The sequence below is a fragment of the Glycine soja genome, chromosome 1 (genome assembly GCF_004193775.1).
Source record: "Glycine soja cultivar W05 chromosome 1, ASM419377v2, whole genome shotgun sequence".
NCBI lineage: Eukaryota > Viridiplantae > Streptophyta > Magnoliopsida > Fabales > Fabaceae > Glycine > Glycine soja.
The window spans coordinates 22,927,175-22,999,263 of NC_041002.1; the positions used below are offsets into that span (position 1 = coordinate 22,927,175).

A 72,089-nucleotide genomic window follows, 5' to 3' on the forward strand; every position below is an offset into this window, starting at 1 on the left:
AAAAGTTAGTCGTATAAGACGACTAACAGTGGTATGATGAATATGTTGAGTGGTGCAACCCTCTTTTGTAAAATCATCCATGCATCCAACATCTTCAAGATTCACATACATAGGGACTCATTAGGGAGGTTTGTTCTTATTTTTAGTTTCAATACAAACTTAGGTGCTCATATGGGACACCTTAGGTTTTTCGTACTTTTTTGTAGGAATAATCAACATGAAAATACATAAAATGGTATGTTTTATTGCATTACTTTCCTTAATTTTTTAAATAAAGATCAAGGGGTTCTTACAAACCCTAAGAGAATAAAAGGTCATTCCTGAGTGGCCCACTCCACCAAGTATAAGGAAAATTTGGGGCTTCCATGACTTACCAAACTTTTACAAAAGGTTTGTCCCATATTTTTCAATACTTGTAGCACCACTCATTGAGTTGGTGAGGAACCATGTTCCCTCATGGGAAGATGCCCAAGAAAGGGGTTTTCAGACCTTACCCTACTCCAACATACCAAACACCACTAATATATATGTTTTTATTCTTTTTACAAATGTTGAGGGAAGAAGCCCAGAGCTTCAAGAACCTCTGGATTTGAGGTCAAATCCTTTTCAAGGGGGAAGGAATGATGCAATCCTACCCCTCAAGGGCATTGGATAGAAGACTCCAAGAAGAATAGGTGAAAGATGCAAGAGAAGGCCCTAGGGTTTTCATAAGCCTTAGGGTAGATTAAGGTTTCATTATTTTTGGGTTTTGTATTTAGGGCTTCATAGTGTAGGGAGGGTACCCTAGTAATGTAAGATTTTTCAGCCCTTGTATTTTAGGGCACCTAGACTAGTTTTTGTATTAGGAGTAGTTTTGTAATTTTACATGCATTAAGTGCACTATTTGATGTGTGTGTTGGGAGATAAATTTAATTGAATTGGGAGAAGCCCAATCCAATTAAATTTTGGACCATCTTAAGGGGGAGGTGGGCATTTGCTTCCTACACCCCATTGTCACATCATATAGTCACACTTTGTGCATGTCCTTCATGCTTTACATGCCTCATGACACCTAAGCACACTTAGTGGAGAATCTTGGACTTGATCTTGGATTAGTGGGTTAAACCATAGCTAAAATTCACTAACCATAATTAGTGAAATTTTGACTCCAAATTTGGCTCCACCAATTCAAATTCAAGTGAAATTTGAATAGAAATTCAAATTTCCCTCCAATTTTGTGTGACACTTAGGCTATAATAGAGGCCTTGTGCATGTATTTTATTCAACTTTGATCATTTGAGATTTACACTTCAAAGTTCAGACCTCATTTGAGGCATAAAATTTCATGCTCCTTCTCCCTTCACTCATCTTCTCCTACCTTCAAGCTCTTATCCATGGCTTCCTATGGTGGTAAGCTTGCTCTTGACTCATCTTTTCCTTGAAGTGGCATCTCCAATCATCTTTCTTCCTTCTCCATTCCGCTACCATTGATCTTCAAGAAACAAAGGACTCAATTGATGAAGAAGATCCAAGGCCTACAAGCTTCACATGGAGCTACATCAAGTCCCAACTAAAACTCTATAATTAGCTCTCACAGAATTACAATCCCATAAAATTCTTCAAAGGTTAATCTATTTGAATCTGTGGAGATCAATAAATTAACATACTTCCCTCAATTCTTAAAATTTCATTCAGTTTATCTAATTATTAAAGACACTAAAATTGTGTCCTCTTCGTAACAAAAATAAATATTTTTACATTGGTTGTCAATACAATAAGAAATGTTTACATGATTGCTAATGCAATTGCTGTAAAAAAAGGACATCCTTATTGAAATTTGTGACTGATGTAAATAGACATTTTTACATCAATTGTCAATACAATCGATTAACATTCTCTAATTCGCGAATGACACAATCTTTATGGGTGAAGCATCCTTGAAAAATTTGATTACCATAAAATGTATGCTTAGATGCTTTGAACTTGTGTTTGGACTCAAGGTGAATTTCTTCCAAATTAGATTTGACACCATTGGTGTGGCTATGGAGGATATGATGAGGTATGCAAACTTGTTAAATTGTAAGATTCTTGATTTCCCTTTTCTCTACTTAGGTATGTCCCTTTTATTTACTTAGGCATTCTGATTGGTGTCAACCCTAGGCTAGTTCAAACTTGGGACCCCGTGTTGGAAAAAATCTCTAAGAAATTGCGGGTTGGAAAAATAAAATTCTTTCTTTGGCGGGAAGAGATTGCCTTATAAATTATGTGTTAACATCCATGCCTCTCTTCTTTTTATCCTTTTTCAAAATACCTAGGAAAGTGGGTTGGGCTATCATAGAAATCCAAAGGAATTTTTTGTGGAGATGTGATGAAGGAAAGAAAAAAAATTGTTTGAAAAGTTAGGATAGTATTTGTCTTCCAAGAGAAAATTGGAGCTTAGGGATAAAAAAAATTGTCTTTTTTAATAAATCTCTTTTGGCAAAGTGGAGGTGAGAATTACTTCGTGAAAAAGGTGGGGTATGGGAGGAAGTGATGGAGTCAAAATATGGAGGTTGGAGGGGTCTTGAGAAGGAGTAGGTAAAACCAAATGCTTCTTTTTGGTGGAGGAATTTATCTAAAAGTTGTGGAGGTTGTTGTGATACAAAGTGGTTTCATGATATGGTGGCATGGAAGGTGAGGATGGGAGACAAAATCACACTACTAAAAAAAAAGCTTTCTACATCGCCCAATTAACATCGATTATAGTTAAAACAGATGTTAAAGAAAGTGCAGTGGCATTTTTGTAATTAAATGGAGTTACTTAACATCGGTTTTAGAAAAACTGATGCTAACTAATTCATGTTAACATCGGTTATTTAAAAAACCGATGTTAACATGATGTTAAGATGAATATGGTAACATCGGTTTGGGCAAAACCGATGTTAACTATATTCAGTTAACATCAGTTATCCATTATAAACTGATGTTGTTATGTTTATAAGTTAAAAAAAATTGAGATTTCACAAGCCGCGCGCGCTCGAAAACCTTGCCCTCCCTCTTCTCTTTGTCATCCTCCTGCCTGAAATCGCTCCTCTTTCTCCTCCCGCCTGAAATCTGCCGGAAACTGCTCCCTCAACACCCACATTGTCGTCAGTCGAAGCCACAGAACCCCCTACATTGCCGGAAAACCCACATTGTCCTCGCTGGAACCCACAAAACCCCCTACAGTGCCGGAAAACCCATATTGTCGTCGCTGGAACCCCACAGAACCCACATTGTCCTACGTCGAAGAAAACCTTACATACATTGTTGCTACTAGGGTGCTGAAACACTCGTCACTGCTCAAAGGTCAAAGCTTTCTCTGCGAGGTACGTAGGTCAAATTCGTTTATGCTAAGTTTCCTTGTGAGTGGTTTAACCCGAATTGAGAGTGGCATCGGATAATAAACAAAAGGTTTTTGTTTGTGATTCTACAGGCTCCGCTGACGTGCGTCTGTTGCTGGGTTCTCTTGATCAAGGTAACACTAACTTGTATACTTCATTTGACCTATTTTATTTTTTCTGGGTAGTAATAAGTAATGTTGCATGATTTTTAGTAACGTGTTATTCTATTTGCACTATAACAGAGAATGAACCATGATTTCTGTAGATGGATCCACAGGGGTCTTGAAATTGCCTGCAATTGCTTTAACATTTTATTGTCCAACAAAGGGGGCTTGACTGTTGTTGTTTGAACATATTTTTTGTTTCTTGAGCAAGTAATGCTTAAGTATAGATAAAGCTCCCTCCAGTTCTTAGAAGACACCCCTACCTTGCAAGTATTTTGTTAAATAATGTTATTGAAGTAACTTTTTTATTAGATTTAATTAAATAAATGTTTAGTATTTTGTTCTTTCCTATTAGTCTGTTGATAGGTAACTGGAATAAAAGAAAAGCTAGGTGTCTGTTGATGGTGTTGTTATCTTTGTAGGTACATTCCTTTTGTGAAGCCTTTGTTCTATTAGTTTATGTTTTTGAACATTTGAATTTAATATAAAACTGGATTTATCCTAGGCATTTATTAGGGCATATTTATTTGGCTGCTTAGGGTCACGTTCACCAAGAGTTAGGCATTTTCAGCCATGATAAACTGTTAATCTTAGCAGTTTTTTATTGTCTACAAATCATGATCTTTTTTTTTTGGAAGGCAACAAATATAGTATATTTTATTAATCATAGAAACAGCAGCACCAGAGGTACTGCTGGTGACTTATACATAAGTGCAAGGCACCTGATAACAACTACCAGCATAAATAAAAACCAAGCTATGACCCCACCACATATCTAGATCTGAGTAACCCAAATTAACCAAAATAGTCCCCAAGATTGGAAGACCAGTGGTTGAACGAAGTACAAAACTTTTTATCTCTGGTCTTTGCCCATGACCATGTTAGGAGTAAAGCGTCTTCCATCACTTTGGCTGGATCAAACCGGTGGCCTTGGAATACCAAGAGATTCCTATGCTGCCATATTGAGCTTGATAATGCAATCCACCATCAACACCATCTTTTATGATTCTTCCCACCTCCAAAACCATCACAGAATTGGGCAAAATGAGCGGCTGGCTTAGCTACAAGTGGACCAACTATCCTACTCCACCTCAGAGATTCCCACCATAGTCCGCTGGTCAATTTACAGTTAAAGAACAAGTGGCCAGCTTCCTCTTGGTAATAACCACATAGTGGACACACTTGATCCGGAATGATTACATTTCTTCTAAATAGGTTGTATCTAGTGGGTAATCTGTCTTTGATAAGTATCCAAGAGAAAACCACAGCCCTTGGGGGCATGTTCAGATTCCATATTGTCTTGTAGATGTTGGCCTCTGGAAGCTGACTGTTAGCAATTAGTAGCAGTCTATAGGTTGATTTAGTGGAGTATACACTCGAAGAATCAGCTTTCCACAGCATAGTGTCCTGCAGATGAGGCTGAAATTGAATATTATTAATTGTTTCCATGAAAGCCACTGCTATATCCTGTTCATAATCAAATAAATTCCATCTCCATTTTAGATCCCAACTCCATTGACCCTGAGAGAATCTTCCCATGTTGGAAATAGTATTGTTTTGTTGTCCACTGATCAAGAACAGTTGATTAAATTGCTGTTGCAGGTTAGAATCAGCCCCCGGCCATTTATCTACCCAGAATTTGACTTTGTCTCCACCCCCTACCTTCCAAACCATATGTTGATGGATAGAGCTGAATTGAGGCTGCTGAGATAGTTTTCGAAGGTCCCTCCACCATTGGGAATGCCAAACTTTATCTCTGCCAGTTGTGAGATCTAACCAACCACCATATTTGGAATTTAAAATTTTGACCCATAACTGATTCTGGTTAGAGGATAAGGCCCACACCCATCTTCCCAACAAGGCTGCATTAAATTTGACAATATCCTTGATCCCCAAGCCCCCAACCTCCTTGGGAAGGCAAATGATATCCCACTTCACCCAAGCTATTTTGTTGAGCTCTTGACACCCTCCCCACAGAAAATTTCTTTGCAAGGATACCAATTTCAGAGCTACTCTTCGTGGGATTTTAAAAAAGACAGAAGATATATGGGTAATGCTGTTAAAACTGAATTAATCAAAGTAGCCTTCCCTGCCATTGATAGAGTTTTCTGGTTCCATTTAGATAATTTGGCTTTATATTTTTTGATCAGTGGTTCCCACACCATACATCTAGATGGTTTAGCCCCAATAGGGATCCCCAAATAGTAGAAGGGGGTCACCATATGCCTACAATTCAAAAACTGAGCTGCACCATGAACCCAACTGGTATCATCTCCAAATATCCCCACATAGCTCTTTGAGAAATTAATCTTCAATCCAGATGCCATTTCAAAACCCCTAAGCATTTCTTTCAACACAATTATGTTGTCCCATGAAACTTCACCCTCAAACACTGTATCGTCTGCATATTGCAGAATATTTACAGGCTCTTTCTGCTTCCCAACCAAGTAGCTTCTGAACAAATCTTTGTTTGTTGCCACCCTCATCATACCAGTCAAGCCTTCTGCTACAATATTGAAAAGCATAGGGGCTAAAGGATCCCCTTGTCTCAATCCTCTAGTGGGGCAAATTCCTTTGTAGGGATGTCATTTATTAAGATTGATACAGTGGCTGATTGAAAACCAGTGCTGGCTTCTTACACCTTTTAGCTTCCTCTACTACCTCATTGAGAATCAAAGCTCCATGAAGGATGTGTCTATCCTTTATGAAAGCCGATTGCCTTTCATCAATAAGGTCAGCCATCACTTTGCTAAGTCTGTTTGCCAATAATTTGGCTATTACTTTGTGCATACAGCCAATGAGGGAGATGGGTCTATAGTCATTAAACAACTGGGGGTGGTGTGATTTAGGTATTAAGGCCAGAAAGGATGCATTACTGCCCTTAGGGAAGCTTCCATTAACATGAAATTCATCCACGAATCTCCTGAATTATGGTTTTAAGACCCCCCAAAACTCCTTTATGAAATTAAAGTTGAATCCATCCGGCCCAGGACATTTCTCTCCTCCACAACTCCACACAACTTCCATAAGTTCATGATCTGTAAAAGGGGCAATCATCTCCTCCCTTTGTGTGTGAGTAATCCTCTTGAATTGAACCCCATCCAAGGTAGGTCTGTTTAAGCTTTCCTCAGTGAATCTACTAGCAAAAAATTTAACAGCTTCTTCCTTAACCACTTTAGGTTGCTAAACCCAAACATCATCAATGAAGATGCCTTGAATCGCATTATAGTGTCTTCTGAAGTTTATGGATTTATGAAAGAATGTTGTATTACTGTCACCTTCTTTAAGCCATTTAATCCTTCATTTCAGCCTCAAGAGTGATTCATATGCAAATGAAGCCTCCCACAGATCCTACTGAATGGACCTCATGGACTTAACTTCATCCTCCGACAGGGTTCTATCCTAGGCAATTAAATCAACTTCATGCAGCTTCTGTTTCAATTGAAGAATTTTGTTATTATTGACATCCCCATTTTGTATACTCCACTGTTTAATTTTGGATTTCAGGTTCCGCAATTTGTTTTTGAGCACAATACCACCCCATCCAAGTTGCTAGTCTCCACACCACACTTCTTTAACCATGTTTGGTACTGTTTATTATTAAGCCAACAGTCCATCACCCTAAATGGCTTAGGGCCCCAATCCACCAAATCTATTTGCAAAATAATTGGACAGTGGTCAGAATAATCTCTGTGGAGAACTTGCTGAGAAGAGTCAGGCCATTTCACTAGCCATTGCTCTGAAACCAAGCATCTATCGAGCCTACTCCTCACAAATCCATTTGGCCTACACCAAGTAAATATGCTACCAAAGCTTTTAATCTCCTGAATTTCCATGTTTGATATCCAATCATTGAAACCAGAACTGTCAAATGTGCCCACACTCCTTTGAGATGAACCTATTCTTTCATCCTGGCTTCTAATGCTATTGAAATCCCCAAGGAAACACCATAAGCCCTCAGGATTAGATTCTTTTAGCCCTGAGGTACTTTTTTTTTTTTTTTGCAGGAAACAAAGAGAGGAACGAGCAACAATTTGAAGGTTGTACATTTAGGAACTAAAGAATTCAAAATAGCTAGTAATAAGAGGGATTTGTTTTTTGGGATTTTCTGAGCACCAAGAGCGGCTACGCAAGAAGCTTGCACTTGAGGAGGGAAAGATATTTGCAGCTAATGAACAACTTTCTTAACTATTTGTCCTTCAGATTTTACTGTTTCTTTTTGCTAATATGTAAATATAAATAGTATAAGGCTATGGCGTAAAAACATGGTCTATATTTACTTCTAAGATTGTTAGGGGTAAAAAAGACCATGTCCATAAGCCATAGCCTTATACTATTTATATTTACATATTAGCAAAAAGAAACAGTAAAATCTGAAGGACAAATAGTTAAGAAAGTTGTTTATTAGCTGCAAATATCCTTCCCTTCTCAAGTGCAAGTTTCTTGCGTAGCCGCTCTTGGTGCTCAGAAAATCCCAAAAACAAATCCCTCTTATTACTAGCTATTTTGAATTCTTTAGTTCCTGAATGTACAACCTTCAAATTGTTGCTCGTTCCCCTCTTTGTTTTCTGCAAAAAAGAAAATCAATATCAAAGAAAACATGGAGAGAATTGTCATGGTTATTATTACTCGAACCAAAAGGAATAACATCTAAACAAGTCATTTTATTCTTAGAATGTGAAAACTCTGCATATTTATGGAGAACATGGGGTATGGAGGCACGTAAGCATGTGAATACCACAAGTCATTTTCTCCAATTCAAGGGCTTGATTAATTGCTCTAGGAAAAAAGCATACATTTGGTATATTGTTTGGTTTGCAGCTGTTTGGAGCATTTGGCAGAACAGAAATTTTGGTTTACGTTGGGTTGACCATGTTCACTGGTTAACCTATTGTCACTTATGTTAGACAAGTGGCCTCAGATATCTTAAGAAGGGGGGGTTGAATTAAGATATTCCAAACTGTTTCCCCTAATTAAAAATCTATTTCACTTTTTACTCAAGTTATGAATTCCCTTAATGACAATCTTCTTAAATATTAATTCAAATGAAACAATTTGAATATGAATATAAAGCAATAATAAATAAAGGAGATTAAGGGAAGAGAAAATGTAAACTCAATTTTATACTGGTTCGGCCACACCCTTGTGCCTACGTCCAGTCCCCAAGCAACCCGCTTGAGAGTTCCACTATCTTGTAAATTCCTTTTACAAGTTCTAAACACACAAGGACAATCCTTCCTTTGTGTTTAGAGATCCTTTACAACAAGAGACTCACAGTCTCTTAATCCCTTAGAGAATGAGAAGAAGAAGAAGAACAAATCTCTCTAGAAAGAGATGGATTTTACAGATTGAGCACTCAAATAATTCCTTAATGAATTGCAATTGAATTGGCCAAGGAATTCTTAAGAGGATAAAATGAATTTGCTCTTTGAGAGGATAAACGCTTTGTTGTTCTGAAAATCTCTAAGCAATTTCGTGTTTAAGTCACATATATATAGACCATTGGTGGTCATGAATAAAGCCTTTGAAAAGTTGTGACTCTTGAAATTATTTTTCTGAAAATCCTGTCTGGTAATCGATTACAGTAATTGTGTAATCGATTACAGCTTTTAAAATTTGAATTACAACGTTTACTAACTGCTGGTAATCGATTACCAAAATTGTGTAATCGATTACACAGTCTAAAATTTCGAATTCAAATTTTTGTAGCTGTTATAAAACGTATTTGGCCACTGGTAATCGATTACATCCTCTGGTAATCGATTACCAGAGAGTAAAACCTTTGAGAAACACTTTTTAATTTAAATCACTTGGCCAAACCTTTGCTAATTCAATTAGGAATTCCCTTCCTAATATTCTAGTGATCATCTTGATGTTGTGACTTGTAATCTTAAAGTATTGTCTTGAATTTTAATCTTGAAAAGCCCATTTGCATCAATTGCAACACATCATCATGATCATCATCAAAACATCAAAGCCAATTGCATCTACAACTTATACTCTTATTTATGCTTGAAGATAACACCTATCAGTAGATCCTCATATTAGTCCTTGAGATAGTAAGTATTAATAATTGTTTTAGTTTCTGACTTTTTTAAATACTCTTTTAGTTTGATACCTAATATTCATTAAGTACTCGAACTCGAAGGCTTAGGTCATTTGAATTCTCAAATTTTCCCCAAGTGATTTGTTTTGAGTTTTGACTTTGAGTTGTTGCATTGCGTGTTGGAGAGTCCCAGTCCCAGTCTCAGGATTATTTTGGAGAGTGCGACTATTATGTGATGCACTGGATGTCTACCATCATTTTAGGAACTTTTAGGAATAATTGGGAAGCAGTAAGTTTATTTCAAACAAAATCGATTTATTTATAATTTGTATTACATTATTAACTTATTATGATTTATTTTATCATGCAGTATTTTAACGATCCTATACCATTGGAGCCAGAGAGATTAAAAGCATTGTGGATCCAGTGGGCACAATTTTATCTCCGAGTTAGAGATCAGGCCTAGGATTTAGGGACATTATCTTTAGCTTTAGTTTACTTTGGTTTAACATTTTTTACATTTTCTATGTAACATGAACATTGAATTCATTTGATGATTGTTCTTTATGATAAATCAATTATTTGATGTTTATTATCATTAAAACTGCTTGAAAGCAGAATAAAATGTTTATTTGCTGTTAATTGGGCCTGAAATTGCATTTGACAGGTACAATTTTGTGTTTACTGTAAAAACAAAAAATATATATAAAAAAATACTTGAAAACAACATCGGTTATTAACAAAAACCGATGTTAATATCATAAACAACATCGGTTATTTACAAAAATCGATGTCGATATGAACCTTAACATCGGTTGTAATAGAAAACCGATGTTAACGTTTGTATATTAACATCGGTTATTTGTGTAAAACCGATGTCAACTCTTATACATTAACATCGGGTATTTAGAGAACCGATATTGTCATATATATGTTAACATCGGTTCTCCAAAACTGATGTTAACATTGATACATTTAACATCGGCACTTTCAACATCGATTTTAGAACCGATATAGAATGTTCTAAATAACCGATGTTGAAAGTGTATTTTCTAATAGTATCAATTTTGAAAGTGATGTGTGGGTGAGTGAACAAGCTTTGGTCAACAAATTTCCTAGAATTTTTCTAAATTCATTACAAAAAAATTAAAGTGTTCTTAACATGGGTGAATGGGTTGAGGGGAGTGGAGGTGGAATTTTGTATGGGGTAGAGCATGGTTTCGGTGGGAAGAGGAAGTAGTAGATAGATTTTTGTTGAAGTTGAGGGGTGTGTCATTACAAAAAGATGTGTTGGATTCATGGAGGTGGGTGTTGTTAGGTGTGAATTATCTATTGAGCACCAAATCATTGTAAGATTTATCATATTTTAAATTTTGATTATTACAAAAGTATAAATTATTTAATATTTTCAAAATATTAAATTATAATACATTTATTTTTTATTGAATATTTTTTATAAAGTATTAAAAAGATTTATAAAATCATATAACGTTACTCTATTATTTGTTTAATCAGCCAAACAAATAAATATTTATTAACTGGGTACGTACAGGGGTACCCAAATTCCCTTCCCCAATTATTAGTTTATAAACTAAGACAGCGCATCCTCTTTACTAATAAGCACAACTAATGGTTAAATATTCATTTTGTCTCAGTGTAAATGTGAAGAGATGATAATTGATATCTTAATCATAATAGAAAATTCAAATTTAGTTTTAGATGTGTAAAAAAATATGATTGATTAGTTTCGTAGATAATGATAAATTAAATTTTTAAATTTATAATTTAATATTAAATTGATCCTTAAAAATATAACTTAATATCAAATTAGTTTTTAAATGTTATAATTTAATAAATTTTTTATCTTTTAAAAATTAATTTGTCGGTACCTCATGAAACCACTTTTAAAATGAGTATTTATGGCACAACTAATCATCCAAAATTTCACTTCCGTATCTCTATCTTCTTCCTTTTTACAGTTGAAAACGTGAAACTGAAAAGTGAAAGGACAAAATCTTCCCTCAAATTAAATCAAATTTGAAGCAGACACATCAACTGTTGTGAATCAATATGAAAGTTTCAGGTTACGGTATTTTCTACCTTTGTTGCCATACTTTTCTGTTTATAATGGTTACCACAAAAGTGGCGACATATATACATAATTTGTGTAACGTAAAAAACAAATATATATTTAAGTTTACGTCAAGCTGATAAGTTAATTTGTCCCTCCCTTAATTTAGTGAGTATGTCTGTATGTGATACATGTCCCTCTTTATGTCTGTTTATTTTTTTTATGAAAAGCAATAAATTATGAAAATAACATCAACTATTATTTTGTAAAAAAAAAAAACCTTCTACTATTATTAATTTTTTATATATGTCATTCTGAAATTGAAAGGACATGACATGAGAAAAAACAAACATGCAATAGGCTGTAATACCATATAAGTTCTATACACAAAAGGGTCCTTTGTGAACTCTCATTCTCCTTAGCAATTAGAAGAAGATTCTGTGCTCTAAACGACACATCTAAAATGACAACCTAATATACATAACGTGTTACGCTATGGCTCTTGCTAGGGATCTCTTTCATCTTCATATGCACAACATTAGATTGTCTCACTAAAATTCTCGGCCCTAAGGTCCCCAACTCCCACATGCATATCACAAATCAAACACATATTCATAGGTTATCTTAGCTGGGGATCTAACTAAATCTAAAAAAGACCATGTTTTTCAATTCACATGCCGTTTGAAAGGACACGCATGATTGAGTTTCGGCCCTTGATGTCAAGAGTGCGGTCACACTCTTGGTCCCAAAACCATATCCTTCTCATCAGTGACATCACACATGATTAACATGCCAACAAGACAAGGACACAAGCATCAAAATCAGAGCGTGAAGGTATGCATCTAGAATTGTAGATGGTGGGTTGATCATGGTCAGTTCAAAGGGACCATTTGGTCCATCAAGTCGTTTTCTCAAGGCCCACCTAATCGACCCACTTAGCCTTAGATGACGGTCAAAATAAAACTCAACCATTAATAGAAGATAGACAAATAACGCGTACTTATTCTTTTATATTTATTTTTTTTGGTCCGGTTGAGCTTTTGATTCTTGTGAATGAGAGGAAAAGGAGTGTCCAGAAGGGGCGGACAAGTCAATGGAGATGGATAACCCAAACTCTTTGATCAATTTTCAACTAATAACATCTATTTTAATGACAATTTATTTCTTATAAAAAAACTAATAATAACTTCTATATACCGATATTTACTATTTTGTTGAGTCTACATAAGTACAATAATTGTCATAGATGGGTATATATGCACTTCTTCCCTCTAAATTTATTTTTTGGGAAATAGTTATTTTTGTCTCTAAATGTCCAATTTATTGACAAATGTATCTCTGAAAGATAAAAATATAAAATTTAGTTTCTAAAAGTGTAAAAAGTACAACAAATATACCTCGCTATTAACTTTCGTTTGTCACCGTTAATAAAATAGCATATGTGACACATAGAGACAAATTTATCACTGAAATGATTGTCAACATGATCATGCTGACTAAATTGGATGGAAATGTCATTAAGATATCATTTTTGGACGTAAATATTAGTAATTTTTTGTGGACGAAAAATGTCAATATTTTTTATTGGAGAAAAATGTCAGTAATTTGTTTTGGATCTAAATGTCAATACATTCCATTGGATCAAAATTAATATAAGTTATCATTATTGGACGAAAATGCCAATGATTTTTTTATTAAACCTAAATATCAATATGTTTCTATTGGACTAATTTGTTAGATCCAAAATTTCATCTCATTTAAGAGTAAAATATAATTTTAGGATAAATTTTTATCAACTTTTGGTGTTACAAACATAGCATTACAATAATTACTTAAAAATATATATTGGCAAACATAATTTAAAACAATCATAATAATAACGATAATATTAATTACTAATAATAATTTGTCTGTCTCAATATAAATTGTCTAAAATAAACATTATACCAATTCATCAAAATAAACATTGTAACATTGTATCAATCATTACAAATTTTTTCAAATTATAATAATTAGTCACAATCTACAATAAATAAAAGATAAATATATCTCATATTTCACTTCTTCAAATCTTGACTATTTTATTAACACTGACAGACGAAAGTTAACGTTCGGATATATTTGTCGCACTTTTTACACTTTCGAGAACTAAATTTTATATTTTTATCTTTCAATGACACATTTATTAGTGGAGTGGGAAGGAGAAAAGTCAAGAAAATGTTTTATGACAAATATGTGTCTATGTTGACAATTAGAGATGACCACGTGAACAATCATTTTAGAAATAAATTTGTCAATCTGTATCATATAGACTATTTTATTAACGGTAATGGATAAAAGTTAAATGTTGGATATATTTATTGCATTTTTTACACTTTCGATGACTAAATTTTATGTTTTCATTTTCGAGTAATGTATTTGTTGGTGAATTACACATTCAGAGATAAAGATGACTATTTATCCTTTTTTTTACATGATAAAATATCATTTTTTTAATAATTTAATATTTCATTTTTTAAAATAAATTTGAAAAGTTATTACTAAATGATAAAACATCTATTTTTTATTTATTTAATAATATATTCATTCTTTATACTTTTGGAACTCTCAATTCATTTAAATATTATATTTATTGTTATTATGTTTACTTCCCTTTTCTTTACAATGAAATTAATTAATAACCTATTTTTTCACTGAAATCAATAGTCTATTATATTTTTGTAATTTTTTTTAATTATGAACAACAGTTTTAAATAAGAAAATGAACTTCCAACCATACATAAGTATTTCAAGAAAAGGATCTTCTCCTCTTAATTACTGTTTCTCTATATATAATCTCTGCGTGTGTGTTTTGATACAAATAATCTTTTCATTTCTCAAATGTTAAGCGCATGCATGGCGCACATATGGCACATTTATACAGTTAATAAGGCACATCATCTGAACAATTTATGCGTGCACGAACTATTTTGGAAAGCAAAAGGCTAGACCAAAAAAGTTTTAAACTTCCAATTTAGTCATCGAATTTGACAAATTGGCAATAATCTCTTAATTTGCATTCCATCCTTTACATTAGTCCAAACTTTATCTTGTGCTTGTTGTCTATATATAGCGGACTACCATAGTTGTACCTTAAGTGCCTTCGTGGCATACACATGGAATGACCCTCATGTTCCTAGTCAATAGGGACCAAGGGCTTGCCTAACTAGAATAATGAACTGATTTGAAAATTTCCTTGCATGCTTTCAACATGACGTTTGTTTTCTTATGCTGCTGTATGACTGGTTATATGTGGGTGGGTAGCTTTCCTCAAAACCTGGTTACTATATATTTAAGGTTATGAAATCATTAATATAGCTTAACCTTTGTTCTGGGGTTTGGCAGTTGCTGTACTCGGTTAGGGGCACAAGTGTGTTCCTCTGTCTTGTATATGCATGTTACCTGGATATGTCTTATACCTTGGTGTTATTTTATATATATATTTATCCTTTTTTTCTGTTTTAAAAAAAAAATTCATGTTTGTTTTCTCTCCCTCATTTTCTTCGAACTTAAACCTTACGATTTGTGGAAAGCTCGGTACTCGCAATGTTTCTTCCAATATAACACCATCATGTAGTGATATATGCATAATGGTTGTGGTGTATGAGATTAGTGGTTTGTGTGATGCCATAAGTTGTAGGCCGGGTTATGTTCCTCATTCTCGCAAAGCATGGCGATAATAAATAGCAATTTGATGTGTGGTTAAGGACACTGGCCACCTTGCGACTTCGCTCTTTGCATTTCAAGTAGGGTTTGAGTTCAAAGAAAATGGTGGAGTGGTAGCAAAATATGATCTCTAGAGCTTGAAGGTGTATTTTATAATTAGTTTGTTCTTTAAGTTGGGGTAGTCCCTTGAGTGCCAAAGCTTTTTCATCTCTTAGAGGTTGACATAGTGGTTGTAATTAGCGCAAAAAGTGGTGACATGATAGATATGAAGGTGCAAAATCCTAGTCCCTACTTGGACACTAATATAATGTCCTGTGTGTGCCACGAAGGCACTTAAAATACCAATTAGGACACTTCATTAATGATAAAAAAAAATGAGTTAATACTTGAACTAATGTGATAAATGAAATACAAATATAATTTAAAGACTATTTTTAATTTCGTTAAATATAGAAACTAATATATAACAATGAGATTCAAATTTAGAAACTATGTTGGAATGTTTATAACTTTTCACCTTTAGCCTCAAACTTTTTAAAATGGTCCTTTTATACATGAGGGTTTTATGAACTGTCATGTGGATTGTACATACATATCTATGCTACATGTGTGACACATAAGCACTGAACAAGCCATGCAGATAACATGTTACGTTAAAGCTAACCGAGATGATCGAGTTAACAGTGGGATCAACATGATAGACGAAATACAAATTTAAGAACTAATTATTCATTCATGAATTTAGAGATTAAAGTGAGAGTACATGCCAAATTTTATAGCCATACAAGGGGTTTACTCATATTAAAAAAATATAAATACATCTCTTCCCGGTTGTGATCAAATCCAAATTAGTAAAAATATAAGGATTATTGCATGCCAAAGAGAAAATATTAAATTATAAGAACCCCTAATCTTTAAATCTATTAAATATTTTTTATTTTAATTTCTTAATTAAGAATATCCAGGAGGACATTTTTTTTCCTGCCAACATCCGTTGTCCACTTTGACTTTCAAATTGAACACGAGTTTTTCTTTCTTTTGTTTATAGAGAAGGAAACAAAATGGAAACTAAAACTTATATGAGGAATAAATAGAACTTTGGTAGCCCAGTTGCGTATTGATTTTTTTTATTAGATTGGTTTCTATAGAAAGATAATATAAAGAATATAATATTTATTTTATTATCATGTTTAGATGGTTAGTTTAGTGCAATTTATCCATATATTTATATATATTAAGTATATTGTAATATTTGACTAGATATAATTAAAAAAAATTAATAAAAAAAACTAATAATTACCTAATTAATTACTAGCCTTGACAGACGGGCAATCAAGCATGGTATTATTTTTAGTGCCATAGTTCACATTGTCAACAAGCTAATCGTATACAACAGAATTTTATACAAAAAGAAAGAAATTTCTGTTAAATTAAGAAGGAAAGCAGCTATAACTATTTTTTACAGATACAATTGTATTCAATATATTTTGGTGCTATATACGTAAGCAATTTATCAAAGAAAGGCGTGAGTAAATAAATTAAATCAACCTAAACACCTACTTGTGTAACCAGTGTATAGTTTCAAACCAAAATATAAGGTCCAAGCATACTGGAAATTGGATTCTTATCATTAAGGTTTAGGTGGTTTAAGGGTAAAGTGAAATATTACATTTTACAATATAAACTTTAATTGAATGGATGCATTTGAAGTTATTTTTATTTTAACTTTCAAGAGAACTTATTTATTATAGTTGGTGACAATCTTGACTATAAATATAAAAGAGATTTAGTGGAGAGGCAACACATGAAGAGAGAGTGTGTGAGTAGAGAGATTGGAAACAAAGTCACTTTGTTGAGAGAAAAGTGTCTTTGTGTGAAAGTGTTATTATTTATTGTAACCACTGAGTGGGGTACTCGAGTTTGTAGAGTGATACACTATTTAGGGTGAGTTACAATCTTATAATCAATTTTGTGATAGGAAAATATTTTTTAAACAGTTTCATGGATGTAGGCAAGAGGTGTCAAACTATGTTAAATTCTTGTATATATTTGTTATTATTTTTCCTACGATGTAATCTTTGTGTTTGTTATCACGATCCTTTGTGGGTGTGAGTAATTTTGTTTGTGGGAGTGTTGATTATCCAACAGTGGTATTAAAGCTATGGTCGGGAGCACACAAAGGTTCGAGATACCATTGTTTGATGGAAAAATAAATTTTATGATTTGACAGAGTACTATTCAAGACCTTTTGGTGCAGTAAGGTCTTGATCAGGCGTTAGAAGATGAAATGTCGGCTTCTATAAATGAAATCGCGCAAGTGGACTAAGATCCAAAGGAGGGTTGTGAACATGATTCGGTTAGCCCTTGCCTGAGATAAAACACAACGTGTTGAAGGAGACAACACCGAAGGCCTTGTGGGAGAAGCTCGAGAATATCTATGCATCAAAATCGCTAACCAATCGCTTATGTTTGAAGATGGAGTTGTATAAACTCAAAATGGAGATGGGAGGAGATCTCCACAACCACATCAATAAGTTCAATCAGCTACTAAGTCAACTATTGGATGCGGATCATAAACTCTGATGAGGAGCAGACGTTGTTGTTGTTGGTCTCACTACCAAGGTCCTTCAAAGCTTTGACCCAAACGTTGCTTGTGGGAAGATCAACTTTGAATTTGGATGAGGTGATTGTCGCTCTTAAAGAAAATGAGAGAATTATATGAACTGAAAATGTTGATGATGAACACAATGCAATAGCTGTGGTGGAGTCTGAGTGAGGGAGAAATCATTCAAGGAGACATGATGGGCCAAGATGAAGATCAAAATCGCAATCGCGTCCATAACGAGATATAAGTAATATACAATGTTACTATTGTGGTGAGAATGGTTATGTGCAAGTGAGGTGCAAACAAATCAAAGAGGACTTGAAGAAATTGAGAGATATGAACAAAGATGGCACCAACTCCCAAACTAATGTAGTAAAAAGTGTTGAAGATGAAGATGTTGTGTTTTTGGCAATAAACAATGAGGTTGCTAAAACAAAATGGGTGATGGATTTTGCTGCCTCGAAGCACATTTGCATAGATCGAGAGATGTTTGATACTTTGAAAACCGATGGAGAATTCGACCATTTCAAGTTAGGGAATGGTAAAAAAATGAAGTTTGGCATAGGAAGTGTGAGGATGAAGCTCCATGATGGTGTTGTTTGAACTTTCTCAAATGTGAGGTTTGTACCTTCTATTGTTGTCAATATGATTTCTATGGGAGAGATGACATCACAAGGGTACAAGTATGTTGGTTCAAAGTGGGGATACAAGGTATACAAGAGGAGACACTTGGTGTTGCGATGACAGAAAAATAAAGATAACCTTTGCTATTTTGATGGTCAAGTCTTGAAGAGGAATCATGATAACAAAGTGAAGAAGAAAGTGAAGTTTTATAATGTTGTGAAAGTGTTGAGAGATACTTTCGTTGGAAGGGGAGTTTGTTCACCTTCAAATTGATTGAAGGATATTTCTCTTTTGGCTTAAGGGGGAGAATTGTAAAGTTTCAAGCCAAGAGATAAGGTACATGCATATTGAGAATTAGATTTTTATCACTAAGGTTTAAGTGACTTAAATGCAAAGTGAAAGATTGCATTTTATTAGATGAATCTTAGTTGAATGAATGCATTGAAAGTTGTTTTTGTTTCAACTTCTAAGAGAACTTATTTATTATAATTGGTGACAATCTTCACTATAAATAGAAAAGAGATTTAGTGGAGAGACAATATACGAAGAGAGAGTATGTGAGAAGAGAGATAGTGAAACAAAGTTACTTTGTTAAGAGAAAAATATCTTTGTGTGAGAGTATTATCATTTATTGTAACCATTGAGTATGGTACACTATTTGGGGTGTGTTACAATCTTGTAATCATTTTTGTGATAGGAAAATATTTTTGAGACAGTTTCGTAGACATAAATAAGAGGTGTTGAATCATGTTAAATTCTTGAATTTGTTATTATTTTTCCTATAGTGTAATATTTGTGTATGTTCTTACGATTCTTTGTGTGTGAGACTAATTTTATTTGTGGGAGTGTTGATTACCCATTAACCAGTATCAATTTTATGCTTATGGCAATATATGTACCTCAAATGAAATATGTGATGAGATAGGAATACAAATCATTCTACAATCATATATACTTGGTGACTTAAAAAAAATATTTATATTTTATATATTTTTTTCTTTAGGAAAAAGATCATGAGTATTCTTTAACTCAATGATCAAAATCTAATTTTATTCAGGTTGCCTAATTGTCATAGACTCAAATGAATTTTACACATGAAAGAAATTAAATATAAATTTATTTATTAAATAAATTGTGAAATTAAATATATTTTTTTATTAAATAGATCATTATTTTTTTCATATGTAAATGCAATGAAATCTTATAATAATATTTTAACTTTATGGGTTATATTCATATTTAGTATGATAAAATTATCAATAATTCTTTTTTTCTTAAGTTAGCAAAAATTTATTAAAAAATGTAAAAAATAAATGCGAAACTTTTTTAGTTTTTAGAAGAACGACTTATGCAAGATTTATCTGACATATTTTCTGAGACAGGATATACAGTAAACACTGGTGCATTGACTACATTCAATTCAAATGTCAAATATCTACCTACTACTAAGTTATGGACCTTTGGAGGCGGACAGGTATCACAGGCAGCTTTTCTTCACCGAAAGCTTACTGTGTGTTTGCCAAATCGCCATGTATATAATGAAAACTGAAAAGTTTTATATATTATTTTGTATTGTCATTAATTAATTTAAATATATCACTATTTGTATTTTAGTTTCTTTTCAAATATACCTTGTTTTGGTGGAATTTCAAATATAACTACTGAAAAACTGTTAAGAAATAATGTTACGTTCAGCTATATTTTTTATTTCAAGTCTAACTTTTTTCGGTGGAATTTCAATTTTTTTTTCTAATAACAGAGAACCATTTCTCGTCAGACAAATTAATGTTACGTTCAGCTATATTTGTACTAGTTAAACTAATGTATAAATCTCTTATATACTCTGTAATTTTTAATTAAGACTCGGTATTCTAAGAAAATTGTAATTCTTTTGAGGAAAAGAAATTGTAATTACATTAATAAAGTTTAGTAAAATAACGGTATGCACGATAATACTTTCACAGTAGAAGCTAAGATGCTGAACATTTCTATTAAACAGTGTACCTACTGTTACTTAAGTTTGGTCGAATAATAGTTCCTGCAAAGCAATAAACACCATAAAAGAAAACTCACCCTGCACCAGCAAAAATTCAAACCAGTAAATCAAGAGTAGGAGATTAATATCAAGCTTTATATCACATAGTCGGTTACAAGTAAAAATATAAAGTATTTTAATATTTAGAAAAAGAAAAATCTTTTAGCATTAGTCTCTTTTGGAGTGTGTCAAGACTAGGGATCCGTCCTTCTTATTACCATACCATGAAAGTCCACCATTATTAGTTCTTCTATTAAGAATAACAATATGTGTTTATTATGATTATTGTAACAACTAATTTTATAATTATGTCACAACTGATCGTTATCAAGCAATTAATTATAATAATAATGTGAAAAACAGTAGAAACATATTTGTTGAGTCTCTTTAAATATATTCTTTGTTATTGATTGAAATATATTGAAAATGATAAAAATTTGTGACTCTCACATCATATTAATACAAATGTGTTTGAATCTTAACACTCCTCCAAGAAGATTATCAACTCAAACATAAACATGATCGAGTCACATGGTATATTTCTAAAAACTACCTTTATGCTAAAATTATACATGTTAATACAAATGTATATAATTATATATAGTTGAAAACAATTTAGATACAAATCTTAAATTAATACATTTGACTGTTTAAAATTTAAAATAAACAAATCCTTAATTTCATTTAACAGTGATCTAGAATAAGTATTTATTGCTATGTTTAGTATAACTAGTTGATAAGCTTGTTGGAAACTTATAATTTATAAGTTAAGACGTGAAAAATTATAAGCTAGTTGAAAATTTATAAGTTAACTAATTTAATTAAAAGTGTATAAGATAACTAATAAATGTCAAATAATGTAAAAAAATATATTTAATATTTCTAATATTTGAATTTTATTTTTAATAACTTGTTATCTTAAAAAGTAAAATAATAATTTTTAAAATTTTGTATTATAAAAAATGGTTCAATTAAATTTTTCATTTTTTGAAAATTAAAATTAAATTAAATTAAATTTATTAGAATTATATTGTTTAAAATCATTTTTAATTAAACACTTTATTAATAATATTATTTTAAAACTACAAAAAATAAAAATAAAATGTTTTTTCATTATAAATTTTCTTAAAAATTCATTTTTATTTATACAATAAGAATGTGTCTTACTTGTATGATTATGAAATAATTGTAAGAGTTTATAAGATTCAAAAGAATTTTAACTTTAAGGAGTGATGTGTTGATAAGAATTGATGAATTGACTATCGGCTATGTAGTATGCATCTAAGAACATAAAATTAGATATAAGAGTTTTTTTTAGACAATGAACAAATTAAAAAGATAAGAGGATTTTTAAATAGAATAAAAAGATAAAATAGAATACCAAATAAAATAATAAGGATAAAATTGAAGAAAAAAAAATAAAGTTAGCATATATATAGAGAGAGGAAGAGGGGGTGGGAGAGAGGAAAGTGATTAAATTATATCAATTTTACCAACTATTATATAATTCTATAATTTGTAATTATATAATATTTTATTAAAACTCAACGTTTGATTAAAAATTCTTTTCACATATATCATATATAAATTTTTATATTAATCTAAAATTATTTACTACTTTATTTATATAAATTAAATTTTTTTATTATTTAATTTTAATAAAATTTAATATAAATCATCTTAATAACGTATAAATATAATTTAATAATTAAATTAATAAAAATTATATTTTATATTAAACTATAAAATAATATAATAATTATCAAAATTAATAACAATTGAATTTGATATCTCTTTCCATATATATTGATCTAGCTATCTTAGCTTAGTCTCCAAATGATTTGCTTCAACATTAGTGTTGCCGGTAATAGCTGGCCATATTTTAAAAAGATGTATACACGTGTTTTCTTTTAGATATGAGAGGATCCTCCTACCAAGCTAATGGCCAAAACCCAAAGCAGTTCTTGAGTTTGTGGAGTTTCTCCTTCTCACGTAAACCAAAATGGAAACATTATGATTGAGCCGTACCATGTATTTTGCAGCCCACTAACCGCCATTGAATCTTATCCGTGAGTGAACAATATCGATTCTTTTATAAATGAATTGAGATTTCAAAAGTTAATTCAAAAGAATAAGGTTGTCCTTTATTTATATATTTTAATATAAAATTATTTTTAATTAATGTGAAATTTTTATTTTCAACATGATTAAATTGTTATTGTTAATTTTTTATTATATGAATCTGACTAATAAATGTTCTTAAAACTTTGATTAAAAAATTAAAATAAAAAATATTTATTGTAAAAATTATAAAAGAATATAAAAAAATTATAAATAAGATAATTTTACGTGTTTTAAGAAAATATTTTTATTTTAATTTCTTAATTAATATCTTAAAAACACTTATTAACATTTTCTTTATATATATATATATATATATATAGATAACTGACATTTTGAAGATAATAGCAATTCTAATATGTGGAAATCAAGTATGGTGTTGCTTCTTAATTATAAAACTATTTGTGCTGTTTTCATTATACCATAATTATTACCTCATCACTCATCAGATCACTCTCCACTATGTTTGTTCACCTACAAAACAAAAAATGATATATACCAATGATTGTTAGTTTGAATAATCAAACAGCATTGATTGAAATTCAATTGATCTTTTTTCTTAAATTTTTGGAAACAGACCACCTCTTTCTTACATTTCTAGATGATCTCTTTTTCTTAAATTTTTAGTAACACCAAACTATTGCATCGATCGGTGGCCAAAAGAAAAAAAAGTAGGTTAAATGAGTGTCACAGACCATGTACCTAACTCTAATTTTAGGAGTTATGTACCCTCCCGATCACATAGACCTCAATTAACATGATTAGACCGGACAATTCCTCATACCACTCCCCTCATTATCAATTTTGACCATAATAACTGATTATACGATTCCCTCAATCAGTATATATCAATAAGGTCAATCCTTATAAAAGCTACCCAAATCATACTTTAATAAGACACTCTCTCTATATACAAACAAACACTTACGAAATATCTCAAGTATATTCATCTCTACTTATATATTAAACGGACTTAAGCATAAGAGTCCTTACTAGCTAGTATTTCTACTCAATCTCTGCTCATGGATGTTTTCAGTATAGTCAGACAACATGCTAGGAATTTATTAGAGCAATATTTAAGAAATTATTCAAATATTAGTAAAAACAAAAGATAGGTATGATGACATAAACTACATACCCTCGCAATCAAACTTTCTCCAGTTATCTGCTGTCCAGAAAACCCCTACATATCAATGCCTCCAAGCACGATGAATCCACTCAGTTTTTTGTTTTCCTTTTTATGATGACTACGCTCCGTACCAAAGTAACTCGTACAATAAAATTAATGAGAATCCGACCATATATATTGCAAATTGATCCCTGCAAACATATTGTACGTCTTTTAGTTCGAACTTCTTATAGAGACATTTTCTTTTGTTGACGATAACAAAACATACGACAAGATGATTCAATAGCCAAATGACCATACATTTATCACAGGTCGCAAATGGCCATTCAGCCATGAATGATGAATGCCAAAACAGCTAGTTGATTTTGGGGTAAAGGGATATCTACGAAAATTGCGAAAATCTTTCGCTATTAGTCTAAATATTCTAGCCAGTAACGTTTAATTTTCTGTGTGTGTATTTTTATACCCTTTTCTATTTCGTCAGTATAGAAATATCTGTTTTTTGTATGTAATATGCTTGAATAGAGAAAAAGTGTACTGGAATATGCTTGAAGTTGTCCAAAAAATAATGAGACACACATTGCCTTTTATTTCAAAAAGAAACATCTCGCGAGTTTTTTACTCTAAAGTAATTTACGTTTCATTTGCTATTAAATATAGTATAGTACTTTGGTATCATATAATATCCGGATAAATAGTTATTTTTTGTCTTTAAAAGTGTATAACGCTGAGAAATTTATACCTAAAAGATGAAAAAAAAATAGTCGATAAAAGTGTTAAAAGGAAAACAAATCTATTCTCTAGTTAAATTTCGTCCGTTAACATTAGTCAGTTTGCCTACATGACAAGTAGGGACAAAAATATCATGAAATAATTGTTCATGTGAACATAAGAACTAATTTGTTAGTATGAATTTTTTTTTTTATCCCTTTTCCTTTTGATTGTTAGACTTGCAACCACTATTTCTTCTTCCTTTCATCTTATATATTGTTCTCCATGAATGAAGGACGGGACTTCTTGTGCTTCCTCCTTGGATGTTTCTCATTTCTTTTTTTTATCTCACCTCTATTCATTTAAGTTACTAACAAATACATTCTTGAATTAAATAACTTATTGACATTTTTGTCCTTTAAAAGAGAGTTACTTTCTTACCTTGCACGTCATAATAGAACATGAAACAACGACCTCATCTTCAACAGTGGAAGAACGGTGCTCCTTGACTATGGAGGTCATGGGTAGTCTCAAAAGACATAAAGGGGGAGGTGAAAAGAGAAGAAGTAACAAAGGGTAAATGACCTTGTGTTTGGGTCTGACCAAAATAATAACAAAGACAAAAATTATATTGATATTTCCGTTCTTATGAGTTATTGTGTCAGTGTCAACAAATGAATGTCATTTTAGTAATTATTTCGTGACATTTTTGTTTATGCATGTCACGTATATAAAATTTTCTAACGTTAATGGATGAAAGCTAACGGTGGAGTAAATTTGTCTCACTTTTATACTTTTAGGAATTAATTTTTGTATTTTTATTTTTTTTGGCGAAAATGACTATTTATTTTATAATATTACTTCAATATTCAGATAACTTTAATTATCAAGGTTATTTTTATCCAAAGGGAGAGAAAAACAACAACTTTGTTCTTTTTTTCCCTTCTAACTATCGAGCTCGTTACGAGAAACATGTCCACGTCGCTTACTTTTATTAATGAATGAAGATACAAAACTGGATAAAAGAGTAAAAAAAAAAATTAGAATACGTTGACATGATAATTAAAGATTTAATCATAAATTATTATATACTATAAAATTATTAATTTATAAATCATATTTATGGTGATTGCCAATTATTGATTGCAAAAAAATATTTACATTAACTGAATATGATAATTAAAAATAAAATAAATTCTTTTTTTTTTGTTTAATTTCCTATTTAACCATTAATATTATTTGGTAATTATGCTAGTTGAAGCGACTAGTAAAAGTGGCAAATTCTTAAAATGTTTTTTGATTTTTAATTAAAATCGAAAGGATTTACGGAAAAATTATTAATGTGTATTCATTTTTTCTGTATGTAACATTAATTGAGTGGTTTAGATTAGCAACGAAAAATTATTCAACAACTATTCGATGTGTATAATTCATTTTGTTAAATTAATTATCATACATTTTTATTTAAAATAGGAAAGGGGTTTTAATGTATGTTTTATTTCAAATATACAAAAATGTTGCATTTATGTATTAAGGTTTTAAAAACATATATAATTTGTTTTCGTCTAAAGTTACGAAACAATCAAGAATTAAGAAACTTGAAATTATAGCTTTAGGAGATGGGAGATGGGAGATGGGAGATGGGAGGGGGAGGAGGGCACTGTTCTTACTCAAAATCAACATATAGGTAACCCAATAAATTTCCAAAAGGTCGAATATGTTACCTATCATGTGTTTTTTTTCTTCTATATATAACTCGCTGATAGCATATATGAGCTCCTCGTAGGCATATGTATCTCATTTTTTGTCTGCCTCTGTATTTATTTATAAGACCTTTTGATTAATTTAGATGAATTAAGAAAGTTGGTTAAAGCCTTATAATAAATGGGATATGTTTTCAAATGGTCGAATATCTTACCTATCATGTGTCTTTTTCATCCACGCATAACTTGCTGATAGATAAGCTACTCCTCATATATGTATCTCACATTTTTTGTATTTATATATATGACCTTTTAATTAATTTACAATTATTTAAAAAGCTGGTTAATTTCGTTAGTAGTATACAAATAAAGAAAATAGTTAGTATTATTATTATTTTTTAAGAATTTTAAATCAGTTCACACTTTTTACCTAATTAATTAATTAATATGTAGCCAGGTAGTTATTTTCATCAATCCTCAGAAGAAAGAATGAGTTTATTTTATTAATTTGCAACATATATTGCTTATTGACTAAAAAAATTATAAAGTAATTAATGGTAATTTAAAAAGACTCTTATAAAAATGAATAAATAAATTTCTCAAAAAATCTTATATATAGAGGTATAAGAAATTGGAACTATAAATATAAAAAATTATGTCTTATTTAAATGGTAAATATTAAAAAATACTCAGTAATAACTTTTTAAGTAATCATGTCATATGAACTAATGTTTTAAAATTGAATCGCTACTCAACCTAATCTAAATATTGGATTGATTGTGTGAAAAGTTTAATAATTAATCATGATAGTTTGTAAGTAAGTTGATTCACCAAATAATTTTTGATATCCTTGATTCAATTCTTGAATGCTTCATTTTTTTTTTGTTTTTATTTTTTTATTAAATTTTGTATTTTCTTAAAAATAATTAATACTAGTCCAACCGAACCAATTTGTTGACTAAACTACAGAACCAGACAGATCAATCCAAGTCGGTAACATAATCGATCTAATAAGAGAAGAAACTCGAATCAGCTATACCATCGATCGGTTTCCAATTTGATTGGTTGGATCGGCCAGATCAAGCATAGTTTAAAAGTAAAATTAATATGATTATTTTAATTTTTAAGCACTGTTTTCTCCCCCCTTTTCCTTCGAAAGGTGTTGATTGATTAAGTTTGGTAAAAAGAAAAATAAAATCTTCAAAATTAATTAGTAACTTGCTAATAAATAGAAAGGAAAAAAGAAAATCTTACAATATGCCTAGCATACATTTACACTGTATATATATTTACTTGTGTCTGTACTAAGTACAAGAAAGGGAAAACGAGAGGTTAGCATATACATGTGTTCAGCTGCTATTATTGTACTACAAAAGAAAAAGTTAACGAGGTCAGATCACCGAAAACAAAATAATAAAAAAACAAATAATTGTCTAATGCAGTTCATCGCGTCTAACTCTAATAATATCTATAGCACACAAAATACAGTATAAACATTGTAAGTTGGGAGGGAAAAAAATGTGCATATGACAAAACTTTCTTGTCCCACACCTGCCAACCATATTAAATCAAATTTATAATTTATAATATGATTTCACTCGGATATTACTCTTCTTTGTCGAAAACAAAATTATTTTATAGTAAAAAAAAATATGTCCTATTGGTGGCCATAACTCCAAAAGTGGTGGTGTGAACGCTTGACAAAGAGTGGTTGCAGTGGCAAACAAACTCATCAGATCCTCCAAACCTCAAGCTTAGGCTATAAATACTCAAATTTGTGGCCATGTTATGTACTAGAATACGAATAGACTAAAGGGGTGTTTTGAAAAGATGGAGCAGAAAGAAAATCATGCTAGAAGGAAAAAGGGAGGGCTCATCACAATGCCCTTCATCTTTGGTAAGCTTTAGAATATATAGAAACCTTATTATATCCACTATTAGAATGCAAAACCTTGCTAACTAGCTCCTCCTAACAATGTTTTTCTTTTAATATATGGTTTTGGATTGATGTATAAACTTAATTTGGATTAATTTGTTTTTGGTGCAGGTAATGAGGTTTGTGAGAAGCTGGCTGTGGTAGGTTTCAACACAAACATGATTAGCTACTTGACAACACAGCTTCACATGCCATTGACCAAAGCAGCTAACACCCTCACTAACTTTGGTGGAACTGCAAGCTTGACACCATTGCTTGGTGCTTTCATTGCTGATTCTTATGCCGGAAAGTTCTGGACTGTCACCCTTGCTTCCATTATATACCAGATAGTAAAGACCCTCCCCTAACTCTTTCTTGTGTTGAAGTGAATTGAGAAAGTATTATACATATGCGTTACAACTCAGATTTTAACTTCTTGGTGCTACAATAAAACTTAAGTCGAGTTCTTTATATTCTTACCATTAAACTTAAATTATTTCACTTATTATATATATGTACTTTTCTAGATATCTTCTCTCTCTCTTTAATTTATCTCTCTAAGTGTCTTCATGAGGCTGTTCATCCATTATTTTGCATATGGATATTTTTAAAAATTTACTACTCATAATAGAGGTTTTATATTCAGTATTAAAAAAAAAAACATTCACATGCCATATTTAATTTGATAACTTCTGAACAAGGATACATGCATATATAGGATTTTATATAATCTTAGTGCGACTCTCAGTATACTAGCTTTCTTGATAAAGCAATTGATTGCAATATATAGATATTTTATTTTTTCACGTGAGGGTATATAGAGGTTAGAACCTAGCAAAAGGTCACACTGGTCTCTTAGCACACGCTTAGTATAATTCAATTGATTAGAGATAGAATAAAAACATTGAAGTAGGTGTAAATTTAAGTCTTATTCATGAATGATTAATTTAATTCTTTTACTTTTTATAAGTAAATTACAGTAGATCCTTTGATTTTTTTTCGCCAAACAAGTTATGTCACATAAATTGTGTTTCCCACTTGAATGAATGTTTACAAAAGCCATTTATTCCCTAATTTGTCACTTTTTTTTCTTTTGTAACTAATCAGGGGATGATTAGTTTGACCCTATCGGCAGTGCTACCACAGTTTAGGCCACCTCCCTGCAAGGGTGAAGAGGTGTGCCAGCAAGCAAGTGCAGGACAGCTGGCAATCCTCTACATCTCACTCCTCCTCGGGGCACTCGGGTCGGGTGGGATCCGACCCTGCATCGTGGCGTTCGGGGCGGATCAGTTCGACGAGTCTGATCCCAAGCAGACAACAAGGACATGGACCTACTTCAACTGGTACTACTTTGTCATGGGTGTAGCAATTCTTGTGGCTGTGACTGTTTTGGTGTATATTCAGGACAATATTGGTTGGGGAATTGGCCTTGGAATCCCTACCATTGCAATGTTCCTCTCAATTATTGCATTCATTGTCGGATACCCGCTTTACCGTAACTTGAACCCGTCCGGGAGCCCGTTTACCCGGTTAGTGCAAGTGGCTGTGGCTGCATTTCGTAAGAGAAAGGTCCCAAATGTGTCACACCCTAGTTTACTCTACCAAAATGATGAACTAGATGCCTCTATTTCTATGGGAGGGAAGCTTCTTCACAGTGGACAGATGAAGTAAGTGTCGCAAATCTTCTCTTTATTTTTTTTTTTAGCTTTAATAGAGATTTTTAATCTTTGAAAATATTTATTTTTAATTTCTATATTTAATAAAATAATGTATTTTTATTTTTCATGAATAACTAAAAATACGTAATTCTTGTAATATTTAAAAATTTAAATAAGGACTCATTTTTTAAAAAAATACATTTTAAAAACCTAATACATGTTTTTTTTTCTCAGTTATAGAGTTTGATTAGCATATTTTATTGTGTCCTAATAACTAGATGAAATAAATTAGGCTTTAATTTTTGTTTTCCTATTATTATTAAAATCAAATTTTCTTTTCTCATTTTTTAATTTGATATTTTCACTTTTAATTTTACCATTTTGGCCTATATTTATTAATTTGATATTTATAATATTTAACATAAATGTATATGTGACACTATTGTATTTTTTTCGATAATGACAATAAAGTTAAAATTTACGATCTTTATGTATATTACTCAAACTGCTTACCACTAGGATGATCCTTTTAATTCCTCTACTACATTATCATAGCAGTATTTATGCAAATGTTAAACATTAGGTTGTTAAATAAATAAATATTATACAATTAAAACAAAAAATGATTGAATTTTCACAAAAACATGAAGAACTGAATTTATATTTTCATGACGGCATGAGAATTAAAAATTTAATTAAATTAATAATTCACAACTGTATTCTATCCTAAATGAGCAAAGAAATTCATGATTTGATCAAAGCTCCACCTTCATAGGTTAATAGCGTGTTTGAATTTCTATTTATACAACTCACGTGAATCACAAATATAACTTTTAATTGCTTTTAGTCTATCTTAATGTGAAAATTTAAATTACAAATTTTAATCTAAAACCACACTAATTTCTTGTGTTAGGTCGTAGATAAATATCATAATTAATTGTGCATTCCTTCATTTTTCAATTTCAACTTAATTTATCACGTGATTGGTCCTGTGCACCACAGCACTGATGTCTTGTCCGTAGTCAAGTCATGAATTTATATCAATATAGAAATTTTTTGTTTTTCTTAAGATCACCATGTTTGTTTGATTTTTATTGAAAAACAAATTCGGCTTGGCAATATATGGCTCACTAGTCCCCACCTTACCGACTACAAAACAGTGGCTACATGATGGTATTAAACCATGATTTTGGTCCATAGAATATCTATCCTTTTGTTTTCACTACCTTCCCAGTAGTAATTTCGTGTTTCTCATGACTGTACTTTTGGATCTATCGAGTATGTTCTAAACAAAGTTTAATTTTGATATACAAGTTAGCTTGTACAAATCAATTCTACAATATTATAACGACATTTTTTTTATGCATCTAGGATATTTTCCAATTGACAGATAACAAGTAACAATATATTATCATACCATCTAATTTATACTTTATTGAACTCTCTAATATTTTGGTTATTATCATATTATGTGGTTAGATTAAACTTTTTTTTACCCTGAACGAATATGAAAATACAATTCTTTACTTAAAGCATATTTAAGTTCGTGAATTCTGTGTGTGGTTTAAGAAATTATTAGTGTAATTCATCTTTGTCTTATTGTCATTAAAATCAACAACATAACATCATGGTTGTTCACATTAGGCTTTTTTTTTTTGCACACAAAATTTTTTAGTTTAAAATATGATTTTATTTTTTCATTTTCTTTAATTTTAGTTTATTGTCATTCTGTGAGTTTACCAAACTCACTTGGTAAGATGTAATAAATTATGAGAGATGCTACATCAAATGAGTATTTGCCGCATCAACTAAAACTTATTCCATAGGTGCAAAAAATTGACGGGATAACAAATTTGATCTAAGAGAAAGAAATTAATTAAGGGATCTAAGTAAAATAAATAAATAAATTTAGGAATCAAATTGGAATAAAAAAATTAAGATGAGAGATCAAAAGTGTATTTTTGTCTAAATTTTATCATTTTCATTATCAATATAAAAAACTTTGTGACAAAAATCTCAATTTCTATCAACAAATGCACCTTCAAATGATTAGGAGAAAATAGTGAATGGAGTAAAAGTTGAATGAGATTTTTCCTTTTCATAACTAAATTACCTTTTTGTCTTGAAATTTTTTCATAACTTTTTTGTCTTGAAAATTGATACAGATTTTTGGACAAGGCAGCAATAGTTACAGAAGAAGATGACAACAAAACACCTAACTTATGGAGATTAAACACAATTCATAGAGTGGAGGAATTGAAGTCCATAATCAGAATGGGTCCAATATGGGCATCAGGAATTCTCCTCATCACAGCTTATGCCCAACAAAACACATTCTCCCTCCAACAAGCCAAGACCATGGACAGACACCTAACCAAAACCTTTCAAATCCCAGCTGGGTCCATGTCTGTCTTCACCATCCTTACCATGCTCACCACCACTGCCTTCTATGACCGAGTCTTCATCAAAGTGGCTCGTAGGTTCACCGGGCTGGACCGTGGCATAAGCTTCCTCCACAGAATGGGCATTGGGTTTGTGATCTCAACCTTAGCCACATTGGTTGCTGGGTTTGTTGAAATGAAAAGAAAGAAGGCAGCTTTGGCCCATGGGCTTTTTGACCACCCACATGCCATAATCCCAATCTCAGTGTTCTGGCTTGTCCCTCAATACAGCCTTCATGGAATGGCTGAGGCCTTTATGTCAATTGGACACTTGGAGTTTTTCTATGACCAGGCCCCTGAGAGTATGAGGAGCACTGCCATGGCATTATTTTGGACTGCTATCGCTGCTGGGAACTATGTGAGTACCATTATGGTTACTTTGGTCCACAAGTTCAGTGCTGGGTCTAATGGGTCAAATTGGCTCCCTGACAACAACCTCAACAAAGGGAAGTTGGAGTACTTTTACTGGCTTATCACCATATTGCAGTTTCTCAATCTTATTTACTACTTGGTTTGTGCCAAATTGTACACCTACAAGCCAATTCAGGTCCATGACAAAGGGGATAGCAATTCAGAAGGGAACCAAATTGAGCTCTCTACCACGGTTTAAGTGTGGTGTTGTAGGGATTAAGTGGTTTAGATTTAGAGTTTCTTACCCTTTTAGTGTCCATGCTTAGAGATTGGGAGTCTCACGTGTTGTATATAAATAATAAATACTAATATTAATTACTAAAATAGTTGAAAAAGTGCTTCCATTAGCTTGTATACTTAAACATGTCTTTACTATAAATAATGATTGTTGCTACAAAATAACAGAAGTAAAGGCAACAATCAAGGATTATGTTGAAGTCCCAAAAGCCTTTTTTATCTTGGTTACCAACACCAAAGGGATGAATCCCTATACTCACAAAAATCATTGAAGGCATTTAAAGTTTTTTTTTTTTTTTAGAGAAAAGTTATGAGAAGTTCTATTCTCATGTTTTTAATAAATTCTTCTACAACTAAGAGAGGTGGGAAAAGAAAATGTGGAATAAGATGGATAGTGCACATGTCCTGATGCACGGTGACATTGTCATCAACACACATTTTTCTTAACGCATTGTATGGTAGTTTCAACTTTCAAGGTCAACATGAATTTTCAATGTGATATAACGCCCAATCAAGTAAACTGTGATAAAAAGAAAAAAAAACCCATAAATATGTTATTTGTGAGAACAAAGGACCTCCACAATGTTCATGTTTGTACTCCTCAATCATCCCTATATGGCTATATTATTTATTCATATTCATTTTCAATGTGGTATAACGCCCAATCAAGTAAACTGTGATAAAAAGAAAAAAAAACCCATAAATATGTTATTTGTGAGAACAAAGGACCTCCACAATGTTCATGTTTGTACTCCTCAATCATCCCTATATGGCTATATTATTTATTCATATTCATTTTTTCCTCCCACCATGCTCCCCTCCTCTTTCTACCTTTTGAGTTTTATCGCTTGTTTGTGTTATTACTTGGATATTCTTACTCCTTGACAATAGAATAGATAGAAGATGTACTTACAGAAACATTCGCATTCCTAAGTTAGCTAGGTGATTCTTTAAGTGTGAAAAGGAGGGAAAGAATAAGGAAAGTCTTCTTCAATGAAATAAAGAATTAGAATTTATTAAGGAGATATCCCCCACATTATATAAAGTGGAAGCCTTGGAGGCCAAGGAAGTTAGAATCTTCATAATAAGATAGCTCTGCTACTAAATGATACACACTCAAAAACCAAAAGAAGCTGAAATAGTATTTTTCATTATTCTCTGAAAACATAACACACCTATAAATATAAAATCACTAGCAATATCCAAATCAACTACCGATCACTACAAGTACAAGTAATAATCCTAGAGAACTAACGATTAATAACATTAGGCAATTATCATGGATAACTATTGCTTAAAAAGGTTTTATCACTGCACTAGCCAGGATTGGGCCCCTCGAATCCCATTCTCGCAGTACAAGTGAAATTTTAATTTGAATTGATTATCATTTTGTATTTCATTATCTACTCTAAATCTGACATTTAACTTGCCGAAAACTCAAATGAAATGTAGATAAGAGTATAAGAGTAGTATTCAATTAGAACAAAGATAATGTCTAATTAACATCTTTGAACGTTTAAAAAGTCAAATCAAGATATGAAACACGAAGTGTCAGGACTGAAATTTCCGAAACAGGACATAGAACTTCCTTAGTCTTAACTATTTATATGACATAATTAGTTGTTATTGAGTCTTTTGTAAGTCAATATCTTGTCTACTTTACATTTAAAACAAATTATTTTCTTTATGGTCTATGTAAATTTCTTCCTTCGCGTGACTTTATTATGTAAAAAAAATCCATTTCAGCACTGCACCTTGTTTTACTTTTTAAAACCACTTGTGTGTGAAAATAATATATGTAGGCAGTTGCTACGGGTCAAGTAGCCTTCTTAATTGCAAGGAAAAGACGAACAAAAAATTAAAGCAAGTACTAAACAATATTTTAGAATCCGACAGCAAATCATGATATAATATGACTAACTTTTTGATGTGGATTCCTATCAGAATACTAGTTTTTTTTTATTATTATTGTAAAACATTAATTTTGATATAATGATACTCACGTTATTTTATTTTCTCATTTTAGATTTTCATTTTCAGTATTTTTCACCAGGGAAATCAAGTCAATGTTGATAAAAAAATATACAGATATTGATCTAAACTTGCAAATCAATTTAAATGGCATATTCGGAGGAAATTAAATATTACAAGCATACCTCAAGTCATTGCAAATCGAACGCAAAGCAGTGTATACACGAACCTGAAGGCAGTTTTGTTCTTCCAGACCTTTACTCGCTTTGAATAAATGATGTATTTTTCTGAATAGAGAAGTGGGTTTGGTGATGCAAAATTGAGAGCACTTTATCCTATTTATAGAGTCTGTCCATCACAGAGCTCAACCAACTTGTTATCAGAACGTGGGCTTGAGGATAGGTACGTGAGTTTGTTACTGAAGGTGGCAGTGATAAGGGGGTTGAATGTGGATGAAAAATAGACCAGATACTGAAATAACAAAATTCCCAAAATTTGCAATGGGAAATAACTAAAACAGAACGTGAAATGTGGGGAAAAATAAAGCTTGAACGTGGGCCACTCCATCATTCTCCAACTTGATCCATTTAACTCAACATCAACCGTAATAAGAAACATAATATATGAGTCATGATGATAGGTCCTCTGATGATGAGTAATATCTTTCATGTACCACAATATATCAAGTCTCTCAACACTAGCTCCCAACTTAATGAATAAACCATATGTTTATTCTATATTTAAACCGAATGATTTTTCTTGAAATAAATAAATATGTGCACAAAACCATATGAGAAAATTTCTAACTGAATAAGAGTTTCATTGAAAATAAAAAATGTACGTACAATGAAATTACATCATAGAACCAAGTCCCATTCGTACTACATGATCCTTAAAATTCTTTGGTGGCATGCCTTTAGTTAAAGGATCAGCAATCATCAACTCAGTGTTGACGTGTTCAATGACCACTTTCTTTTCTTTAACACGTTCTCTTATGGCTAAGTACTTGATGTCGATGTGCTTACTTCGACTTCCACTTTTGTAGTTTTTAGCCATAAACACCGCAACAAAGTTGTCACAATACAACTTTAATGGCCTAGAAATAGAGTCCATAACTCTAAGGTCAGACATGAAACTCTTCAACCGTACACCATGCGAGGTAGCCTCAAAACAGGAAATGAACTCAACCTCCATAGTGGAAGTAGCAGTTAAGGTTTGCTTGGCACTTCTCCAAGATATAGCTCTACGGGCTAACATAAAAATATAACCAGATGTTGATCTTCGTGAATCAATGCAACCAACAAAGTCTGAGTCGAAGTAGCCAATCACTTCCAGACAATCAGTTTGTCTGTACATGAGCATGTAATCCTTTGTTCCTTGAAAATATCTCATCACTTTCTTTGCAGCTTTCCAGTGGTCAATACCTGGATTACTTTGATATCTTCCCAAGACTCCAACAGCGAACGCAATATCAGGTCTAGTGCAAACCTGAGCATACATAAGGCTTCCAACTGTTGAAGCATATGGAATATTTTTCATGTGTTCCCGCTCAAAATCATTTTTGGGGCACTGAATCAAAGCGAGTTTGTCACCCTTCACAATGGGAGCTACACTTGGTGAACAATCTTTCATGTTAAATCTCTCTAAAACTTTGTTGATATAGGTTTCTTGAGACAAGCCTAAAATGCCTCGAGATCTTTCTCTATGGATCTTTATGCCTATGACATAAGATGCCTCTCCCATATCCTTCATGTCAAAGTTCTTTGAGAGAAATTATTTCACCTCATATAGCATACCCTTATCATTAGTCACAAGCAGAATATCATCTATGTATAATACAAGGAAACAAATCTTACTCCCACTGACCTTCTGGTATATATAGTGATCCATGACATTCTCTTCAAAGCTGAATGAAGAAATGACCTCATGAAATTTTAAATACCACTGGCGGGAGGCTTGTTTCAATCCATAGATGGATCTATTAAGCTTGCAGTCTAAGTGCTCACCAACACTAGATAAGAATCCCTCAGGTTGTTTCATGTAAACCTCTTCTTCTATATCACCATTCAGGAACATCGTTTTCACATCCATTTGATGTAGCTCAAGATCAAAATGAGCTACTAATGCCAAAATTACTCGAAGAGAGTCTTTCTTAGATACAGGGGAAAAGGTCTCTGTGTAATCAATTCCACAAGGACTTTGTTTTGTACTTGTTTGGATAATTTCCAATTTATAAGAGAAAAAGATGAGATGAGGTATAAAAGATAAATATAAAAGAACAAAGTATAAAATAATAACTATTAATAGAAAACAAAAGAAATAATAGGGAATTCAATGAGATAAGAATGTTAGGACCTAACATGTCTTGTTTTCCTAAGATGTATTATTTGTGATTTTTCTCTATCAATCAGGTGAATTTATCCTACCCACATATGTTAGAATACTTGCCCCTGATGTCTCACGATGACAAGTCTATTTTACTTATCTATCTCCCAAATGTCTTTGCAAAGAGTCAATAGATAAAATGCATGAAGTTATAATTCTAGATGTTTGCTTTGATGCATGGGCATAATGCAATCACTCTATGTCTAGTAATGATTTTATTAAGATACCCCTTCCTTTTAGTTCTATTAGAAATTATCCTCTGTCGAGCGACTAATTCCTAAAACAGATGCATGCAAAACCTTCCTTGTTTTTCTATTAAGGATTACCATCTCTCGAACACTTAACCCCAAAGATGATGCAAGGATGAATAATGCATGAAATTAAAAGTAAGAAAGGATAATAGGAAAGAAAACACATGTTTGCATTGATAAATATGAAATGTACAATACATCTTTTGACTTTTTAGGCCTGCTCGGCCCTAACTAAGTGTTTAACCTCTCATAGTCATAAGGGACCTTACAATAGAAAAGGGGTATAAGAACTGATGGAAGAGAAGGGATAGAAAAAGGGAATAAAAGATGATGAAAAGAAGAAAGAATTCTCTAAGGAAGAGTTCTCAGGCTTTAAGTGTGTATTAGAGTGCTCTGAGACTCAGTGTGTCTAGGGGTGGGAATAGGCTAGGCCGGCCTACAGGGGCCTACGACCTGGCCTACATAAAGTCTAGCCTAGCCTGGCCTATTTAATTAAAAGGCTAGGCTCAGGCTTTTTTAAAAGCCTATTAAATTAAATAGACCAAGCTTAGGCTTATTAAAAAGCCTTATAAGCCTGATAGGCCGGCCTATATATATATACACTTATATATATATATATATATATATATATATACTTATATTATTTTTTGGATACAATTAATATTATTTTTTAAAAAACTAGCAGATTCCATCCCTATAATTAAGTAAAATTTTAATTACAAGGTGTGAGTCAGGTGTTCCTTTATATTTCTCATTTTTTTATTAGTTTTCCTATTTCTATTAACAGTTCCTTTTTCTATTCCTATTAGGTTTCCTTTTTCTTTTATTACGTTCATGTATTCTAGAACAAATAAAAATCATATCCTATTATATCCTATTACGTTCCTATACAAAAATCATATCCTTTTTCTATCAGGTTTTTTTTTTTTTATTTTTAACTTTCCTATTACATTCCTAACCAAACAAAAATCATATCCTATCATATCCTATTACATTCCTATACAAAAATCATATCCTATCATATCCTATTAAGTTCATATACAAAAATCATATCCTTTTTCTATTAGGTTTCCTTTTTTTTTTTTTAACTTTCCTATTATGTTCGTAACCAAACAAAAATCATATCCTTTTCACTTCAAGCTTTTTGATAGAGGTAATTAACATTCTGTGTTTAGCCTATTATAGAAGGTGTGTTATTTTTTTTTTTTGGTAAAAACAACTAGGAATATTAAAGATTTAATGTGAAGAAGACTTTTAAATAGGCTACCAGGCCAGGCTAGGCTTTTAAAAAGGACAGGCTGAGCCAAAATAAAAGCCTTTCATAGGCTATAGGCCAGGCTCAGGCCTCAAAAATTAATCGTAGGCTAGGCTCAGGCCTTTTAAAGCCTGGCCTGCCCTAGCCTATTCCCACCCCTAAGTGTGTCTTTTCTCCTTGGCTTGACTCCCTTTTTATAGTTTCTGAAGTGGACTTGGGCTTGACTCTCTTTCTATAGTTGCTGGAGTGGACTTAGGCCTGATGCCAAAAATTCTTCCTTATTTATATTTTTGATATCTTCTGGATTTTTTTTCTTTTAATCTTTTCTTTACATATATGCAAGCCATAAATAAGAAAAATATCAATTCCTATCATTTAAGCCAAAAATAACTGCTAAATAAATATTTTTAAAGATATTTTCAATATATTTTTATAAAAAAACTCATATTTAGCAGTTATCAAAGCTTTTTTGATGTTGATCTAGGTCTCAGTAGTTGCTCTTGAATCAAAATCTAAGAAAGATCCTAGAGATTCATTGAGGTGCATTCTTGCATTTCTACCTTCACAAGAAACTTGGAACCCTGGGAAGGTTGATTAGGTAAGGGAAGCTCTAAATTTTATTTTGATTGTGTGACTAATGCTTGGAATGATGATGTTTTTGGTGTTTATTGATATTTATAAGTTTGGGTGAGTCTTTGCAGAAGGTTGGGATGAGTAGGTATACCATTATTGGCCATGTAGTTTGCAATTCGCAACTTCATTTTCATTTCGGCCCAACCGAAGTTTTGTTTTGACTGACCAAAGCATGACAAAGTGGAGCATTAAGCTCCATAGAGGTTTCAGCCCAACAAGAGCTTGTTTCGGCTAGGCATGAGTGAGATAGAGTGGAGCTTTAAGCTTCAGGGGGTTATGACCCAACTAGACTTGCGTTCAACTAAGCCAGAAATGTAACAAAGGAGTTTTGGCCCTACGAGAGCTTGTTATGGTTGGGCCAGAAAAGTGAAAGAATGGTGTTTTCACTTTAGGGGGATTTAGCCCAACAAGAATTTGTTTGGCTGGGCCAGAAAGTGACAAAATGGTGTATATACCTCCAAATGAGTTGTGGCCTTGCGTAAGAATGGAAGAAGGTCATTTCTTGATGCTAGGCCACGATCCTAAGTGTTTATTGTTATCAAGATAACTATATTATTGAAATGATTACGGTATTAATAGAACAAAGTTTTATCTTAATATGGTTTAACTTACTAAACTTTGATGATTAATATAATGAAAAGTATCATGTGAGTGTGGATTGGTGTTGGAATATTTTGGTTAGTCTATGACTTTTCTTTTTATTGTTAAGAACATTATATTATATTGATGTCGAGATAATTATGTTCTCTAGTGTGCTAAATATACTATAGATAAGATGATGTGTGGGTTATGGTTTTGGTATTGGAAATGATTGGGTTGGATGTGATATTAAGAACTTAATGAAATGTAATGTTGAAAATAATGGATGTCTTGTATGAGAATCATCCCTATGTTTTGACTTTGAATGACTTGTTAGAGTGCTTAAAACTACTTCCCAAGAGATTTAGTTGACGAATTTGGTGTATAGCGAATGAGTTGTTGTTGTTATTGCTATTGATGCACAATGTGTGCACAAAAATATACAATTGTTGTTGTTAGAACACTTAGGTGCACAAAGATGTATTGTTGACATTGGTATATGGAAGGTGCACAGACATATGAGTAGGCACGTAAGTTGAGGGTATTGGGTGGGCTCTCAACCTAGTGATGGAGGTTTTTGTGATGACTAACGGGAATGGGGCTATAGAATAAACGAGTGGACAAATCCCTTTAGATGTATGGTCTTGCAAACCTACAAAGGTAAGCCAATACACACACTTGTCTATATTTGATAAAATCACATTTCTTCCATAGGGTCAGCCCAAGAAACTCCCTGAATGGTCAAAGTGAACACTGTGTTAGGGGATGAAGCTCATAGGGGACCTCTCATATTGTGTTGAAACTCCATGGAGTAGAGTCAATGTTGATGTCTGAGTTTAGGGTGACCTAGTTAGTTGTTGGTGTATGCTAGTAGTGGTCAGGTTGAATGTCAGTGTTTATCAGTTGTGTTGATTGAGTATGGCAAGAATTTGTGACAATTGATGTCAACTGTGATTTTATGTGACTCGTGATGATGAATGGTGATGGAACTATGTTGTTGTTAATAGTTTAAGGAATGTGTTTTAAGGTTATGTTATATATATATTGATTAAGATGGATGATCCGATATGATGCATATTGATGTTTATTGTTGAACAATAGAATATGTCTATTATACAAATTGGGCTTTGAGGTAAGTGTATGAATTAGGTTTTATTATAACTGGTTCGAAAAGTATTTGCAAAATATATAAAATTTAGTATTCTCCTTTTTCAATAAATTATTTTGGATTATTTGTATTTTTATGTTTTTTCTAGTGAGCTTACCCTTGCATGTTGCATGTGTGATTCATGCCTGTGATGATCCCGAACTTTGTTTACAGGGGAGCAAATGGTATTCAAGTAGGTCTTCTTCTTGGAGATGGATCGTTCCTTATGAAGCATCATGGACATATGCATTTGGAAGTGAAGACTACATTTTCTTTTGTGTTGTTTTATAGTCATTCATATATGTATAGTGGGACCAACTTAGGATTTTATGTATTACCTTGCAAAGAGTTATAAACATATGTTTGTTTATGAATGGTCTATCTTTAGGGTTTGTCCTCTAACTGCTAGTTTTAGATCTATGAAAAATTTGTTAGCATTTTCACAAATGCACCAATTCAATTGCTTTACAGATAAATAAGAAATAAATCTTGCATATTGTTAGATATGTATTGAAGGCGGGTCGTTAAATTTTGATAGTATCATTTGTTATGAGTGATTTTTGTTCAGATTGGACAATTCAATGATATAACTAGACGATTTGTCCTTGCCCATGATTTTGATGATTACAAAGGTATAAATTGTCGATAAACTAATGAGCTATTTTTAAGTGAACAAGACCTACTACATATGAGCACATTTTGTATTATTTCATACTTTACAACTCTTATAAGTACGCGTCAAATTATTAAGTGGAAATTGTTTTATTAAAAGTAATATCAAGTGTCCAATGTGTTGTTATAAAACTATTCTTTGCTCTTCTGTGAAAACCAGTGCCTATACACTATGTTTTTTTTATTCGCGTCCAATGGACCTAATCACTTACACTATCTTTTCTATATAACGGATAAGTGATGTCCTTGATAGTTCTAAGTTTAGTGTTGGCGACAAAAAAGGAAGTGCAGAAACCTAACCTCTTGAAATTTTATTTTGTCTCTCTTATGTTTAAATTGTTAACATTTGAATTTAAGGTAATGTTAGAAAGAAAGGAATGAACCCTCTTGGGTTGATTTTGCAAGAAGAGACAAATGCAACTATATATGCCTTGTTCGCAATTGTCTCCAACCAAAGTGTGTCATGTTACTCTATGCCTAGATGTGAGACAATGGTCATATCAAGAAAGCGAGAACAGATCCCTCAACGAATAATTCACTAAAGTCTATATATAAAGACTCAATTTCTAAAGTGAAACAGGAAGTGAAGCAACAAAGTGAAAATGATATTTTCTATAGTCATTGGATGATACATTATGTACTTAAAATAGTTTCATCCTTAGCTTAGCAAAGTTATCTTTTGCATTCGAGCTTATTATTTTATCCAAACATTGAGTCTGTGAATCATTGTATTCAAACAAACAATCTATTTGTGAAAGTCAGGAGTGACTTAGTGATTAAACAATACTTGAGTGTTCTTAGATTCAGAGGAAGTCTAAGATGTGAGCCAACAGTGACCTTGAGAATACTTGTGTAGCCAAGAGTGATATATTAGAAAACTTGTTTTTAATCATTATTGATTGGTGGAACTCTTTACATTTTGTAAAGGAGAGCAAGATGTAGCTCAGTTTGAGTGAACTGGTACAAACTAAATGTTTCTATTTATTTCTTAAGCTTTAACTAGTAGTTTTACAAGTTTACTTTGACACATTAAGTCACACAAGTGTTATTTGTAAAACCTTTGTGAAAACTATTTTATCATACATTGGATGACAATTTTTTTTTTCACTAAAACTATTTTTAACTCATTGGACGTCACAATCAATCTCTGTATTCTTGCATATTAACTTGTGAAAATCACTCCTTTGTGAAAAAGTTTATATCTTCGGTTAATGTTTGACACCGGACGATCCATCACTAGACAACCCAAACGTGTCTTACGATTTTGATAAAAAAACAAAGATATAAATTTGTGTTAAGCACTTTGCTGCATGTAAGTTAATAGGTTTGATGACTAGAAGCAACACTAAGCAAGACTTATCCATTAATGGATACCTTGTCTACTGGAAGCAGGAAGTACTCGTCCAGTCTATCCAAACAATGAGTGGAATAAGCACTTTTTTTGAATTATTAATTTATTCTAGTTTATATGATTTTGTTAAAAAGGGACATATCTATGAATCTATCTTTTATTTCCTTTTATATGTTTAATGGTCATATTGAGTTATGAATGACAAATATGAAAAGTCTTGATCCTATCAGACAGAAACATGTAGTATCCACTTATTTCAAGAAACAAGATCAATTTGTACTATGGTCAAAACATTCAATTATGAAGATATTCTCCACAATTATGAGTGTCTCTCTACCTATAAATATGACATCAAAGATTGAAGAACATTGATGAACGTACATAGAAAGATGAGTCGTGAATCAAGAAACGGGAGAAAGGAAAACATTTGTTGAGAAACACATTGCGCTTAAGAGAGTTCATCCTTTGTAGTATACAAAATACCTATGAAAGATTTGAACCTTATTGTAAACCCACTATTTGAGTGTTGTAAAGAATCTCTGATTTTGTATCAAACTTCTGTTTATGAAAGACAGGAAATAATTAATGACAAAACAATACTTGGGGTGCTATTAGATTTAAGGGGAGTCTAAAGTTTGTATTGGGAGTGACCATGAGAATTCTTGTAAGCCAGAAGTGGCACGAAAGAATAGTTGTTGTAATCAAGAATGATTAGTGAAACCTTTTTGAAATTCTGATACAGAGGTCAGATGTCGTACCAGATGTCACGACATCACGCTTCAGAACGTGGAGATTATATTTGACTGTATGAACAGATTAAGCAAGTAAATAACACAAGAGAATTGTTAACCCAGTTCGGTGCAACCTCACCTACATCTGGGGGCTACCAAGCCAGGGAGGAAATTCACTAAAATAGTGTTAGTTCGAAGATCTAACAGCCACTGTTTACAACCTTCTCACCTAACCACTACCCGTGCAATCTCTACCTAAGAGCCACTCTTAGATATGAGAAACCCCTCTCACTCCCTCTCAAACACTCTCCCGTGTTTACAATCAAATCAAATACACACCAGAGATTGCTCTCTGAACAATAGAGATCAACTCCACACACTATAGAGATCAACTCTACACACTCTAGAGATCAACTCTACACACTCAGGTCCAACACTTGATGTTAGAGTAACATCAAGGTGGCTCACAAAAGACTCAAGTCCCAAAACTCACAAAATAACTCTTCAATCCCGGACTTAGTACCGAACTCGTGCAGCCTCCATGTTTATATAGCAGTGTGCGTTTCTGGACTGCAACTTCTTGTGCTGGATGAGATCTATCATTCTTCCTGAAAATCTGCGCTTAAAGATCTAAAAGATACAGTTTGATCTTTTAGTTTTTATCTTTAATCTTTAATCCCTGAACGAACTCTTCTACTTTGAAATTCGAACTTTAATTATCTTTTAATTCGTTCCTAAAGATAGATCGTCTAATCTGTTGCTAACTGCACAATAATCTGTTAAAGAGATAACAGATTTATGTGTCCAGTATTTTCGGGCCGGATGTCAGGACATCGTGTCCGACATCGTGAATCCTGCAGCTTCATTTGACTTTTATCTTGACTTGTGCATTGTGCAGCACCTCCAGTGTTTTCGGGCAGGATGTCCAGGACATTGTATCCGACATCGTGGATCCTGCAGCTTCAATTCTTCATTTGACATTTTATCTTGCCTTGTGCATTGTGCAGCCCGATCTTATTCCTTGACATAACGTTGGACATCATGTGCAGCAACTCCAGCTTTCCTTCATTGTCTAAGTGCTTATGTTTTAACAAAATCTTAGCCAATCTTTTAAACACTCAGTAGAGCTAAGCACTAACACTTTTACTGGTTGATAAATGAAAACAGGACGTAACTCAGGTTGAATGAACCAATATAAAATGAAGTATTGTTACTGTTATTCATTATTTTATTAAAGTATTTCATTGTCCATTATTGATATACTCTGTCCATAAGGTATTGAAAGATAAATTTTACATCTCATTGAACGACGGTTTTTATAAATTTGTTTATTCTAATATCTTTCGTTTCGAAAATGTTTTATATTTTGATTAAGACATTATTCAACTCTCCTTCTAATTTGATTTGTTGTACATTAGTTAACACTATTCAATATCTTTTTAGTGTGATATTTGATATTTCAATTTTAAGGTTTTTTTTGTCACAAGCAAATTTAAGCTTTTAACAATACTATTCAAATGTTATTTTATTTTTATGACACTAAAATATATTTTTTTGTGTTTATTAAAAACACTCTTAAAGTTTTTTATGACTTTTGATCTAATCATTTATTGAATAAAACAGTAAATAAATTTTCTTTAATTTATTTTTGTGAAACTACAAAAACATTAATTTTTTATACAAAATAAAAATTATACTAGGATACACAAAAAATAAAACATTAAAACTGTATACAGATTTTTCAAAGAATTTAGGGAAATACTTACATTTTTTCCAAAGTCATTACAAATTTTGCATAAAAAATTGCAAAAAAATAATACAAATTTATAAAAAAAAAATTTCTTGAGAACCCCATAAGAATAAGGATAAATTATTATTAATACTTAAGAAATCAAAATAAAACTATTCAAAAACATAAACATCAAAATGAGACTTCAAAAATTTAATATATCAAAATGAAAAAAAAAATACTAGAATATAAAAGACTAAAAATAACATTTAACCGTTTTTAATGCTACATATATAATAATTGGTCAATATTAATATTTAATGTTATAATTTTTTTATTGACAATTTCAAGTCCTCAAAATTAACCTTAATGGAAGTAAAAAAACCTTTAATAAAAAATAATAATTACTTAAAGGTAAACAAAATAAATTAAGAGACGTATTAATGGTAGATTAAAGCGCAAAGTAATTTAATAAAAAATATTAACTTTATATATCAACATTAGGAGTAACGAAAATATCAATTACATCTAAAAAAATAAAGACAATATCAATTCTATAATTCAATTTATTAATTATGATTTTGTAAAGTAATAAGAAAGATATATTAATGACAGAGTAATCAGTATTAATGGCAGAATAAATCATTGAGTAATAATTTAATAAAAAAAAGAATCAAATTATCAAATTGAGATATAATATGTATTTTATATATATATATATATATATATATATATATATATATATATATATATTATGATATATTATTTTAAACCTTTAAAAGGAACAATTATTAAATAATCGTACGATTAATTGATTTCACACTAATTGCATCCAATTATTATTGAAAAAAAATTTAAAACAACGTAAAGAATATCATATGTTGGTATTTGATAAAACTAGATTTACTATAATAAATTATTTTAAGTATAGCTGAATTTTATAATAAAATATATTAATTTTTTCAAATAAATTAAATAATAAATATATATTTTTAAGTTTTTTAAACCAAAATATATAAAAATAATAAAAATATCATTATATAATTTTTAAAGAATATACTTTGCTTTTTTAAAATATCAAACAAACTTCACCTTTTATCATAGAGATAGTGTCTTAAGAATCTCTATTCCTTGTGTCCAATTATGTCTAAGTTTTTATTTATAACTAAATATATAAGTCAAAGATATCACTAACTTTTATACAATGCTTATCTATATAATTAAGTCAACTATTTGTCATGGAAACTAAAACGTACGAATTGTAAAAAAAGTGAAGTAAATAGTTATAGTTTGTTAAAGTAAATATTGATTAAAAAAATTTAAAAACAGGAAGTACATAATTTGATGAAAATAGTCTGACTACGTGTGATTTGAACAAAAAAAACATTCATAACGAATAACAGCATTTTTGTATAAAGAATTCAATTAATACTAATATATTCAGGACCATTTACGGATGCGTGTTACATTTCATATATTATTTTGAAACTGTTACATTCCATATTAATCTTTTTTTACATCCTTTTATTCCATATTAATCTATCAGTAATGTTGAATTATTCAGTAATCACACAATCAAATAATTAATCTGTCAATTTATTCTTACTGAATTCGATATAAATTATCCATATTAATTTGTCAATCAGTATACAATTAATATGTCAATTTTTATGTATAGTATCAATATCAATATAGTGTGACCCGTTATTATATTTGACAATTAAACTAATTTAAGTAATAAAAGATTACTCCCTTATATATATATATATATATATATATATATATATATATATATATATATATATATATATATATATATATATATATATATATATTATTGGTGGTCATAAATCCACAAGTGTTCTGTGTGAACGCTTGCCAAGGAATGCACAGATCCTCCAAACCTCAAGCTCAGACTATAAATACTCAACTTTGTGACACCATATTATGCACTAGAATACGAATCGATAAGGGGTTTTGGTTTTGGAAAAGATGGACCAGAAAGAAAATGATGGTATAAGGAAAAAGGGAGGGCTCATCACAATGCCCTTCATCTTTGGTAAGCTTCAGAATATCTAGAAACTTTATTGCATCCATTAGAATGTAAAGCCTTGCTTGTGGAAAAATAGAAAAGAATATATAGAAACTTTATTAAATCCATTAGAATGCAAAACCTTGCTCGTGGAAAAATAGAAATGCTTAAATGACCCAGGATCATGCACTGAGGCAATAACATGAAAATAGTGCAGAGGATGTTATGTAAATTATTTGGTGCCTATTCGGAGATATATCTTGCGATTCATGTGTCGTTGTTGCAGTTTTCTGAGCCTAATTGGAATACTGTCACTGCATGGTTTTTTTTTTTTTTTTTTTTATTGTCACGTGGGAAGCTTATGTATACGAGGCTATTTTTCAATTGTTAAGATTGTTGTGTTATCATGGACTTTTTTGTGTACTGATATGGCTGGGCAAGTCACCAGTGGTCTTTGCTTCATTCACTCTAGATCTTTTTTTTTTTTAAATAAAGTTCACGTTTTTATTCAATATATTTTTAGTTTTTCAAAAAGAATGCAAAACCTTGCTAACTAGTTCCTCCAAACACAACACTCTAAATATATGTTTTTTTTAATATATGGTTTTGGATCTGACGTATAAGCTTTTCATTATATAATTTGTTTTTGGTGCAGCTAATGAGGTTTGTGAGAAGCTGGCTGTGGTCGGTTTCAACACAAACATGAATAGCTACTTGACAACACAGCTTCATATGCCATTAACGAAAGCAGCTAACACCCTCACTAACTTTGGTGGAACTGCAAGCTTGACACCATTGCTTGGTGCTTTCATTGCTGATTCTTATGCTGGAAAGTTCTGGACTGTTACTGTTGCTTCCATTTTATACCAGATAGTAAAGATCCTCTCCCGACTCTTTTTCTTATGATTGACAAGTATTACTTATATATCAAATTTTAACTTCTTGGTGTTCCAATCATGTATTTTGTATTCTTACCATTCGAGAAAAGTAGAATGTTATCTGCAGTGATATGGATATTATTATTAGGGTAATGGAGCTAGAGGATCAAGGGAACCCTTTCCCTAACCCTAATTTTATTGAAAATTGTATCGGAATATTTTGTTTTTTATTGGTTAGTTATTATGATTATTTTTATTAGTTTTTATTAGTGAGAGAAATTTAAATTTAGTATCTCTTTTTTACTTCTACAATACTCAACTACCAACTCAATCGGTTAGTTTTGTTAGTTTTTGTCACTAGAGCAGATAATTAGATATGAGCATCCATGCTGCTTAGTCTAAAGATAAAATAAAAAATATGAAAGTCTTATTTATGAATGATTATTTTTTTTATAAAATAAATCAGAGTAGATTCTTTGATTTTTTTTTGTCAAACATGTCATGTCATATAAATTGTCTTCCCCACTTGAATGAATGTTTACAAAAGTAACTTTTTTCCCTATTTTGTCACTTTTTTTTTGTAACTAATCAGGGGATGATTAGTTTGACCCTATCAGCAGTGCTTCCACAGTTTAGGCCACCTCCCTGCAAAGGTGAAGAGGTGTGCCGGCAAGCAAGTGCAGGACAGCTGGCAGTGCTCTACATCTCACTCCTTCTTGGGGCACTCGGGTCGGGTGGGATCCGACCCTGCATAGTTGCCTTCGGGGCAGACCAGTTCCATGAGTCGGATCCCAAGCAGAATACAAAGACTTGGTCTTACTTCAACTGGTACTACTTTGTCATGGGAGTAGCAATGCTTGTGGCTGTGACTGTTTTGGTGTACATTCAGGACAACATTGGATGGGGAATAGGCCTTGGAATCCCCACCATTGCAATGTTCTTCTCAATTGCTGCATTCATTGTCGGGTACCCACTTTACCGCAACTTGAACCCGGATGGGAGCCCGTATACTCGGTTGGTGCAAGTGATTGTGGCTGCATTTCACAAGAGAAATGTTCCGTATTTGTCAAACCCTAGTTTGCTCTACCAAAATGATGAACTAGATGCCTCTATTTCTTTGGAAGGGAAGCTTCTTCATACTGAACAGATGAAGTAAGTGTCTGAAATCTTCTTTAGCTTGAATAGATTTTAATCTTTGAAAATATGAGATTTTAATATATTTTTTAATTTCTATATTCAATAAAAATAATTTTTTAATTTTGTCATGATTAACTAAAAATACATAATTCTTATAATATTTAAAAATTAAATTTAAAATATTTAAATAAGGACTCTTTTTTTTATAAAAAAAAATACATTTTTAAAAACCAAACACATGTTTTTTTCTCTCTCAGTTATATATTTTGATTAGCAGATTCTTTTATCAGCTGATAAGCATATTTTATTGTGTATTAATAACCAGATGAAATAAATAAGGCTTAAACTTTTGGTTTCCTATTGTTATTAAAGTTAAATTTACTTTTCCCATTTTTTTTTTTGAATTTGATCTTTTCACACTGTTTTAATTTTACTATTTCGGTCTATATTTATTAATTTGATATTTAGTATTTAACATAAATGAATATGTGATACTCTGTTGTATTTTTTTTTTCAAATAGTGACAACAGTTATGTATAATTCTCAAAATCCTTACCACTAGGATGATTCTATTAGTTCCTCTGCTGCATTAATCATATCAGTATTTTTGTAAATATATCAAACATCTAAATTATTAGATAAATAAAAATTACACAATTAAAAGAATAAATGATTAAATTCGCACAAAAAAATGAAGAACCGAATTTAAGTTTTGATGACAGCATGTGTATTAAAAATGTAATTAAACTAATAATTCACATTATCAGGTGTACAGTTTTCATATAATGCAGGTTATGGTTACGTGCTTACGTGGTAGCTCTGGGGTTCATTACTTATAGTGGATGTCATACTTTGGTGGTTTATTTTGGTCTGTCATGTGGTGGCCTAAATTGCTAGTTTGTGATTTGTTTGTAAGATGCTTAGGCCAATTCTAAGACCTGAGGGGGCCCTTCCCTTTCTTATGTACCTCCAGGTTTCTTATCTTTTAATTCTATTGGCTTATAAAAAATAACTCTTTAAAGTTCCTGAATTTTGTGTGCCGTTTATAATATAAATTGTTAGTGTAATTTATCTCTCTGTCTCTTAGTGTCATCAAAGTCAACAACAACATGATGTAAAGTTTGGGTTTTCTTTTAAACTTTTCTTTTTACATCTTATTTTTGGTAGAGAAAATTTTAGGTCAACATATTTTTAGTTTCTCATTTTATTGTTTTTATTTTACTATGATATCCTAAGCTTAAAAAAATTTCCCTTAGTCCCTGAAGATGTCTTTTTTAAATCAAGTTAGTCATCCCATAACTAGGTGAGATGTAACAAAATGTGAGAAATATTATAACAAATAGGTATTTATCACATCAACCAAAACTAATTCCATTGGTGTAAAAATTGAAAGAAGGAAAAAAGGGATCAAAGTATATATTTTTTAAAATTTAGGGAATTAAATATATATATAAAAATTAAAATGAAGGATCAAAAGTATATTTTCGTCTAAATTTTATCATTTTCATTTAAATAATTGTGATAAAAATATTAATTTCTACAAAAATGACCTTTGAATGACAGGAGAAAATTGTAAATGGAGTAAAGTTGAATTGGATTTTTATTTTTTTAACTAAATTACTTTTTTGTCTTCAAAATTGATACAGATTTTTGGATAAGGCTGCAATTGTGACAGAAGAAGATGACAACAAAATATCTAACTTGTGGAGATTAAACACTGTTCATAGAGTGGAGGAATTGAAGACCATAATAAGGATGGGCCCAATAGGGGCCTCAGGCATTTTTCTCATCACAGCTGTTGCCCAACAACACACATTCTTTCTCCAACAAGCCAAGACCATGGATAGACACCTAACCAAAACCTTTCAAATCCCAGCAGGATCCATGTTTGTCTTCAACATCCTCACCATGCTCATAACCACTGCCTTCTACGACCGAGTCTTCATCAAAGTGGCTCGTAGGTTCACTGGGTTGGACCGTGGCATAAGCTTACTCCAAAGAATGGGTATTGGGTTTGTGATCTCAACCTTGGCCACATTGGTTGCTGGGTTTGTTGAAATGATGAGAAAGAAGGCAGCTTCGGCCCATGGGCTTCTTGACCATCCACATGCCATAATCCCAATATCAGTGTTTTGGCTTTTGCCACAATATAGCCTTAATGGAATGGCCGAGGCCTTTATGTCAATTGGGCACTTGGAGTTTTTTTATGACCAGGCTCCTGAGAGTATGAGGAGCACTGCCATGGCACTATTTTGGGCTTCAATTTCTGCTGGGAATTATGTGAGTACCCTTTTGGTTACTTTGGTCCACAAGTTTAGTGCTAGGCCTAACGGGTCAAATTGGCTCCCTGACAACAACCTCAACAAGGGGAAGTTGGAGTACTTTTATTGGCTCATCACAATACTGCAAATTTTCAATCTTATTTACTACTTGATTTGTGCCAAATTGTATACTTACAAGCCAATTGAATTCCAAGACAAAGGGGATAGTAGCTCAAAAGGGAATCAAATTGAGCTCTCTAGCACAGTTTAAGTGTGACGCTGTAGGGATTGGGACCATGCTTAGAGACCATGAGAACCATGTGCTATATATTATTATCCTTAAACAATAAGGAAAGCATGAAAAAAAATGCCTCCGTTATTGAGATTGGGGTTGTGGCATGTGGGTACGTGGTCAAATTGTTATTACTACTAAACAATAAATAATACTAATTATTATTATTATTACCATGCTTAGAGACTAGGAAAAAGTGACTACATTAGCTTGTATGTTTTAATATGTCTTTACTATAAATAATGATTGTTACCATAGAAATAAGAGAAGTAAATAGGCAACAATCAAGGAATATGTCGAAGCCTCAAAACAGAAGTAGTTTTTTATCTTGATCACCAACACCAATGGGATGAATCCCTAAACTCGCAAAGATCATTAGAGTTATAAGAAGTTCTATTCTCAAGTTTTTAATGTGGAAGTGCCAGAACTGAATGTTTCTTAAACATGTCATAGAATCTTTTGTACTTAAACTATTTATGACATAATTGGTTGTTATTGATTCTCTTGTAAGTCAATATCTTTTTTAAATCTCTATAGTCTAAGTAAATTTCCTCCTTCGCATAACTTTAATATGTAAAAATTAAATAAAAAAGAAATCCATTTTAGCATTGCAGCTGCAGCTTGTTTTACTTTATAAAACCACTTTTGTAGGCAGTTGTTGGTTTCTACAGACCAATTAGCCTTCTTAATTAATTACAAGAAAAAAGGCGAACCAAAAAAATACCAACCAATATTTTAGAATCCACAACAAATCATGAAATATCATGATTAACTTTTTGGTGTGAATTCCTCTCTGAATACTAAGTTTATTATTAAAAAAAGAATATACACTATCAAAACAATTTCCTCCAAAATAGTCTGCCTAAAGTTTTAGGGTCCTTTTTATAGTTTTTAAATGTATTAAAACATTCATAAAATTTCAAATCAAATTAAAAGAAATGAAAGAAATTTTCCATGGTCCATTTGCTTTACTTAAAGACCAAAAAAGTAATTTAACTCTCACATAATTGATATTTCAAACTCCCTTGCATCTAATGCACAAAATATTCACAAAGAGATTTGTTAGTGGAACCAAAAATATATCCACATAAACTTGCACAAGTAAAATGTTATGAGATGAATTTTCAATGAAAAGTGTTTTTTATCAACTTTTCCTCTCTCAACTTTTTTTCAAGAGGCAAGTTGCTTAGTCTCTCAAACCATTGTCTTTTTGTTTGTTTAAGTCCATAAAGAGCTTTCTTAAGCATGTATACATAATTTGGATTTTTATGATCCTCAAAACTAGGAGGTTGGGAAACATAAATTTTCTCTTCAATGTATGCATTTAGGAAAACACTTTTGATATTCGTTTGATATAATTTGAAATCCATAACACAAGCATATGTTGGATCAAGTGGCCTCAGAATAATTAAGAAGGGGGGTTGAATTAATTATTAATGTGTCTTGACTAATTAAAATTTATCCTTCTTAATATTACTAGATTCAATTAGGCTTTACTACTAAGTTATGAAAGTAAAGAACAGAAACAATAACTTAGACAAACGTAAAGTGGAAATAAAAAGTGCACAGTGAAAAAGTAAAGAGTGTAGGGAAGAAGAAAGCAAATACAAGATTTATACTGGTTCGGCCACAACCCGTGCCTACGTCCAGTCCCCAAGCAACCCACGGTTCTTGAGATTTCCAATAATCTTGTAAAATCCTTTACAAGCAAAGATCCACAAGGGATGTACCCTCCCCTATTCTCTTTGAACAACCAAGTAGATGTACCCTCTACTTGAAGCGAACCACAAAGGATGTACCCTCCTTGTGTTCACTATAACAACCAATAAGCTACCCGCTTCTTACACAGAATTCTTAGACGGTTAGTTTTTTGAATTCAATGTTTGGGCAAAGAATTCTCAGATGGTTAGTTCTTTGAATTCTTTGTTTGGGGAATCAAAAGAATTCTTAGACGGTTAGTTCTTTGAATTCTTTTGGCAACAGGGAGAAGGAAAGAATCAAAAGAATTCTCAGACGGTTAGTTCTTTTAATTCTTTTGGCAAAAGGGAGAAGGCATGAAGAAGAAGAATAGCACAAGTTTTTGGCCAACGAACTTTTCTTGAATAAAGAAAGTATTGAACAAAAAACTCTTAGATGAATGCTTTGAATGAATGAAAGAAATCTCTCTTTGAAATTCGTGTCATGGTCACATATTTATAGTCATTTGATGACTCAAGTTAAAGTTTGTGACTCTTGGCAATTTCTTTAAAACTAGTCACTTTAAAAGTTGTGACTCTTTAAAAAATCTTCAGAAACTAGTCACTTTAAGAATTGTGACTTTTGGTAATTTAATTTTCAAAATAAGTCACTGGTAATCGATTACCATTGTAGTGTAATCGATTACACATCAACAGATGTGACTCTTCATGTTTAAATTTGAAAATCAACGTTTAGAAACACTGGTAATCGATTACATATATTGTGTAATTGATTACACAAGTTTGAAAATGTTTTTATCACAAGTTGTGACTCTTGAAATTTGAAATCCAACGTTTAAAAACATTGGTAATCGATTACATGTCCATGGTAATCGATTACTACTTTGTAAAACAGTTATAAAACTGTTTGGGCTTCTGGTAATCGATTACTGCCTTCTGGTAATCGATTACCAGAGAGTAAAAATTATGATAAAAGATTTTTCTTGGACAAATTGTGCTATTGAATCTTTTCTTTTGAAAAAATATTTTTATACTTATCTTGATGCTTTTCTTGATGTTCTTGCATATCTTGAGTCTTCTCTTGAATCTTCACTTGAATCTTGATTCTTGATTGAACGATTCTTTGATTCTTGAAACTTGCTTGACTCTTGATTCTTGACTTGAGTCTTTGGCATCATCAAAATAAACTTGGAAAGCATTGCTTCCACAACATAAGCAAGTAGCAATCTTACGATCTCTAGTCTAGCTACCGGTGCATAGGTTTCACCAAAGTCTATATGTACCCTCATGTTAGTTATAGCCCTTGGCCACTAGCCTTGTCCTATTCCCAGTGATCAAACCATGTTCATCCAATTTATTTTTAAACATCCATTTAGTGCCAATGATATTCATGTTTTTAGAATAAGGTACCAATTGCCATACATCGTTTCTTTTAATTTGGTTCACCTCCTCATGCATGAACATTATCCAAAACTTATCTTTGAGTGCCTTCTATATAGACAAGGGTTCTACTTGTGACACAAATGCAATATGCTCACAAAATAAGTTCAAAGAGTGTCTAGTAGTTACTCCTTTTTATATGTCTCCAATGATGTTTCCTACAAAGAAATCCCTTGGTGCTCTCCATTTCTTGGGAAGATAATTGTGTTGTGATGAGGGTCATTCTTGAGGTTTATTGCTCACCACCTCTTCACTCCTTAGATAAGCTTCTCTTGGACTCCCTACATCATCATAAAAAATAGACACCTTTCCCTCCTTTTGGGGATTAGACTCATCAAACACAACATGGAAAAATTCTTCAATCTTTAATGAGTTCTTACTGAAAACTCTATATGCCTTGCTAGTAGATGAGTATCCTAGAAATAAATCTTCATCGGCTTTTGCATCAAACTTGCCAAGTGATTCTTTACCATTGTTTAACACAAAGCTCTTACAACCACTAACCTTGAGATGTGATATATTTGGCTTTCTACCTTTGTAGATCTCATATGGTGTCAATTTCAAAAGTGGTCTTATAATCACTCTATTGAGAACATAGCAAGTTGTACTTACCGCATCTGTCCAAAAATATTTAGGTAGATGGTTTTCATTTAGCATTGTTCTTGCTAATTCCTCAAGAGATCTATTTTTTCTCTCCACAACTTCATTCTGTTAAGGGGTTATTGGAGCTGAAAAATTATGTTTAATACCATTTCTTTACAAAAAGTTTCAAATTTCTCATTTTGAAATTTGCCCCCATGATCACTTCTCAAAGCTTTGATTTTCAAATCTTTTTCATTTTGAATCAATTTGGCTAGTTTACAAAAAGCTTTGAAAGCATTGTTTTTCAAGGATAAAAACAAGGTCCATGTAAATCTAGAATAGTTATTCACAATCACTAAGGTATAATAGTTCTCTCCGATGCTCATAGTTCTAGAAGTACCAAACAAGTCTAAATGCAAGAGTTCAAGCAGTGTAAAGGTTGAAATCATATTTTTAGCTTTAAAAGAAACTCTAGATTGCTTTCCCTTTTTACATGAATCACACAACCCATCCTTCATAAACTTGAGTTTAGGAAGTCCTTCAAATGACTCTTTAAGGATAAGTTTGTTTAAATGATTCATATGAATGTGAGCTACCCTTATATGTCATAGTCAAGAAATATCATTCTCTTTCCATGCTATTTAAGCCTTCTTCTTCTAATTATAACATTTTTCCTTCTTTTCTCCTTCTTGTTGTTTCTTTAGAAAGATTGAGCTTTCAGATTTTATGCGGCTCGATTTGCCATACTCGAAACAAGTAAAATTATAGGAGGTTGAGTCATTCTTCTTAAAGTTCTTCTTCTGTTTAAACTTTCTAACAATTAATGTTGGATTCTCACTCTCAGTACCTTCTGCATTTTCTTTATCACTCTCATCATTAGATATGGTTTAGAGGATTTTAGTACTAAGCCTCTACTCTTCTTCTCCTTAGCCTCCTCTCCAGCCATCCTAGTCATGTCCATTTCATATTCTCTTAATTTTCCGAATGGCTCAGCATGTGTGATGGAGGTAAGATCTTTGGACTCGGAGATTATCAGGACCTTTGGTTGCCATGTTCTTGTTGGACAAGTGGCCTTAATAACTTAAGAGGGGGGGGGGGGGGGAGGGTGAATTAAGTTCTAAAAATTTCTAACTAACAAGTTTTAATCCCCTCTTTAAATGATATATGGTAGATTTATAATGCAGAAGATGAAGAAGCAATCAATTTAATCGATGTTCTTTAAACGTGCAAGATGTTTTTAACAAGTTTTAACCTCCTTTTACTCGATTTATACTGGTTCGGCCACTTCCCCTGCCTACGTCTAGTCCTCAAGCAACCCACTTGAGATATTTACTATCTTTGTAAAACTCTTTTACAACTTCAGAACCACCTAGGGATTCCCCTCCCTTGTGTTCAAGATTCTCACAATTCAAGAGACAAACAATCCCTTGATCACAATAAATATTTTTAGAATGTACAAATGTTTTTCTCTCTTTTAGAGATGATAATACAAGTTGAAGATTTTAGAAGAATACTCAAATGATTTACAAGTGTTTGGCCAATGATTTGTTTATGAGAGAATAAGACAATAAGGTTCTGAAAAACTTTGAAGATTTTTGTAGACAAGTCACATATTTATAGGCCCTTGATGGATTTTCAAAAACTTTTGAAGAGATGTGACTTTTCAGAATATATTTCAAAAATTATCTTACTGGTAATCGATTACAGCCTCTTGGTAATCAATTACACAATTACAAATTGAAGGGTCATGACTTTTCAATTTGAACTTCTGAAGTTTCATTACTAGTAATCAATTACAAGCAAGTGGTAATCGATTATAGTATTTAAATTTCAAATTTCAAACTTCTTTTTGAAAAGTTTCTATAGTAATCTGTCTCTGGCAATCAATTACAATGCCTAGTAATCGATTACCAGTGGAAAAACCCTTATTTTAGCAATGATAAAATATTTTAAAAAAAATTTGTAATCATTTTGAAAATCATGTTTTGAGGCCAAACCTTTTCAACCAATAAGAGATTCTTTTAACAATAATAAACTAAGTCTTATCTTATTTTCTTGATCTTGAATTTTGACTTGAAGTACTCTTGTGTTGCTTACATCTTGGCATTATCAAAACCTTCATACACATACATTCACATTCTCCCCCTTTTTGATGATGACAACCATCTGAAAGAATGTACAGAAAACATTTTTCGTGATACGATCACTCCCCCTTAAAGTTGCAATCATTGCTTAGTAGAATAAATATTTTTAGAAAATATGCCCTGTAACTTACATAGTTCTCTCCCCCTTTTGGCAACATCAAAAATAAGGAAGCACCATAAAATAAACAATCATCCACATTGTCTAGAAAGATCCATACAAGTCTAGAATTGACTAATCATTCACATAACAATCAACCAAGTGCTAAACTTATCAAGTCCAAAACAGAGTTATAAAGGACCAAAGCATTCACATAATAAGCAACCAAGTGCTAAATATAGCAAGTCCAAAATAGAATTAGAAATGACCAAGTTATAAACAAAATGCAAAAAGTTTGAAATAACAAAAAATTTAAAGATAGATAATGCTAGAGAAAATAGTACGGAAAAAGCTCTAAGGATCTACCGGAGGATCAAAGCATTGATGAATGAAGCTCAAGTCATCCTCAAGACGCGTTATACATGAATCCATAACATCAAAATGATCACCTACAAAGGCCCGAAGATCCTGAAGTTTTGTGAGAACATCATGCAGCAATGAAGACGAGGAATCCCTTTGTGGTGGTGGTGAGGGTGTACTTTCATCAGGAACAGTAGGTGAAAGGTCTTGTTTCCATACCCACTGACCATCCATATCTTTCCGATACCCAAAGGATGCAACAGCCGCAGCTCCAATGGCAAAAGAACATTTAACCTTAACAAAGGGTTCCTCATCTAAAGGGACATTAAAATGTTGGAGAAAAAGAGTGACAAGTTGGGGGTATGAAAGAGGTGCATTTGCCCGTAATGCCTTATGCACACGGTACCGGACAAGATGGGCCTAGTCAATTTGACAACCAGTTTGAAGGGCCCACAACAGAATCAAATCCTCCTTAGAAGCCTGAGCAAGATTTGTTGAACGGGGAAGCAAGATACGACACAAAATATAGTGCATGATACGACATTCAAAAGTGAATAAACTAGCAAGCAATCGACCAGTCATATCAGAATATTCAGTGCAAACCATTTTGCGGGCATCATGATTTGAATAAATATGCTTCCAGTCATCAACCAAAGTGTCCTCAAAAGGTACACCTTGACTACTTAATTTTGTTAATGAATAAAATAAAGATTGATCAACCACAATGGGAATTTTATGCACCTCAGAAAAGATAACACCATTTTGAATTTTCAGATTATTATAAAAGACACGGAGTAACTCAAGATAGTATGGCAGTTAAAGAGTCATAAAATCGATTAATTCAAAATTTTGAAAGACTTGATAACAATCGAAAGTCTCTCCTTCAAAGAATTCTAAGTCTAAATATTTGGGATCAAGAATGACTCGACTAGAAAATGAGGAATAGTACCTTTGACATTGATCGTTGAAGGAAAATAGAGTTAAGGAGCATGGGGAAGAAATGGTGGGATTTGGTGGTGCGGTAGAGTCACCGGAAGTGCCGTGGCAACGTTGGCTTGTAGCGGTAGTAGTTGAAGTTGAACCTTTGCGCTTCTTAGATGATTCTACCATTTGGTGCATTTTCTGCAGATTTTGATCGGTGGGGTTTGTAGAAAATTGAAAATGATGAAGTTTTCACTTTGTTTGAAAGGATTTGGTTAAGAAACGAGAAAGTTATGAGGATTTGAATATTTTGGAATGGAGGGCGCCGTCAAGGAGAGAGGGAGGAAGAGGGTTCCGCGTAAGGAGAGAGAAAAAGCTATATTTATAGACAGGGATGAGCTGTAATCGATTACAACTCATGGTAATCGATTACAGGCTTAACCTATAACTGCCCATAGCCTCTGGTAATCAATTACAGCCTATTGTAATCGATTACAGGGATTGGTAATTGATTACCAGACCCTAAAATATAAGTTTTAAGTCTAATAATCATGACAAACATGTTATTATAAGTAAGCAATATACACAATTATTATAAACAATCAAAATGAACAATCAAGCATGATAAACAATTATTACAAGCATGATAAACATCCATAAAAAACAATTATTATAAACAATCAAAGTGAACAATCATAATAAACAAGCATGATAAGCAACCATAAAAAACAATTATTATAAACAATCAAAGTAAACAATCATCATAAACAAGCATGATAAACAACCATAAAAAATAATTATTATAAACAATCAAAGTGGCCTAGGAATCTAAGTTATTTAGGTCTATGAGTCCTAATTCTCTTCTAATGGCAAATAAATTTTCTTTGGGGAGAGGTTTTGTAAAGATATCAACTAACTGATTCTTTGTGTCAACAAATTCTAATATGCAATCCCCTTTTTGAACATGGTCTCGAAGGAAGTGATGCCTTATTTCAATATGCTTTGTTCTAGAGTGCAAAATAGGATTTTTGGACAGATTGATTGCACTTGTATTGGCACAACGGATAGATATATGATCTAGTTTTAGGCCATAATCAAAAAGTTGTTGTCTCATCCAAAGGATTTGTGCACAACAACTTCCAGCAGAAATATATTTCGCTTCTGCAGTTGATAAGGCAACATTATTTTACTTTTTACTATGCCATGATACTAGAGTAGAACCAATAAAATGAAAAGTTCCACTGGTACTTTTTCTATTAGTTTTGCATCCAACAAAATCAGAATCAGAGTATCCTACTAAGTTATAAGAGGAACTCTTAGGATGCCATAACCCTAGATTTATAGTGCCTAATAAGTATCTCATTATTCTTTTAACGACACTAAGGTGAGATTCTTTGGGATTTGATTGATATCTTGCACACATACAAACAATAAACATTATATCAGGTCTACATGCTGATAAATAAAGAAGAGATCCGATCATACCTCTATATTTTTTATGTCTATTGATTGACCGGTTTCATCTTTATCCAGATAGCAAGCAGTGATCAAAGGAGTGGCCATTTGCTTAACATTTTTCATCTCAAACCTGTTAAGTAGTTCCTTGCAATATTTTGACTGACTAATAAATATTCCATTCTTTGTTTGTTTTATTTGTAGTCCAAGGAAGAAATTCAACTCTCCCATCATGGACATTCAAACTCACTTTGCATATCTTGAGAAAATTCTTTGCACAGAGAATCATTAGTAGACCCAAAGATTATATCATCAACAGAAATTTGTACTTAAAGAATATCATTCATTTTTCTTTTGATAAAAAGTGTGGTATCAACCTTTCCTCTAGTGAAGCCTTTTTCTAATAGAAATTTGCTCAAATGTTCATACCAAGTCCTAGGGGCTTATTTTAAACCATATAGAGCCTTTTTCAATTTAAAGACATGATTGGGCATATCTGAATTTTCAAAACCAGGAGGTTGATTAACACACACTTCTTCTTGAATAAAACCATTTAAAAAAACACTTTTAACATCCATTTGATAAAATTCAAAATCCATTATGGATGCAAAGGCTAATAACATTCTAATGGCTTCTAATATGGCTACTGGAGCATATGTTTCTTCATAACCTATTCCTTCTTCTTGATTATACCCTTTAGCCACTAATCTGGCCTTGTTTCTAATAACTATTCCATGTTCATCCAATTTGTTTCTACATACCCATTTAGTTCATATAACTGGATGATTATTATATTTATCAACTAATTCCTAGACTTGATTTCTTTCAAATTGATTCAACTCTTCTTGCATAGCAATGATCTAATGTTCATCAATTATGACATCATTTAAGTTTTTAGGTTCAATTAAAGAAACAAAAGCCGTATTATTGCATGCATCTTTGAGAGATTGTCGAGTTGTTACCCCTTTTGATATGTCACCGATGATATTGTCAAGAGGATGATATCTTGAAGTTCTCCACTCTCTTGGAAGATCTGTACTTGTTTTAGTTTCATCAATTTGAGAGTCTTCATCATTTCCATTTCCTTTGCCTTCGTGCCCTTCCTCATGAATGTGCATATTTTCTAAAGAATTTGTAATATCATCAAGTGTTTCCTTTCTTGACCTTATAGGGTTAGTGATGCAATCCTACCCCGCAAGGGCATTGGATAGAAGACTCCAAGTAGATTGGGCCAAAGATGCAAGAGAAGGCCCTAAGGTTCTCATGAGCCTTAGGGCAGATTTTGGGCCCATGGGCTAAGTATGAGCCCACTTATCTTAGTACATATTAGATTAAGGTTTCATTATTTTTGGGCCTTGTATTTAGGGCTCCATAACGTAGGTAAGGTACCCTAGAAATGTAAGATTTTTCAGCCCTTGTATTTTAGGGCACCTAGACTAGTTTTTGTATTAGGGGTAGTTTTGTAATTTCACATGCATTAAGTGAATATTTGATGTGTGTGTTGGAAAATAAATTTAATTGAATTGGGAGAAGCCCAATCCAATTAAAGTTTTGAGGGGGAGGTGAGCATTTGCTTGCTACACCCCATTGCCACATCATATAGTCACACTTTGTGCATGTGCTTCATGCTTTACATGCCACCTAAGCATACTTAGTGGAGAATCTTGGACTTGATCTTGAATTAGTGGGCTGAACCATAGCTAAAATTCACTAATCATAATTAGTGAAATTTTGGCTCCACAAATTCAATTTCAAATTCAAGTGAAATTTGAATAGAAATTCAAATTTCCCTCCAATTTTGTGTGACACTTAGACTATAAATAGAGGCTTTGTGTGTGCATTTTTTTCAACTTTGATCATTTGAATATTAAACTTCAGATTTCAGAGCTCTTTTAGAGCACAAAATTTCGTGCTCTTCTCTTCCTCTCCCTTCATTCATCTCCTCCTTCCTCCAAGCTCTTATCCATGGCCTCCTATGGTGGTGAGCTTCTTCTAGACTCATCTTCTCCTTGAAGTGGCGTCTCCTCTCTCTTTTCCTTCTCCATTCCGCTGCCATTCATCTTCCAAGAAGCAAAGGAATCCATTGATGAAGAAGATACTAGACCTACAAGCTCCAATGGAGCTTACATCATGCATGAACACCTGTAAAAAGAACAAAAACATATATATTAGTGATGTTTGGTATGTTGAAGTAAGGTAAGGTTTGCAAACCCATTTCCTGGGCATCTTCCCATGAAGGAACATGGTACCTCACCAACTCAATGAGTGGTGCTACAAGTATAGAAAAATATGGGACAAACCTTTTGTAAAAGTTTGTTAAGTTATGGAAGTCCCAAAATTTTCTTATACTTGGTGGAGTGGGCCATTCAGGAATGACCTTTATTCTCTTAGGGTTCATGGGAACCCCTTGATCACTATTTAAAAAATTAAGAAAAGTAATGCAATAAAACATACCTTTTTCTGTATTTTCATGTTGATTTTTCCTACCAAAAAGTATGACAAACCTAAGGTGTCCCATATGAGTACCTAAGTTTGTATTAAAAATAAAAACAAACCTACCTAATGAGTCCTTACGTACACAAATCATGAAGATGGTGGTGCATGAGTGATTTTATAAACGAGGGTTGCACCACTCAAAACATTCATCAGACCACCTATTTTAGGAATTTGGTGCCTAATAATACCTATTTTGGGCACCAACAAAGTACAAGGATTTAAGCTCTTGCAAATCAAATCCTCATCCAACAACTCCTTTACTTGAGGAATAAACTTAAGCCCAAGAGGTGTGGCAATGCTAACAAGTGTCTTTTTACAAATGAGAAAATGTGCAGGTTGTCTAAGAGGGGAAGTTTCTTTAATGTTTGTCTTTATTGTAAAATGACTTTCCTTCTTAGCTAACCTCTTGGAGGAGACAATTACCTCCTTACACTCCTCCTTAACCATTAATGGTTGTCCTTCTTCTTGGGGGTAGATTTTTTCACTAGATTCTTCCCCTTTTGCTTCTTCACATTCACTAGAGGAAGGAGAAGTAGTAGCCTCATCTTGGCTACTATAAATGTCTTGGCCCCTCAAAATCATGGTTTTCTTGGTGGGGCATTGAGAAGTAATGTGTTCTCTTTCAAGACATTTAAAGCACTTCATAGAGCTAGTCTTCTCTTGCATACTAGCCTTAAGGGGTTACTTTTCTATTGTCTTCCCCTTATCATCTTCGGGCTTAGAAGGTGCAGCCCCTAAGATGCCTAGACCTTGGTCTTTCTTTGGATAAGAGTGAGAGCCATAAGATTTTAAAGTAGATTTTCTTTTAAGTTTTGCTCTACCCTTATTTCCCAATCTAAGTTAGCCTCTACGTTGTCCTTCCCATGGAAGTATGAGAGGTTAATGTTAGCCTCTTGAGGCTTTCTTTCCTTTTCTCTCATATGGGAGCGAGGTCTAAGATGTGACCTATGCCTTCCTTCATAATAGTCACAAAGTTCTTCACTTAGGCTCTTGCAAGAGTTATGACTACTATAGGAGGCATGTTTTTCTTTTCTTAATTCTTTTAGTATTTTCCTTCTTTCTTCTTCCCTTATTTGTTCCCTCTTGTTGCAACCTACCCTTTCGCGGGTGAGCGAGGCGAGGCTCACGGGTGCGTCTTCCAAAGGAGGAAAATGCACGGAGTCGCCACCAACGTTTATTTGTGGAAAACGTCGGAAAAACCAAAGAAAACTGGTCATGAAGAATATTCCAGATTCGAGAGTTGTATTTACGTTTGAGGAAGGTATTAGCACCTTTCACGTTTGTCCCAAAGGACAACAACCTTAATTTTAGAATTGTGTGAAATTGTGTACCTTAAATTTTATTTCTTTTTTATTTTTGAGGTCGACAAAAGCGGGGCTCTTGCTCCTACGTACCCTCCATCGAAGAGGAAATCAGACCTACATAGTTCTTTCTAAAGGGCGAATCAAGCGATTCTTTTTACTTGGAATGCAATCTTTTTAAGGCGATGGACCTTAAAAATGATCCATTTTTACTTGGTAAGAAAAATTGAGATATTGAACCTTAAAATCCTTTTTAGTGATTTTTTGCGGACGAGCTTGACTTTGCGAGTTGATTTTAGTCTTAGTTTCACTTTAGTTATTAGTCAATTCAATTAAGAAAGAGAAATCCCAAAGAGAAACATCCGATTGCTTTTTTGCTTTATTTTACTAAAAGATATTTTTTTTGATTATTATATTATTATTTTATCTCTTTTTGGTTTCCAACGTGGTTACGGTATGACTGAACGGTCAGATTTCATTTTAACAAAAATTAACGGATATTACAAATCAAATGATCAGTGGAAATTTATTTTATTTTTTGATTAGGCGAGAAAATGACTTAAGTAAATGACTGAAGCACGCCAAAAGGGGGTATGGAAAGTAAATGAAACAAGAATAAAAGTACACGAAACAAATGGGGACCACCACGGGTACATAGAATGAATTGAAAAGTTCGATTTCGGGAACTTATCGGTTGAAGACCGAAGAGCGACGAAGAACGAATGACGAATGACGAAGAACGGTTGAAAATCTTCGCGAAATCACCCACGAAAACGTTACGGAAGCGCCTCGGCTTGAATTTTCTTCACGGAAACAATTTTCCTCACTAATTTTAAGTGATTACGAAATGCCAAGAGGGCTGAACCTCTTTCTTCTTCACTCCTCCCCCTATTTATAGGAAAATAGGGGAGGAGCTTGCCACCCAGCTCGCCCAGGCGAGCCAGGTTGCTTCCTCCAGAAGCAACCGCCTTCTGGAGGAATATTCTGGAAGGCCCAAGTGGGCCTGGTTGCTATCTGCACTCCCATTTTTACTAAGTACACCCCCTTTGCTTGTTTTGGTGATTCTCCGTAACGTTACGAAACTTTACGAATTTTGTAACGATACTTGTTTTCTTTCCGTAAGGTTACGGAACCTTATGGGTCATGTAATTACTCTTTTTTTAGCTTTCGGAATGTTACGGAAACTCACGGATTGCGTAACAATACTTCCTTTTGATTTCCGGCATGTTACGGAATTTCATGGATTGCGTAACTATGCTTCCTTTTGATTTCCGGCATGTCTTAGAACTTCATGTATTGTGCAACAAAGGGTGCCAAGTACCTCAAAGCGGTCAAACAAAGGTTGCATGCCATCAAACAATGGTCCCCGAAATAAATTAGGGTATGACAGTTGCCCCTCTTTACTTACCTTTTATCGGAGATAAGAGGAAAGCAAAGATAAAACACTGATTTCGTCCGCCTTCGCCCTTTCTGTGATTAGTCTATGACGACTTCCGTCTTTCCTTCTTCTTTCTCTGCACAACACAAAACAAACACAAAGAACAAAAACACCAATAACATAATATACATATATACACATGTTTGGCGAAGGAACCGACCGGGAAAATAACAAAAACCATACTTCCCAGTCACAGGAGGCTCCGCGCTTAATAATGGAGGACACATGAACAACGATAGGCAATCAATTCATAGGACTCCGAATAAGATTTGAGGGTGGAGGATAGGCGAACAGCGCTAGGCAATCAGTTCGCGGGGCTCCAGACTCGATGGTGGAGGATGCATGAATGACAATCAATTCATGGGGCTCCGACTAAGATTTGAGGGTGGAGGATAGGCGAACAGCGCTAGGCAATCAATTCGTGGGGCTCCAGACTCGATGGTGGAGGACGCATGAACAGCACTAGGCAATCAATTCATGGGTCTCCGAATAAGACTTGAGGGTGGAGGATAGGCGAACAGCGCTAGGCAATCAATTCGCGGGGCTCCAGACTCGTTGGTGGAGGATGCATGAATGACAATCAATTCATGGGGCTCCAAATAAGATTTGAGGGTTGAGGATAGGCGAACAGCGCTAGGCAATCAATTCGCGGGGCTCCAGACTCGATGGTGGAGGACACATGAACAACGCTAGGCAATCAATTCATGGGTCTCTGAATAAGATTTGAGGGTGGAGGATAGGCGAACAGCGCTAGGCAATCAATTCGCGGGGCTCCAAACTCGATGGTGGAGGATGCATGAACAACGCTAGGCAATCAATTCATGGGGCTCCAGACTCGATGGTGGAGGATGCATGAACAGCGCTTGGCAATCAATTCATGGGTCTTCGAATAAGATTTGAGGGTGGAGGATAGGCGAACAACGCTAGGCAATCAATTCGCGGGGCTCCAGACTCGTTGGTGGAGGATGCATGAACAGCGCTAGGCAATCAATTCATGGGTCTCCAAATAAGATTTGAGGGTAGGACCGAATGGTCCACCGGGTTTTTCACCTAAAAAGGCGAACATGCTTTTAGCAAAGAAAAATAAATCATTCGCGAGAGCACCATATCTTAGAGAAACAATATACCCATGCCAAAAGTAATTTTCCTTGTAACCGAAAATGAAGGGTAGGATGTCAACATTTAGCTTTTAAATGAACATTCAGGGGAAACGTCGGGTCAAACTGAAACTGGGATTAAAATCACTCATAGTGTATAAAAACTCACACAAGCAAGTGTTTTACCCTAATCCCAAACCATAACTGCACCATGACTTTACTTTGCACATGATTTCCTGTCGAACCAAAAGATCACACTCACGATCGCGGATCAATAGGATTTTCTCGAGGATAGTGTTTTTGGAGAGGAAGCTGGGTGTTTCAGTCTTTTCCCCTTTGTTTATGTGGGGCGGGATATCGCCAGTCGAGAGCGACCTTGAATGGCAATCCCAAAGGAAGAACCACTTAAAAAAAAGGGTTTTCCCTCTGTCAGCGGTTTTTTACCTCGCTAAAAATTTATCTGGTCTGAAGATCCTCTGCTTTCTTTCCTTTATTGATCGGGAATTATTCTGTTTTCCTCCGATCTTTTCCTTTTTACTTTCTTCCGATCTTTGATAAGGAAACCTTCTTTTCCTTTTCTTTTCTTTCTTTTCATTTCTCCCTTTCCATTTCTTTCTTTGGGAATTCGGGTTTTAACATTTGTTATTCGCTCTCCCTTGAGGAGATTCTGCCGTCCTTCTCTTCGGGGAAAGGGTTAGGATTCTCTTCATAGGCCAAGGTTCAAAGTAGCTTAAGGTTGTGTCTCAACCTGGTCTTTTCATCGTGTGTGCCCGATTTTGATTTTTGGGGCAAGACAAATTCATGTGTCAGGGTGTCGGTTTCAGATTAAACTTCCATATCATTTCCACAAGGCATGCACAACAATGATGATTTGGAAACAACGTGCAAAATTAGTCATGGCTACAGCTAGGTGGGTACTCAAGCATCCAGTTTATGGCATTGTGATACTACGGCTGGGGATTTACACAAGTAGACCCAATATTTCCAAATTATGTTCTTTCATCGATTCAATGAATCCATCCATTCTTATCTTGGTTATTCCGGAAAATAAACTCTTAGCGTCAGTCCTTTGTTTCCAAAAGATATGTTTGCTCTCTACGAATGATTTAAGCTTCCTATGACCATAACATGCCGACCTTCGAGGTCTTTCTTTCTTTTTCTTTTTTTGTGTTTCATTTTTTTATGTTCGCAAAAACTATACATCCATCGTTATCTATGAGAAAAACTTTTTCTTTGTACACCTACATCCTATACACGACAAACTTTTTTTGTATACACACACATTAAAACTCTTTCTCTTTATATCAACACGATCTATATAACAACTCTATTCCTGTTCAAAGATTTCTTTTTCGTTTTTTTTAACATACACTCGTGGTTTATACAAAAATTTCTTTATATACCCTCATTATTCACACACAAGAATTTTCTTTTCGCACATTATTTACACACACACAAAATCTTTCCATACATTTTTACATATAAAAACTCTTTTCTTTTCCTTAGATATAGACATGACATTTGTTCACAACGCCTCTTTCTTTTTTCTATTCTTGGCGTTATCATGATTTTTTGTTCATTTTATTTTTAGGACGACGTTCCTAAATGAAAACTCTACACAGTTTCGGAATTTCAACAAACACTATCGACAATAACGAAGTAAGTACCAACGCAACAGTCCAAACAACATTTATGCACAAAACAAGGGTCAATCAAAACAAAACAAACGTTAGTTCCCTCAATTTATAAAAATAAAATGATATGTAACAGATAAAAGAGGAAACATAAAAGAGAATATGAATCTAGGGATCCCACGGTCATGTGGCTCCGCATGCCATCGGACTCTTGGGTCATGGTAACAAAAGGTGGGGTGGTCGACAAAAGCAGGGCTTTTGCTCCTACGTATCCTCAATTTGTGATGAGGAACTCAGACCTACGTAGTTCTTGATAACTGGGAGACTAAAAATAGTCTCGGTGTTTTCTTCACTAAAATGTGAACATGCTCTAGTAAAGAGACAAAACTTCCAACTGATCAGAGCAGCATATGCTTTTTGGATGAAAAACAATGTGTCTATCGGGGAAGGAGAGCATGCTGATGAAATTTTCTCATAACCATAAATGAGATTTTGGATGTTAGCCTTTCGTTTCTGAATGACCATTTAGAGGAACACTGGGTCCAACAAAAATAGGAGAAAATCACTCAAAGTGTATCAATCTCACACAGGTAAGTGTTTTATCCTAATTCCGAATCATAGATATGTCATAACTTAATTTTGCAAATCATTTCCTATCAAATCAAAGATTACATGCGTGATCATGGATCAATAGGACTTTTTCTTGGGAATGGTTTTTTTTGGTGGGGAATTTGGCTTTGAGTGTTTTTGCCTTTTCCTTTCCTATTTTTGTTTAGTGCGGGGCGAGAAAGTCGCTAGCGCACAGGATTTTGGTTGGCAATCAAAGGGAGAGGACCACTTTAGGTCGTGGTTTCCTTTCTTTTTCTTGTTTACTTGGTGACAATTCTGTATTGTTCAGATATTGTCTGGTCCAAAGACCTTTCTGCATATTTCTTCGGTTTTCTTCCGATCTTTGATTGGGAACTTTCTTTCTTTTTTTGCTTTCTCCCACTCTTTGATTGGGAATTTTCCTTTTCTTTTTTTTTTGTTTTCTTCCGAGGGCAAGGATTGACATTCTCACCCTGGGTCAAGGTTTATGATAAGTTGGGATTTTGGCTCAAGGCTTGTAGAACGGCTGGTCATGATATATGTCAGGGTGTTGGTTTGGCCAGCGGTTCAGGGATAAAGGGGATGCCCCACATTATTTCCATGACACACATGCAACGATGACGATTAGGAAATTTTATGCAAAACTAGTCATGCATGCACCCATGTGGACACTCAAGCATCAAGTTTTTACGGTCATGTGACACTAGGGCTCATGATTCATTTTCCCTATTTTAAGTCAACCCAATGTTTCCAAAATATGTTCTTTTATCAATTCATGCATTCATCCGAGTCCATTTTGGGTGTTCGGGAAAATTTTCACAGCATTCACCTTTCAGGTGTATTACAAACATTTTCTTTCAAAAACTGGTTATGATCAGTGAAATTTTTTTCAAAGAAAAGCTGGAGGTTATCTCTTCTCAAAAGCATGTTGACTTTTCAGCTAGACAATATTTTACTTTTCTGTTTTCTGTTTTTTTTATGAGGTATTTTGCTACCTAAACATATGTATATTTTTGTGTGGTATTTTTGCTATGCATATCCCAGGTATCTTGCTACCTAAACATATATATATATATTTTGTGAGGTATTTTTGCTATATACATGCATATCTAAGGTCTCTTGCTACCTAAACATACATATATATGTTTTGTGAGACATTTTGCTATATACATGCATATCCAAGGTACCTTGCCACCTAAACATACATATATATGTTTTGTGAGATATTTTTGCTATATACATGCATATCCAAGGTATCTTGCTACCTAAACATACACACACACACACACACACACACACACACACACACACACACACACACACACACACACACATATATATATATATATATATATATATATATATATATATATATATATATATATATATATATATATATATTTTGTGAAGTATTTTTTGCTACATACATGCATATCCAAGGTATCTTTCTACCTAAACATACATATATATATTTTGTGAAGTATTTTTGTTACATACATGCATATCCGAGGTATCTTTCTACCTAAACATACATATATATTTTGTGAAGTATGACCACCTTCCAAGCTTGTGCTTGTTTTATTTAAATTCCTAGGATCCTGAGCAGCTAGGTGTGTCAAAGGTGATCAAATAACAAGCAGAGATTTAAAAGGTACTAGGTTCCCTCCTAGTAGCGCTTCTTTAACGTCTTGAGCTGGACACCTTATGACTTGTCGGTCACGGGCCTAGTACTTTGCTTACCTTTGGCTTTGGACTTGGTCGCCTATTGGTTGACCATGTGTCATAGGCAACGCTCTAACCTTATTGTGGATGAGCTGAGGTGAACTCTAGAGGTGGTGGCGGTGCGTCTGTTGCTCGTTGCCGGCCATCCTTAGGCTGCCGTGGTGTCTCGCCCTGCGCCTGCCTGGGGGTGCAGTACTTCTTGATGAAAGCCCGATTAATAGGGAGCCTGATGAACTTGGTGGGGGTGACGGGTGCTTCGTAGAACTGACAAAGGCCCGTAATCAGAGCTAGAAACCCTAGGACCCTGTTGGACTTCTTCGGGTCCACTGGGTGTCTTGCGGGCGCGATCCCTGCAAACAATAGATGACATTAGAAATCAGTTGAGCGATGTGCATACTTACCAATGTCATGATGGCATGACCTTGCTGGGGGGACGGGCACCCTGTAGGACCGTCAAAGGCCCATAACCCGAGCTGGAAACCCCAGGGCCCTGTTGGACTTCTCCGAGTCCACTGGGTGTCTTGCGGGCGCGATCCCTAGAAATAATAGATAACATCAGAAACCAGTTGAGAGAAATGCATACTTACCTATGTCGGAACGACACAAACCAACTGATATTTCCACAGTGGGAGATCGACATTGCGGTCGCCGGGTGGAATGTTGCTAAGTAGCAACGTCATCCATATCTGTGTATGAGTGGTCATGTTGGTGCGCATGTCCCGCACTCGTCTCTTTGCAGCGGCACAGGTGAAATCTTGCCCCGGTATGCATAGAAGTTGCGTGATAGCCTCCCTCTCTGGTTGTGCTCGCACAGTTGGTCGCCCTTCAATATCAGGGGGTGGCCCAGGAACTAATAAAAGGGAACTACTGGCCCCTTAACCGGGAGCGCAAGTCTC

The 72,089-nt window shown here is 33.1% G+C and overlaps 2 protein-coding genes across 2 annotated transcripts; both read left to right on the forward strand.

The window, feature by feature from the left end:
- The first annotated feature begins 27,936 nt into the window (after positions 1–27,936).
- LOC114413304 (protein NRT1/ PTR FAMILY 3.1-like) lies at positions 27,937–33,117 on the forward strand. Its single transcript, XM_028377622.1, has 4 exons — positions 27,937–28,152; positions 28,303–28,520; positions 29,278–29,837; positions 31,994–33,117. The coding sequence occupies exons 1-4, from the start codon at positions 28,086–28,088 to the stop codon at positions 32,877–32,879; spliced, it is 1,731 nt and encodes a 576-aa protein (XP_028233423.1). The 5' UTR covers positions 27,937–28,085; the 3' UTR covers positions 32,880–33,117.
- A 14,529-nt stretch (positions 33,118–47,646) lies between these two features.
- Positions 47,647–52,467, forward strand: LOC114413310 (protein NRT1/ PTR FAMILY 3.1-like). The gene is made up of 4 exons (XM_028377636.1): positions 47,647–47,680; positions 48,309–48,526; positions 49,124–49,683; positions 51,315–52,467. Exons 1-4 carry the CDS (start codon positions 47,665–47,667, stop codon positions 52,198–52,200), a joined length of 1,680 nt encoding a protein of 559 aa, XP_028233437.1. The 5' UTR covers positions 47,647–47,664; the 3' UTR covers positions 52,201–52,467.
- The last annotated feature ends 19,622 nt before the right edge of the window (positions 52,468–72,089 follow it).

Excerpts from the sequence above, each read along its gene's own strand:
- LOC114413304 (XM_028377622.1), top strand. The coding sequence starts at position 28,086 with ATGGAGCAGAAAGAAAATCATGCTAGAAGGAAAAAGGGAGGGCTCATC. Across the intron at positions 28,521-29,277 it reads CTTCCATTATATACCAGATA|GGGATGATTAGTTTGACCCT; the intron begins GTAAAGACCCTC and ends GTAACTAATCAG. Across the intron at positions 29,838-31,993 it reads CTTCACAGTGGACAGATGAA|ATTTTTGGACAAGGCAGCAA; the intron begins GTAAGTGTCGCA and ends AAATTGATACAG.
- LOC114413310 (XM_028377636.1), top strand. Across the intron at positions 48,527-49,123 it reads CTTCCATTTTATACCAGATA|GGGATGATTAGTTTGACCCT; the intron begins GTAAAGATCCTC and ends GTAACTAATCAG. Across the intron at positions 49,684-51,314 it reads CTTCATACTGAACAGATGAA|ATTTTTGGATAAGGCTGCAA; the intron begins GTAAGTGTCTGA and ends AAATTGATACAG.